The sequence below is a fragment of the Mus musculus genome, chromosome 6 (genome assembly GCF_000001635.26).
Source record: "Mus musculus strain C57BL/6J chromosome 6, GRCm38.p6 C57BL/6J".
NCBI classification, from domain to species: domain Eukaryota; kingdom Metazoa; phylum Chordata; class Mammalia; order Rodentia; family Muridae; genus Mus; species Mus musculus.
The window spans coordinates 130855459-130927547 of NC_000072.6; the positions used below are offsets into that span (position 1 = coordinate 130855459).

General features: G+C 37.7%; 1 pseudogene; it reads right to left on the minus strand.

The window, feature by feature from the left end:
* Positions 15068-33121, minus strand: Gm21940 (predicted gene, 21940; annotated as a pseudogene).

Sequence of the window (72089 nt, forward strand, 5' to 3'; positions counted from 1 at the left end):
TTGGACATGGAGGACATTATCCTGACTGAGGTAACCCAATCACAAAAGAACTCAAATGATATGTACTCACTGATAAGTGGATATTAGCCGAGAAACTTAGAATACTCAAGATATAAGTTACAATTTGCAAAACACATGAAACTGAAGAAGATCGAAGACCAAAGTGTCAACACTTTGCCCCTTCTTAGAATTGGGAACAAAACACCCATGGAAGGAGTTACAGAAACAAAGTTCTGTAACCCAGAGATCATTGACAAGAGAGTTGGTCAATTATCATCAGTGTGAAGGCTTTCTCCTGTTTCTGTTGTTGATGTTCAGCTTTAGTTCATGGTGGTCAGATGAGACACAAAGCACTATTTCAATTTTCTTGTATATGGTGAAGCTTGCTTTGTGACTGACTATATGGTCAGTTTTGGAGAAGGATCTATGAGGTGCTGAGAATGCAGCATTTTGTTTTGTATTTGGTTGCAATATTCTATAATTGTAGGTTGGGAACATTTCATTCATAATGCCTGTTAATTTCATTTATTTCTCTGTTCAGGTTTGTCTGGATGACCTATCTATTAGTCAGACTCCAGTTTTGAAGTCCCCTACTATTAATATTTGCAGTCTGATTTGTGATTTAAACTTTAGCAATGTTTGCTTTTCAAGTATGGGTGCCCTTCTTTTTGGGTATAGTTGTTCAGAATAGAGATATCATATTGTTATAATTTTCCTTTGAGTAGTATGACATGTTGATCCATGTCTCCTTTGAATAATCATGGATGAAAGTTTAATTTATCAGGTATTAGAATGGCTACTACACCCTTCTTCTTGGGTCCATTTTCTTAGAATACTTTTTCTAGCTCTTTACTCTGGGGTATTGTCTATCTTTATTTTGGAGGTGTGTTGTTTGTATGCATCACAATAACGGGTCATGTTTTTGTATCCTTTCTGTTAGGCTGTGTCTTTTTATTGTGGAAATGAGTCCATTGATAGTGAAAGATATTAATGACTAGTGATGATTGTTTATTTTGATGGTGGTGGTGGATGTGGTGGTGGTAGTGGTGGTTTGTGTGTGTGTGTGTGTGTGTGTGTGTGTGTGTGTGTGTGTGTGTGTGTGTTCCTTCACTTGCTTGTTCAGGTATAGAGTTATTTCCTTTCTTTTCTTGGATATATTTATCCATACTGGGTTGGAGTTTTCCTTCAAGTACATTCTGTAGGGCTGGATTTGTGGTTTGGGTTTGTCTTGAAATAAGTTGTTTTCTCGATCTGTAGTGACTGAGAGTTTTGATGAGTATTATTATTGGGCTCTGTGGATTTTTAGAGGTTACAAATGACCTATCCAGTTCCTTCTAACTTTGAGAGTCTTTGTTCACAAATAAGTTGTAATTCTGATAGGTCAACCTTTGTATGCTATCTGCCTTTTACCCCTTGCTTCTTTTAGTATCCTTTCTTTGCTCTGTATATTTTCTGTTTTGATGATTATACAGGAGGAGGAAGTTGAGCTCACTAAAATATCCTAGTGACAACAATAACAGTGAAAGATACAAAGAAATATGGAGCCAATTACGAATATGTGCACAGTATATGACATTCTCCACTGGGCTAATGTCATTTATAGTATAAGACAGCAGATATCTGCTTGTAGGGAGACTGGTACAAGGTTCAGAAGAGCACGTTGGAAGATAATTACGTTTTAGTGTGATGGTTTCTATTGCTGTGAAGATACAACATGGGCAAAGGAACTTGAAACCGGAAAGGATTTATTTGAAATAGATGGATTCATTCCTATATTTCTAATTAGCTAATAGTGCCAAGTGTGGTGCCTCAGTGCTGGGGGTGACTAGAGTGCAGCCAGCATTAAGCTCAGTGGAGGCAGAATGAAGTCTTTAATGGTGGTATACAGTCTGTTTACCTTTACCAAACCAGAAAGAGAAATGGACTGGTCTTTGGCAAATGTTATGGTTCTTGGTCATCACTTACATTTAGGTCATCCACATACCAGGAAGAAGGGAGAAGGCAGAGCCTGAGAGGAGCAGAAATGGACTGATTCTTTGTGAACACAAACACTAAGACGTGGGTGAATAAGTCCTTTTCTTCTGGAGATTTAGGATCTGCTCATTAAGATGAAGGCCTTCCTGGGGGTTTTCCTTTTTGAAGAGTTGAACCTTCTTTGTTCATACTGATTTATTTGGTGGTGAATGTGAATGCATATACTTTATTTGTGATGAACGAGGAATTATATAAATTTTGTGCAAAAGAATACCCAGGAAGGAAGTCAACTGACTGAATTTTAGGTTGTCTCCATATTGCATAACTATGAAGAACAAAAACCATCTGGCCCTGGAATTTATAGTTTTGGAGATCTTTAATGACTGTTTTTATTTCTTTTTTATTTTATTTTATTTCTAATTCATATTTTACAATCCATATTCCATTCCCCACACACCTATACAACCTCCATCTGCTTCACATCCCAATTTTTGGCCATAACCCACACGATCTCCACGAGGATGTCCCCACCCCAACTGACCTCTAAACTCCCTGGGGTCTCCAGTCTCTTGAAGGTTAGGTGCAATGTCCCTTAAAGAACACAGACCCAGAATTCCTCTACTGTATGTGTCTTGGGAGCCTCATATCAGGTGGTGTATGCTGTATCTTTGGTGGTTCAATGTTTGAGAGATCTCAGTGGTCTGGACTAATTGAGACTGCTGTTCCTCCTGCAGGATTGCGATTCTCCTAAGTTTCTTCCAGCCTAACCGTAATTCAAGAACAGCTGCATCTGACCATTGGTTGGGTGCAAATATCTATATCTGACTGTTTTTGCTGCTTTTGGGTCTTTCACAGGGCAGTCATGATAGATCAAGTTTTATGAGCTCTCCTTAGCCGCAGTAATAGTGTCTGGCATTGGGAATTACCCTTGAGCTGAATCCAACTTTGGGCCTGTTGCTGGAACTTCTTTTCCTCAGGTTCCTGTCCATTTTCTTCCATTTAATTCTTTTAGATAGGAACAATTATGTTTCAGAAATGTGACTGGTGGATGGCAACCCTATCCCTCATTTGAAGCTCTGTCTTCATGCTGGAGGTAGGCTCTATAAGTTCCGATTCCCTAGTGTATGTCATTTCCTCTATGGTCCCTTCCTTTTAATCCTGGGTATCTCTCAACTAATAAGTCTCTGGGGAACTCTGGGTGATTCCCCACATCCTGCTATTTCCTGAGTCTGCCTGGTTACATTCCTTTTTCTGGCTCTTAAGGATTCAGTCCTATTCCCTCACCCAATACCAGATTAGGTGCCCCACTCCCTCTCAACTCCACCCTATCCAATTTCCCTCCAGGGTCCCTCCCTCTCTCCCCACTTGTAATTTCTTTCTTCTCTGTCCCAAGTGGGACTGAGGCATCCTCATTTGGGCACTTCAGCTTGTTGAGCTTTTAGAATTCTGTGGACTGTATCTTCGGTATTCTGTACTTTTTTGGCTAATATACACTTATTAGTGAGTGCATAACATGTCTTTTAGGGTCTGAGTTACCTCAATCAGGAAGATATTTTCTAGTTCCATCCATTTCTGTGTAAACTCAAAATGTCTTCTATCTTTTCTTCTTCATCTTCATCTTCGTCTTCGTCTTCTTCCTCTTCTCCTTGGATATTTCTTAATTTGAATTTCAAATGTTTTCCCTTTTCCTGTTTTCCCTCCCTCCCAGAAACACCCTATTAAATCCTCCCTCCCTCTGACTCGATGGGGGTGGTCCTCCCTACTCCTGGCCCTCAATTCGAGAACACTGGGGCATCTATCGAGCCTTCATGGGACCAAGGACCTCTAATTTCTTTGATGCATCACAAGGCCATACTCTGTTATATATGCAGCTTGAGCTTTGTCTACGCTTCTGTTGATGGCTTAGTCCCTGGGAGTTCTGAGGGTCTGGTTGGCTGATATTTGTGTTCTTCCTATGGAGTTGCAAACCAATTCAATTCCTTCAATCCCTTAGCAAACTCCTCTATTAAGGACACTTCACTCAGTCCAATAGTTGAGTGCTAACATCTGCCTCTGTATGTATAAAGCTCAGGCAGTGCCTCTCTGGAGCCAGGCATATAAGGCTCCTTTCAGCATTTGCTTCTTGGTATCCACAATGGTGTCTTGGTCTGGTAACTCCATAAGGCATGAATTGTAAGGTGGGACAGTGTCTGAGTGGCCTATTGTTTAGGCTCAACTCTACACTATATCTCCATCTTTGCTCCTATAAGTATTTTGTTCTCATAATAAGAAGGACCAAAATATGTAACAATACTGCAACTGGGCATATGCAGTAAAGATGATCCACCATAACACTAGGATCTATGCTATGCTCATAGAAGCTTTATTCTTAATAACAAGACCGGAAGCAACCAGATGTCACTCATCCAAAGATTCAATACAGAAAATGTTGTCCATTTACAAAATGGAATGCTGTTCTGCTGTTAAAATCAAAGACATCTTGTAATTAGCAGGCAAATTGATGGAATTAAAATATATCATGGTGAATGATGTAACCCAGAACCCCATCAAAAACAAAACAAAACAAAAAATAATAAAACATGCATGGTATGTTCTCAGTGATAAGGCAGATAACAAATAAGAGGCAAACACCTCTAGAGAGGCAGGACTCCCAGTGGATGAATGAGAAAATGTAACAACAAAACTATTAGAGCCAGGCTTGCCCTAACTGTAAGAAATGCAGGGACAAAAACGTAATACAGACTGAAAGAATAGCCAATCAAAACTTGTCATCTTGAGAAGCATGCCCTGACCAAGCATCACTCCTTGACACTGTTAATGATTTGATCTTATTCTTGCAGACAGGAGCCTAGCATAACTATACTCTGAAGGGCTCCATCTAGCATCTGAATTAAACAGATGCAGACACCCATAGCTAATCCTTGGATAGAGGCCAGGGACTCTTATGGAAGGGTTGAGGAAAGGAAAAGGATAGGAACTCAAACAGTGTCAAATAACCTGGACTCTTGGCAGCTCTCAGAGGCTGATAACTTATGGAAAGATCATCCATGGACTGAGAAACACCCCAGGTAATTAGGGCTGCATTATTTGGCTACAGTGTGAGAGGATGCCCCTAATGAAGCAAATACTTGATGGGACAGGCTGTGGAGATACACAGGGATTCCACCCTCTCAGAGGCAAGTGAAGAGGAATGGGTAGAGGTATTCTCTTACAGTGGGACTGTGTTTCAGATGAAAATAAATAAATAATTACATTTGAAAATAAGATCTGTAGATATAAATTCTATATCCAATATCATCATAAATTAAGAAAACATGAAGCAATCACAAACGTTTTAGGAATGAATCAGTGATGCCTATTATTACCAATATCTATTTAATTTTATACTCCATATTCTAGCTGGAAAAACAAGAAATTTAAAGTTATAGAAAATGAAAAAAACCAATGAAGCTCTCCCTATTTGCAGATGACATTTCATTATCTAATATTTCTAAAACTCAATTACATACCTTCTAGAAATGACAGAAAAAATCATCACTGTGATTTTCACCTTTACCAAAACTATATGAAATGGAATTAATCACACAAACCTGAAACAAGAAACACTTGGAATAAATGATACACTATGCTCTATACCATATCTATAAATAAAATAATACAAATATCATTTATATTTACATCATTTATATGTTTGTCTACTTGAACATAACTACAGGTAAATGGTAGATATATATAAAAAGATAGCAAATTATATGTTATATGATGATATAGATAGGTATACATATATAAACATAGAGAGATAGAGAGGTAGATAGACTGTATATATGGTTATATACATGGTTAAATACACAGTTGTCAATTATTGATCATAGTTGTTGAGAATGGTATTCTTTCCAGTAAATATATTCATATATTATATATTTGTATATGTAAACACACACACACACACACACACATATATATATATATATATATATATATATATATATATATATATATATACAAATATGGAATTACATATTTAGATATTTTTATCTGTACAAATATATAGACACCTAAGAAACTCTTTATACAAATGTATATATTATATATTTATATATCATCAATAATTTTTCATCTATCTATTCTCTATCTCCTTAAATTACACTCTGAATAGCACTCCCTTTTTCACAATACTTAAGGTTAACAATTGACAAGTTGGAATTTATAATGCTAAATGACTTCAGCGTAGCTAAACAAAAACATAGTATAGAGGAAATTCTATAGAACAGGAAAGAATCTTTGTGGGTCACCTTAGGCGCGGTGACAACGGACACCCCCAAGGTCTCTAGGGACTCTCCACATGATCTAAGGGCCACCGGTGAGTGGAACACATCTTCTGTTCCATTCCAATCTCCCGGGACAAGTATTAGGGAAGCAGAAACCCGGCCTGACCAGGGTCACAAGCCCCTTCTGGTCAGCACCGATACTGGATAACCTTGGGCTAGGAGTAGGCAGATATCCCCCAGGTCCCGAGAGGATACCTTCTGAGGCAGACCCCGTTGCAGGATCCAGACATCTGGGCACATCCCCTGCCAGAGGACAAGTGTTCTCCCCGCCCAGGAGGGCTTTGCCAGAGCACCTGGGGAAGCCATCTTGGATCCTGGATCCCTCCAAGGCTAATCTGTACAAGTGAGAGTATAGACTATAGAAGCTAACTGCTTCTGGGACAGGCCCTGTTTCAGGCCTTCATCTTATGCCAGGAGGCAGGTCCAAATGCCAGATATCTGTGCACCTTCCCTGCAAGAGGAGAGCTTGCCTGCAGAGAGTGTTCAGACCACTGAAACTCAGGAGAGAGCTAGTCTCTCATGTCTACTGATAGAGGCTAACAGAATAACTGGAGGAACAAACTCTAACAAGAGACAACTATAACAACTAACTCCAGAGATTACCAGACGGTGAAAGGCAAAAGAAAGAATCTTACTAACAGAAACCAAGACCACTCACCTTCATCAAAACGCAGCACTCCCACCTCACCCAGTCCTGGACAGCCCAACACATCTGAAAAGCTAGACCCGGATTTAAAAGCATATCTCATGAGGATGGTAGAGGATATCAAGAAGGACTTTAATAACTCACTTAAAGAAATAGAGGAGAACACTGCTAGAGAGTTTCAAGTCCTTAAAGAAAAACAGGAAAACACAACCAAACATGTAGAAGTCCTTAAAGATAAACAGGAAAGCATATCCAAACAGGTGATGGAAATGAACAAAATCATACTAGACATAAAAAGGGAAGTAGACACAATAAAGAAAACCCAAAGTGAGGCAACACTGGAGATAGAAACCGTAGGAAAAAAATCTGGAACCATAAATGCCAGCATCAGCAACAGAATACAGAGTTGGAAGAGAGAATCTGAGGTGCAGAAGATTCCATAGAGAACATAGGCATAAAAATCAAAGAAAATGCAAAATGCAAAAAGAACCTAACTCAAAACATCCAGGATCCAAGACACAATGAAAAGAACAAACCTATGCATAATAGTAGTAGATGAGAATGAAGATTTTCAACTTAAAGGGACAACAAATATCTTCAACAAAATAATAGAAGAAAAATTCCCAAACCTAAAGAAAGAGATGCCCACAAACATACAAGAAGCATACATAAAGACAAATAGACTGGACCAGAAAAGAAATTCCTTCTGACACATAATAATGAGAACAACAAATACACTAAATAAAGATAGAATATTAAAAGCAGTAAGGGAAAACGGTCAAGTAACATATAAAGGCAGGCCTATCAGAATTACACCAGAATTTTCAACAGAGACTATGAAAGCCTGAAGAGCCTGGACAGATGTTTTATAGACACTAAGAGAAAAAAAAAAAAAGCCAGCCCAAACTACTATACCCAGCCAAACTTTAAATTACCATAGATGGAGAAACCAGAGTATTCCATGACAAAACCAAATTCTCACATTATCTTTCCACGAATCCAGCCCTTCAAAGGATAATAACAGAAAAAAAAAAACAACAACAACAAAAAAAACACACAAAAAAAAAACACAAAAAAACAGAACAAAACAAACAAAAAACAAAAACAACTCAATTCTTCAATGAATTAGAAAGGGCAATCAGAAAATTCATCTGGAATAACAAAAAACCTAGTATAGCAAAAACTCTTCTCAAGAATAAAAGAACCTCTGGTGGAATCACCATGTCTGACCTAAAGCTGTACTACAGAGGAATTGTGATAAAAACTGCATGGTGCTGGTATAGAGACAGACAAGTAGACCAATGGAATAGAATTGAAGACCCAGAAATGAACCCACAAACTTAATGTCACTTGATCTTTGATAAGAGTGAGAAAACCATTAAGTTGGGAAAAGACAGCATTTTCAACAAATGGTGTTGCCAGAACTCTCAGTTATCATGAAGAAGAATGCAAGTAGGTCCATACCTATCTCCTTGTACTATGGTCAAATCTATGTGCAGCAAGGAACTTCACATAAAACCAGAGACAGTGAAACTTGTAGAGGAGAAAGTGGGGAAAAGCATTGAAGATATGAGCACAGGGGAAAAATTCCTGAAGAGAACAGCGATAGCTTGTGCTTTATGATCAAGAATAGACAAATGGGACTTCTTAAAATTGCAAAGCTTCTGTAAGGGAAAAGAAACCATCAATAAGACAAATAGGCCACCAACAGATTGGGAACAGATCTTTACCTATCCTAAATCAGATAGGGGACTAATATACAATGTATAAAGAACTCAAGAAGGTAGACTCCAGAAATTCAAATAACCCCATTGAAAAATGGGGCTCAGAGCTAAACAAAGAATTCTCACCTGAGGAATAACAAATGCCTGAGAAGCACCTGAAAAAATGTTCAACATCCTTAATCATCATGGAAATGCTAATCAAAACAACCTTGAGATTCCACCTCACACCAGTAAGAATGGCTAACTTCAAAAATTTGGTTGACAGCAGATGCTGGCAAGGATGTGGAGAAAGAGGAACACTCCTCCATTGATGGTGGGATTGCAGGCTTGTATAACCACTCTGGAAATCAGTCTGGCAGTTCCTCAGATAAATGGACATAGAAATACAGGAGGATCCCGAATACCACTCTTGGGCATATATCCAGAAAATATCCCAACTAGTAAGAAAGACACATGCTCTACTATGTTCATAGCAGCTGTATTTATAATAGCCAGAAGCTGGAAAGAACACAGATGTCCTTCAAAAGAGGAATGGATACAGAAAATGTGGTACATTTACACAATAGAGTACTACTAAGCTATTAAAAGGAATGAATTCAAAAATTCCTAGGCAAATGGATGGACCTGGAGGGCATCATTCTGAGTGAGGTAACACAATCACAAAGGAACTCACACAATATGTATTCATTGAGAAGTGAATATTAGCCCTAAAACTTAGGATACCCAAGATATAAGATACAACTTGCTAAATGCATGAAACTCAAGAAGAACCAAGACCAAAGTGTGTACACTGTGCCCTTTCTTAGAATTGGGAACAAAACAATCTTGGAAAGAGTTACAGAGATAAAGTTTGGAGCTGTAACGAAAGGATGGACTATCTAAAGACTGCCATATCCAGGGATCCATCCCATAATCAGCTTCCAAATGCTGACACCATTGCATACACTAGAAAGATTTTATTGAAAGGACGCAGATATAGCTGTCTCTTGTGAGACAATGCCAGGGCCTAGGAAACACAGAAGTGGATGCTTACAGTCAGCTATTGGATGGATCACATTGCCCCCAACGGAGGAGCTAGAGAAAGTACCCAAGGAGCTAAAGGGATCTGCAACCATGTAGGTGGAACAACATTATGAACTAACCAATACCCCAGATCTCTTGACTATACCTGCATATGTATAAAAAGATGGCCTAGTTGGCCATCACTGGAAAGAGAGGCCCATTGGACTTGCAAACTTTATATGCCCCAGTAAAGGGGAACGCCAGGGCCAAAAAGTGGGTGAGTGTGGGTAGGGGAGTGGGGGGGAATGTATTGGGGACATTTTGGATAGCATTGGAAATGTAAATGAGGAAAATACCTAATAAAAAATTTTAATTCAAAAAAAGATTAAATTTATGAAGTTCCTAGGCAAATAGATCGACCTGGAGGACATCATACTGAGTGAGGTAACTGAATTATAAAAGAACTCACATGATATCTACTCACTGATAAGTGGATATTAGCCCAAAAACTTAGAATACCCAAGATATAAGATACAACTTGCAAAACACATGAAGCTCAAGAGGAACGAAGACCAAAGTGTGGACACTTAGCCCCTTCTTACAATTGGGAACCAAACACCCATGGAAGGAGTTACAGGGACAAAATTTGGAGCTGAGACAAAAGGATGGACCATCTAGAGACTGCAGTACCCGCAGATCCATCACATAATCAGCCTCCATACGCTGACACTATTGCATACATTAGCAAGATTTTGCTGAAAGAACCCTAATATAGCTGTCTCTTGTGAGACTATGCCGGGTTTAGCAAACACAGAAGTGAATGCTCACAGTCAGCCTTTGTACGGATCACAGGGCCCCCAATGGCAGAGCTAGAGAAAGTAACCAAGGAGCTAAAGGGATCTGCAACCCTATAGGTGGAACAACAAAATGAACTAACCAGTATCCCCTGGAGCTCGTGTCTCTAGCTGCATATATATCAGAAGATGGCCTAGTAAGCCCTCAGTGGAACGAAAGGACCATTGGTCCTGTAAACTTTATAGGCCTCAGTACAGGGGATCACAAGGGCCAAGAAGTGGGAGTTAGTGGATAGAGGAGTGGGGCGAGAGTGTATGGGGGAATTTTGGGACAGCCCTGGAAATATAAATGAAGAAAATAGCTAATAAAAATTTTAAAAAAAGAAATAAGGAACTTTGTCAGCTCTCTGACAGAAAAATATATGTCTGGAATATATAAAAAAATCAAAAATGAAATGGAAAAAAAAAATGACCCCTTCAAAAAAAGCCCTAGACTCTCCAATGACTTTAAGAAGTCATACTGTTTCAGTAATTAAACCAGATATAACCAAAGCAATTGATTGAAAATGCTGCACGTAAATGGGAAAATACATTCAATTTTGCAAGACTGAAAACTAGCAAATAAACAATGGAAATCTATGTGCAGAATTCTCAGAAAGTAACACATGACACAGATGTGTAGCACTCATTGGTATACATTCAATGTACAAAGGACTCACAATTTTACTCCATAGATACTTGCTCTACCCTGAAAATCACTGCTCTATTCACACACACACACACACACACACACACACACACACACACACACACATACACACACTCACACACTCACACAAAACGTAATGCAAATGCCCTAAATATCCTTGTACTCTTTGCTTGAAATCCAAAGTGACAAACAGTACTAAATATATTGTCATTTGCAATAAGTAAAAGAGGGCCTTTCCCTTTCCATCATATTTTGCAACCTCCTGTGATTTGAAAAAAAAAAATATAAAAGAGTGAGAATTCTATTGTGGACTATATCAAGAATGCACTATGAATATCAACATTTTCACCAGAGGAGGGTTTGTCATCTTAAAGACTCAACCGCTTCCCCAACCATTGGTTCCACTTAGATTTTTGGTCTGAAACAGGAGCTATGTTCCTTGTAATACAAGTTATTTTATGCATAAAACACACACACATATGTACTCAGGAAACCTAATGGTTTTCTCTGCTCAACACATACACTGTTCAAAACTGTTGTCTTAGAATTTGTCAAAAGCAATCCAATTTATTTTTGAAACATAATTCTGTTTGCATTAGCAATGAGACACTGGAAGGTATGAATGAAATCACCCATTATAAAATGAACCCTAAATACACCAAGGCAATAGTAATAGACAGTTCTAAAGTATTTATTGATAATTGAAACAAGGAGGGATTAGAGATTAAAATTTACTCTTTAAAAAGTTCAGATTAAGAACATAATAATCTTGAAAGAAAATATATATCATAAATACTAATAATCTCCCATATTAACTATAAACATATGCAGCTTGTTTGTATTTGCATAGTTACTACAATTATTCTTGTTAAAAACCTTATACTTTAGAACACTTTATCCAATGATTTAAAATATGAATTCTATACAATGAATAATCAATAATGTCAGATGTTTAAAGCTGAGTGAAAGAGTTTTTCATGTTTTGTTTTTCAAATAAGTACTTAATATAAGTTGAATTTGGGAGTAAAAAGTTTTTGAATACTATCAACATATGGTTTCTTTATGAGAATTCTCTGATAATAGGGTTTTAACATTATGTAAATTCTGACAATAACTTTCTCAATTAAAATAATGTTTCCTTATGAATGGTGAGACAATAATGTCCTATTAAGTTGGCATCATGCATGAATCTATATAATCCAAGCTTTGAGGTTGTGCTAAAATATTTGCCATGTCCTGTATATTTGTAATGTTTCTCTCCAGGATGCATGCTGGGTCGTCTTTGAAGGCATTATTTCCATGTCAAGAATATCCCACATTCCTTTCATTAGTAAGGTAGTTTCTAGTTTGTATTCTGAGGTGATATTGAAGATTTGAGGATAGGAAAAATATTTTCTACACTCACTACACTTACAAGGTTGTTTTCCAGTATATGAACTTTGATGAACTTTGGAAAGTGGAGGACCAGGTTAAAGATTGTCACAAGTCCACATTTGTAAGGTTTATCTCTTGTGTAGACTCTGTAGTGAAAATAAAGACTTGGAGATTTATTGAATGATATGCCACCTTCATTTCATTTGTAAAGATTCTCTCCAGTATGGATTCTGTGGTGAGCTTCATGATCTGAGTGTTGTGTAAAGGATTTGCCACTTTGATTATATTTATAAGTTTTTTCCCCTGTACAGATTCTTTGGTGAACTTTAAGCTCTGAGTTCTTTGTAAAAGATTTGCATCAACCAAAAAATAATTTAGGGTTTCACTCTTGTATGGATTCGGTAGTGAACTTTAAGGTCTGTGTTCCGTATAAAAGACTTGCCACATTCATTACATTTGTAAGGCTTCTGTCCTGTATGGATTCTGTAGTGAACTTGAAGTTTGTAGGACTGTGTAAAAGATTTCTCACACTCATTACATTTGTAAGGTTTCTCTCCTGTATGAATTCGTTGGTGAACTTTAAGGTCTGAGTTCTGGATAAAAGATTTGCCACACTCAGTACATTTGTAAGGTTTCTCTCCTGTATGGATTCTGTAGTGAACTTTAAGGTCTGTGTTCCGTATAAAAGACTTGCCACATTCATTACATTTGTAAGGCTTCTGTCCTGTATGGATTCTGTAGTGAACTTGAAGTTTGTAGGACTGTGTAAAAGATTTCTCACACGCATTACATTTGTAAGGTTTCTCTCCTGTATGAGTTATGTAGTGAACTTTAAGCACTTTCTTCCATGTAAAAGATTTGCCACATTTGTTACATTTGTAAGGCTTCTCTCCTGTATGGATTCTGTAGTGAACTTGAAGTTGTGAGTTCTGTGTAAATGATTTTCCACATTCATTACATTTGTAAGGTTTCTCACCTGTGTGGATTCTGTAGTGAACTTGAAGCTGTGAGTTTTGTGTAAACGATTTCCCACATTCAGAACATTTGTGAGGTTTCTCTCCTGTATGAATTCTGTAGTGAACTTGAAGCTGTGCGTTCTGTGTGAACGATTTCCCACATTCAGAACATTTGTGAGGTTTCTCTCCTGTATGAATTCTGTAGTGAACTTTAAGCACATTGTTCCGTGTAAAAGATTTGCCACATTCATTACATTTGTAAGGCTTCTCTCCTGTATGGATTCTGTAGTGAACTTTAAGCTCTGCGTTCTGTGTAAAAGATTTACCACATTTTTTACATTTGTAAGGTTTCTCTCCTGTGTGGATTCTGTAGTGAACTTGAAGTTTTGAGGACTGTGAAAATGATTTTCCAGAGTTACTATATTTATGAATTATTTCTCCTGTACAGTTTTCATGGTAAACTTTAAGACTTGAGGAACAGGTAAATAATTTTCCACATTCGTTACATTTGTAATGTGCCTCTTGGGTAGAAGCTCTATAATAAGCTTGACGATTTGAGGATTGGATAAATGATTTCTCATACTTATTACATTCATTTGCTTTATGTGTTATCTTTAAATTTAATGATTCATTTGAGGCATCCCTGTATGTATCATAGAGATATCTCTTGGACTCTCCATTTATCCATGGTCCAGTATACCAGCTATGAATTGAAGATTCACTTAAAATGGCATTCTTGTTTTCATTCATACACAGTTTCTCTGTGGTATGCAGTTGTGAAGAAGACTGGGAACACTGATTAGAAATAGCCATTTTTCTATGCTTGCTATAATGATATTCTGGAATAAAGCTGCTTATCTGATTTTCCCTTGGATGAGTTTTACAAATAGAATCTTCTAATAGGTCATTACCTTGATATAATATCTCTCTATATTGATTGCTTTGGAAATAGATTAGTAAAGGAATCTTAACAAAGCCTATATCAATATCAATTATTGTGTTAGAGCTTTTAAAATTACCTACCACATTATATCTTCCATGATTCATTGCATTCATAGATACTTTCTTATGTTGATTTACATCATATTCCTTAACACTGAGTAGGTTTTGTTGCGGGAAATGCCATACATTTTGAGAGAAGTATCCCTCACCTTGATTACATTCAGTACCTTTTTCATGGCTCCACAATCTCATTTGTTCATAGAGCACTGAAGCACTGTTTAATCTTATATTCTGTAATATATACATCAGGAAAAGCAATTTATTCTCCCAAATGTCACTTTGTAATGTCTGTGTATTTCCGTGTAAAATAGTGTTGTGTTTCAAATCTTGTGAATTTTTTCCTAGAAAATCCTCCAGTTGTGAAAATGAGAGTGACCCAGAATTACTTCTTTCAAGGGAAGTTAGGGCTTCTTGATAATTGTCAGGAATGAAACAGATGTGCTTTTCCAATTGATCATTTACATAATCATATAGTTCATACTCTGTACTATCACATCTATCTTCCCAGAACTTGTTTCGATATATATCTGAAAGGCTACTACATCCAAATCTTTGTGATATTTCATTTTGGAAGTAATCCTGTGTATGTCCTTTGGGGAGTAGCTTCTTGCTATAATCACAGGAAAAAGCTGAAAATATTAAAAACAAATCATTATATGATATTCTGTAATTAGGTAAAAACAATATACATGCATAATGCATGAAACAATACCAATGTGAGTAGTTCAAATACAGTACAGAAATGCAGCAATTTTCTTACAAATGAACAATTTCATAAACATAATGTTTATTAGACTATATATCATGAAACATGATAAGCAATTTACAATATTATGAATGTCATAATTAAGTATTCATTATAACATTATATCTTGAAACAAAAGTGTTGGAACCAATAAATAAATCATCTTTCCTGTGTGAAACTGAAACTTCAATATGGAAACAAATTTTCTATCCAATGACAAAACAACAAAAATTAGGAACTACAATACATCCTTTAGGACTTAATTATAATGGAACATTAAACAATGGATTTAAAATCAGAGAGAATATTTATGAGAAAACAAGCAGATATATGATAAAATGTTAAGTGGTCCAACATCCCATAAAGATATTTCCTCAGTGTCATTCATAATAATTTTACTTGTAAAAGCTACAACTGTAAACAACCTAGATGGAAAACTCATCTGAAGGATGGATGAAGAAAATATGGTAAATCTATACAATGGAATACTGTTCAGATAATAAAAAAAGACCTCATGAATTTTGCAGGCACAATAGATATAACTTGAGAAAATCATCATAATTGAGATAACACACCTTCCAAACAATATCTATGATATATATATATATATATACATATATATATATATATGTATATATATATGTATATATATATATATCTATATACATATATATATATATATGTATATATATATATATGTATATATATATATATCATAAGAATGTACCATATGACACTCCTAAGAGCAAAAGCTCCTTCAAATTAATAAATGCCCAACCGATGAAGCCTGAATTTCACTTATAAAGGGGAATTAAATAGCATAATATCCAGATGAGAAATGGTACTGGGAGAGTGTGGGTTAGGAAGGGGAATGTGGGATTCAGGATCAGGCCTAAAGAAGAACATGACAGAAGGTCTGATGCTTATGACAATAAATAGAAATCTGCAATTGATGGTGGTCAGTGGTGGGAGATATCTTCATGAAGAGATGGATACCAGAGATGAGGGAAGAATCAATGAATCAATTTGGGCGACCTTAGTTGTGGGTGGCTATATTAGAGATAAGGAACCCGAAGGGGCCTCTTCCTGTATTCAGGCATGAATGCAAATAGATTGTTAGACATAATAACCTACCAGAAATTTTTCAACTTTAAATTTCTCCTGTCTATAAGAAACACAAGTATTGGGAATGTAGCAGAAACTAAGGCAATATTCAACTAGGAACTGGATGAAATTGAGACCCTTCACATATGCAAGCACCAATCCATGACTTTATTAATGATACACTATTATGCTTACAAACAGGAGTTTGTTGTCCTCTGAGAGTCTTCACCCAGCAGTTGACTGAGATAGATACAGATTTCCACAGATAAACAGTGGATGCTCCTTAGGGACACTTATGTAAGAATAGGAAGCAGTATTGTGGGTTCCAAAAGGGATAACATCTCCACAGGAAGAGCAACAGAGTCAAATAACTAGGACCTATGGGTCTTTAAGAATTGGAACCACCAACCAAATATCATGCATGAACTGGACCAAGGCATATATGTATCAGGTGTGCATCTTGACCTTCATGTGCGTCCTGGAAACTGGAATGTGTGCTGTCTAAAAAGCTGTTATGTGTACATGGTATATGTTTGGCTATCTGGGCTACCTTGTCTGGACTCAGTTGGAGAGGAAGCACTTAGTCTGGTAGGGTATTGAAGTGTCATCTTGCAGTTGTACCAACAGGAACCCTAAGTCTTCAAATAGAATTGGATAGGGGATGGGGGAAGGATTGAGGAAGGAGTGAGCAGGAGTGAAGCAGTGATCCACATATAAAGTGAATTAGAAAAAAAAGTAAATTAAGAATAGGATATGATCTAAAATGTAAAAAAAAAATCAAGGAAAAATACATGTTAAAATTTTAAGTATACCATAAAAAGCATTTCAGGCACATAAGAATAGAGGATTTCAAAATTTTGTCATATGTTAAGGAATATTCACTCAGACATGTATTCTTAAAAAATCTGACAGTTGTTCAGCATGATAAAGGGCTGGATGTGCAAGAAATCAATTTTCTAAACATATTACTATGTAAAACTTTATTTTAAATTAATATAAAATTCTTGACCTGACATTTAATCAGTTACGCAATTTTTAAATTATAATTTCAGGATCCCAGATTTGCACTCCATTCCCTGGGTTAAATATCTCTCTACGTCCCTGCATGGTGTTTCCATACTGGTCAAACAAGTAAGATTACCAATCTTCTCCCTGTTGTATCCTCTGGAAAACACAGCTGACAAGAGGTCTGCCCTATCTCATCTGTGCTCCATCTCCCAATCAATATCACTTCCTGCAATCCCAGATATGTGTAGACATCAGGAAACACAAGCTCTGACTGCATTCCTAGAAGCCTGCCAACACCTTGGACAACAAGAAGGATGAACCTATCTGTGACTACAGTCTCTGTCTTAAACGCTGGAAGGTTGCTGCCACCCAGGGAAAACAGTGTCTACAAGAAAGCCCAGAGGCCTTAGATTACCAGGAACTACCAGCTCAACCTGCAAAGTCCAATAGCTAAAAGCGAGTACCAGTACTGGTACTATCAGGACCTCCAGATGGCCTAAGGACTAGGAAAAAATGTAATCACCAAAATTGAGGAAATATGGTACTACTATAACATAGCAATCCTACAAATATAAGCACTGTACATCCTCAAATTCCTAATATGTAAGAAAATAACCTTGAGTCTAACATTATGAAGATGATGGAAGATTTTAAAAAGAAATAAATATAATTTATTTACAGAGATTCACTTAAAGAAATAATAGAAAATATAAATAAACAAGTAGAAGCCCTTAAAAGGAAGAAAAATTAATACTAAGTACATTAGGCCAATACATTCCCATAGATAAATAAAATTAATAAAAATGTTAAGATACGAAAAGGAAAATAGGAACAATGAAGAATCTGAGACAATCTTAGAAAGAGAAAAATCTAGAAAAGTGTTCAGGAGTTTTAGATATAAGCATCATCAACACACACATGAGATGGAAGTGAACATGTCAGGCTTAGAAGCTAGTGTAGAAACTCAAGTACAAAGGTTCAATCTGTTATCATCAAAGGGGGAGTATGGGAGAATCCAGAAATGCATGGCTCTAGAAGAGATGAGAGATCTCTATCTTTTTCTGCAGACCAACAGGAGACAACTGGTTTCCAGGCAGCAAGGAATAGGTTATTAAAGCTGATGCTCATAGTGACATACCCACCCCAGACAGGCCAAAACTCCTCCTGATAGTGCTACTCCTTAGCCCAATCAAATACAATCCAACAGAGTGGGGAATAGATTTGAATGCGGTGGTACAGGAGACAACATATTGAGCAGACCAGTGATTGCTAAGGCTCTAAGATCAATAATATTTCAATGGGATCACCTAAAGCTAAAAAGTGATTGCAAGGCAAATAGTACAATCTATCGGATTAAATGGTAGACTATACACTGTGAAAAGAAACACATGACCCCAACATGTGTCAGGTGACTAATACCCAAATATATAAAGAACTCAAGAAATTAGATAACAAGACTCCTGGCAGCAGCAGCTCCAGGTCACCTTGGGTGGGCAAATTTGGCAAAAGGTCCCACAGTCCCCAGAAGACTGTCCTCCCGATTTTAGGATCACTAGTTTGTGGAACACATCATCTGTTCCAGACAAAATGTGATAGGCCTGTGACAGCAGGAGCAAAGACTGCTCTCTGTCCTGCCTACCCAGCTGATCAGGTTCCTTCTAATTGCTACTAGTACACCGTGGGTTTTGAACACACCAGACAGACCCACTGTCCTCAGAGGAGACACCAATTCCAGGCACTGTAACAAGCACAGTTTCTTTCTTTTTTCTTTTTTTTTCTGGTTTTTCAAGACAGGGTTTCTCTGTATAGCCCTGGCTGTCCTGGAACGAACTCTGTAGACCAGGCTGGCCACAAACTCAGAAATCTGCCTGGCTCAGCCTCCCGAGTGCTGGGATTAAAGGCACCATGACTGGCACAAGCACAGTTTCTTAGGATTCCAGGATCCCAGGACAACAGGAGCTTGGTTACACTAGGATCTCAGGGTTTCAGTGGAGGCTTTACTGCCAAAAACCCTGACACACACAGAATCTCACGTTCACAGGAGACCAGAATCACTGGATCACAGAGAAACCTGGACTCTGAGTAGTCCTGAATTAACCTGGAATATAGGAAAGACAGGATCCAATCAGATATATTTAGGGCAGCAAGCACTTGAGATAATAAAATGGAAGGAGGCAAGCATAAGAACAGAAGCAACAGAAACCAAGGTTATTTGGCATAATCAGAAACAAATTCTCTCACCATAGCCAGTCCTGGATACACCATCACACCATAAAAGCAAGAAATGGATCTAAAATCACTTCTCATGATGATGATGGAGGACTTTAAGAAGGAAATACAGGAAACACAGGTAAAGAGCTAGAAGCTGTTTAAGAGGAAAGAAATTAATTCCTTAAAGTGTTAGAGGAAAACACTACCAAACAGGTGAATGAATTGAACAGACCCATCCAGGATCTAAAAATGCAAATAGAAACAATAAAAAAATCACAAAGGGAGACAACTCTGGAGATAGAAATCCTAGGGAAGAAATCAGGAACCATAGATGCGAGTGTAAGCTACAGAACACAAGAGAGGGTAGAGAGACTCTCAGGTCCAGAAGATTCTAGAGAAAACATGCACATAACAATCAAGAAAATGCAAAATGCAAAAAGATCCTAACTCAAAACATCCAGGAAATCTAGGACACAATGAGAAGACCAAACCTATGGATAATAGGTAAAGATGAGAATGAAGATATTGAACTTAAAAGAGCCAGAAAAAATTTTCAACAAAATTATAGAAAAAAACTTCCCTAATCTAAAGAAAGAGGTGCCCATGAACATAAAAGCTGACTATGTAACTCCAAATACACTGGAACAGAAAAGAGTTTCCTCCTGACACATACTAATCAGAACAACAAATGCAGTAAATAAGGATAAAATATTAAAAGTAGTAAGGAGAAAAGGTCAAGTAACATATAAATGCAGACCTATCAGAATTACATAAGACTTCCCACAAGAGACTATGAAAGCTAAGAGAACCTGGACAGGTGTTATACAGACCCTAAGAGAACCCAAATGCCAGCCCAGGCCTCTCTACCTAGAAGAATTCTCAGTTACCATAGATGGAGAAACCAAAGTATTCCATGACAAAACCAAATTCATATAATATCTTTCCACAAATCCAGCCCTTCAAAGGATAGTAAAGGGAAAACTCCAACACAAGGATGGAAATGACCCCCTAGAAAAAGCAAGAAAGTAACCCTTTAACAAACCTAAAAGAAGATAGCCACAAGAACACTATCCCAACTCTAACAGCAAAAATTACAGGAAGTAACTTTTCCTTAATATCTCTTAACATAAATGGACTCAATTCCAAAATAAAAACAAATAGACTAAGAGACTGGCTGCATAAACAGGACACAAGGTTTTGCTGCATACAGAAAACCCACCTCAGGGAAAAAGACATACACGCTGCATCAGAGTAAAAGGCTGGAAAACAATTTTCTAAGCAAAAGGTCCAAAGAAAAAAGTTGTAGTAGCCATTCTTTTTTTTTTTTTTTTTTCAGATTTCCACAATAGATCTTTCTTTTTATTTTCCATTTTTTATTAGGTATTTAGCTCATTTACATTTCCAATGCTATACCAAAAGTCCCCCATACCCACCCCCCCCACTCCCCTACCCACCCACTCTCCCTTTTTGGCCCTGGCGTTACCCCGTACTGGGGCATATAAAGTTTGCAAGTCCAATGGGCCTCTCTTTCCAGTGATGGCCGACTAGGCCATCTTTTGAAACATATGCAGCTAGAGTCAAGAGCTCCGGGATACTGGTTAGTTCATAATGTTGTTCCACCTATAGGGTTGCAAATCCCTTTAGCTCCTTGGCTACTTTCTCTAGCTCCTCCATTGGGAGCCCTGTGATCCATCCATTAGCTGACTGTGAGCATCTACTTCTGTGTTTGCTAGGCCCTGGCATAGTCTCACAAGAGACAGCTACATCTGGGTCCTTTCAATAAAATCTTGCTATTGTATGCAATGGTGTCAGCGTTTGGAAGCTGATTATGGGGTGGATCCCTGGATATGGCAGTCTCTACATGGTCCATCCTTTCATCTCAGCTCCAAACTTTGTCTCTGTAACTCCTTCCATGGGTGTTTTGTTCCCAATTCTAAGTAGGGGCATAGTATCCACACTTCAGTCTTCATTCTTCTTGAGTATCATGTGTTTAGCAAATTGTATCTTATATCTTGTGTATCCTATGTTTGGGGCTAATATCCACTTATCAGTGAGTACATATTGTGTGAGTTCCTTTGTGAATGTGTTACCTCACTCAGGATGATGCCCTCCAGGTCCATCCATTTGGCTAGGAATTTCATAAATTCATTCTTTTTAATAGCTGAGTAGTACTCCATTGTGTAGATGTACCACATTTTCTGTATCCATTCCTCTGTTGAGGGGCATTTAGGTTCTTTACAGCTTCTGGCTATTATAAATAAGGCTGCTATGAACATAGTGGAGCATGTGTCCTTCTTACTAGTTAGGACATCTTCTGGATATATGCCCAGGAGAGGTATTGCTGGATCCTCCAGTAGTGCTATATCCAATTTTCTGAGGAACCGCCAGACTGATTTCCAGAGTGGTTGTACAAGCCTGCAATCCCACCAACAATGGAGGAGTGTTCCTCTTTCTCCACATCCACACCAGCATCTGCTGTCACCTGCATTTTTGATCTTAGCCATTCTGACTGGTGTGAGGTGGAATCTCAGGGTTGTTTTGATTTGCATTTCCCTGATGATTGAGGATGTTGAACATTTTTTCAGGTGCTTCTCTGCCATTCGGTATTCCTCAGGTGAGAATTCTTTGTTCAGTTCTGAGCCCCATTTTTTAATGGGGTTATTTGATTTTCTGAAGTCCACTTTCTTGAGTTCTTTATATATGTTGGATATTAGTCCCCTATCTGATTTAGGATAGGTAAAGTTCCTTTCCCATTCAGTTGGTGGTCTTTTTGTCTTATTGATGGTGTCCCTGTATAGTTTCTGTTTCCACAATCTGTCCATTGATGAAAGTGGTGTGTTGAAGTCTCCCACTATTATTGTGTGAGGTGCAATGTTTGCTTTGAGCTTTACTAAAGTGTCTTTAATGAATGTGGCTGCCCTTGCATTTAGAGCGTAGATATTCAGAATTGAGAGTTCCTCTTGGAGGATTTTACCTTTGATGAGTATGAAGTGTCCCTCCCTTGTCTTTTTTGATAACTTTGGGTTGGAAGTCGATTTTATCCGATATTAAAATGGCTACTCCATCTTGTTTCTTCAGACCATTTGCTTGGAAAATTGTTTTCCAGCCTTTCACTCTGAGGTAGTGTCTGTCTTTTTCCCTGAGATGGGTTTCCTGTAAGCAGCAGAATGTTGGGTCCTGTTTGTGTAGCCAGTCTGTTAGTCTATGTCTTTTTATTGGGGAGTTGAGACCATTGATATTAAGAGATATTAAGGAAAAGTAATTGTTGCTTCCTGTTATTTTTGTTGTTAGAGTTGGCATTCTGTTCTTGTGGCTGTCTTCTTTTAGTTTTGTTGAGGGATTATCTTCTTGTTTTTTCTAGGGCGTGGTTCCCGTCCTTGTATTGGTTTTTTTTCTGTTATTATACTTTGAAGGGCTGGATTCGTGGAGAGATAATGGGTGAATTTAGTTTTGTCGTGGAATACTTTGGTTTCTCCATCTATGGTAATTGAGAGTTTGGCTGGGTATAGCAGTCTGGGCTGGAATTTGTGTTCTCTTAGTGTCTGTATAACATCTGTCCAGGCTCTTCTGACTTTCATAGTCTCTGGTGAAAAATCTGTTGTAATTCTGATAGGCTTCCCTTTATATGTTACTTGACCTTTTTCCCTTACTGCTTTTAGTATTCTATCTTTATTTAGTGCATTTGATGTTCTGATTATTATGTGTCGGGAGGAATTTCTTTTCTGTTCCAGTCTATTTGGAGTTCTGTAGGCTTCTTGTATGTTCATGGGCATCTCTTTCTTTAGATTTGGGAAGTTTTCTTCAATAATTTTGTTGAAGATGTTTGCTGGTCCTTTGAGTTGAAAATCTTCATTCTCATCCACTCCTATTATGCGTAGGTTTGGTCTTCTCATTGTGTCCTGGATTTCCTGGATGCTTTGAGTTAGGATCTTTTTGCATTTTCCATTTTCTTTGATTGTTGTGCCGATGTTCTCTATGGAATCTTCCGCACCTCAGATTCTCTCTTCCATCTCTTGTATTTTGTTGCTGATGCTGGCATCTATGGTTCCAGATTTCTTTCCTAGGGTTTCTATCTCCAGGGTTGCCTCACTTTGGGTTTTCTTTATTGTGTCTACTTCCCTTTTTAGGTCTAGTATGGTTTTGTTCATTTCTATCACCTGTTTGGATGTGTTTTCCTGTTTTTCTATAAGGACTTCTACCTGTTTGGTTGTGTTTTCCTGTTTTTCTTTAAGGACTTGTAACTCTTTAGCAGTGTTCTCCTGTATTTCTTTAAGTGAGTTATTAAATTCCTTCTTTATGTCCTCTACCATCATCATGAGAAATGCTTTTAAATCCAGGTCTACCTTTTCAGGTGTGTTAGGATGCCCTGGACTGGGCGAAGTGGGAGTGCTGGGTTCTGATGATGGTGAGTGGTCTTGGTTCCTGTTAGTAAGATTCTTACGTTTACCTTTCGCCATCTGGCAATCTCTGGAGTTAGTTGTTATAGTTGTCTTTGTTTAGAGATTGTTCCTCTGTTGATTTTGTTACCCTCTACTAGCAGACGTGGGAGACTAGCTCTGAGTTTCAGTGGTCAGAGCAGTCTCTGCAGGCAAGCTCTCCTCTTTCAGGGAAGGTGCACAGTTATCTGGTGTTTGGACCTCCTCCTGGCTGAAGATGAAGGCCCAAAACAGGATCTTTCCCAGAAGCTGTGTTGCTTTGGCCAGGAAGGTGGCCGGTTATCTGGAGCCGAAGATGGTGCTGCCTCAGAAGCTCTCTGGCTCTTGAAACGGCTGGCCTCTGTATTCCACACCTTCACCCGTGCAGCCTGCCCTCCGCAGCCTGCCCTCAGCGGAGTCCTGGAGCCAAGGAGGGTCCCGCTGGGGCCTGATGCACAAACCTCTCGGGCTGGCTGATCCCTGTGCACTCACCAGGAAGGTGGCCGGTTGTCTGGAACCGAAGATGGCGCCACCTCAGAAGCTCTCTGGCTCTTGAAACGGCTGGCCTCTGTATTCCACCTGTAGTAGCCATTCTAATATTGAATAAAATTGACTTCCAACCCAAAGTTTTCAAAAAAGTTAAGAAGGGGCACTTCATACACATAAAAGGTAAAATCTTCCAAGATGAACTCTCAGTTCTTAATATATATGCTCCAAATGCAAGGACATCCACATTCATTAAAGAAACTTTAGTAAAGCTTAAAGTACACTTTGCAATGTACACAGTAATAGTGGGAGATGTGAACACCCAACTCTCAACAAGGGACAGATCATGGAAACAGAAACTAAACAGAGGCACAGTGAAACTAACAGAAGTTATGAAACAAATGGATTTAACAGATATCTACAGGACATTTTACCATAAAAGAAAAGGATATACCCTCTTTTTAGCTCCTCATCTTACCTTCTCCAAAATTGACCATATAATCTGTAACAAAACAGATTTCAACAGATACAAAAAATATAGAAATTATCCCATGCATTGTAACACATCACCATGGACTAAAGCTGATCTTTAATAAAACATAAATAACAGAAATCCAACATTGAACTAGAAGTTGAACATCACTCTACTCAATGGTATCTAGGTCAAGGAAGAAAGAAAGAAAGAAAATAAAGACTTTTTAGAGTTTAATGAAAAAGAAGCCACAGCATACCCAAACTTATGGGACACAATGAAAGCAGTTTTAAGAGGAAAATTCAGAGTTCTGAGTGCCTCCAAAAAGAAACTAGAAAGAGCACACACTAGCAGCTTGACAGCAAACCTAAAAGGTCTAGAGCAAAAGGAAGCAAATTCAAGCAGGAAGAGGTGACAGCAGGAAATAATCAAACTCAGGGCTGAAATCAACCAAGTGGAAACAAACAGTACTACACAAAGAATCAACCAAACCAGAAGCTATTTTTTTTGAGAAAGTTAACAAGATGAATAAACCCATAGCAAACCTCAGTAGAGGGCAAAAGGAAAGTGTACTAATTAACAAAATCAGAATTAAATAGGGGGACATAACAGCAGAACCTGAGGAAATAAGAAGCATCATCAAATCCTATTACAAATGGCTATACTAAAAAAAAAAAAAGAAAACCTGGATGAAAAGGATAAATTTCCAGACAAATAACAGGTACTAAAGTTAAAAAAAAAACACATCAGATTAATTATCTAAAGAGCCCCATATCCCCTATAAAATAATAGAAGTCATTAATAGTCTCTCAACCAAATAATAATAACAATAATAATAATATAGAAAAATAAAAAGCACAGGACCAGATGGGCTTAGTACAGCGTTCTCAGACCTTCAAAGAAGACATAATTCCAATTTTTTTCAAACTATCTCACAATATAGAGATAAAAGGTACTCTAATGAACTCATTCTATGAAGCAACAGCTAATCTTATACCTGAACCAAACAAAGACCCAAAAAGAAAGAGAACTTCAGACAAATTACTGTTATATTGATGCAAAAATACTCAATAAAATTCTACCAAACCAAATCCCAGAACCCATCAAAATGATTATCCATCATGTTCAAGTAGGCTTCATGCCAGGGATGCAGGGATAGTTTAATATAAGGAAATCCATCAAAGTAATCCATTATAAAAAAAAAAAAAAAAAAAAAAAAAAAAAAAAAAAAAAAACCTCAAAGACAAAAACATATGATCATCTCGTTAGATGATGAGAAACCATTTGACAAAATCCAACACGCACTCATGGCAAATGTCCTGGAAAGATCAGGAAATGAAGGCCCATACCTAAACATAATAAAAAAGACTTACAGCAAACCAGTAGCCAAAATCAAAGTAAATGGAGAGAAAGTTGAAGCAATCCCACTAAGATCAGGGACTAGACAAGTGTGCCCACTTTCTCCCTACCTATTCAATATAGTACATGAAGTCCTAGCCAGAGCAATTAGAAAACAAAAGAAGATCAATGGGATACAAATTGAAAAGGAAGAAGTCACCATATCACTATTTGCAGATGATATGATAGTATATATAAGTGACCCTAAAAATTCCACCAGAGAACTCCAAAACCTGATAAACAGCTTCAGTGCAGTAGCTGGACATAAAATTAACCCAAACAAATCAATGGCCTTTCTCTAAACAAAGGATAAACAGGCTGAGAAAGAAATTAGGAAAACAACAACCCTCACAATAGTCACAAATAATATAAAATAACTTGCTGTGATTCTAAGTAAGGAAGTGAAAGATCCATATTATAAGAACTTCAAGTCTCTGTCGAAAGTAATCAAAGATCTCTGTAGATGGAAAATTTCCCATGCTCATGAAATTGGCAGGATTAATAAAGTAAAAATGGCTATCATGCTGAAAGCATCTACAGATTCAATGCAATCTCCACCAAAATTCCAGCTCAAATCTTCAATGAATTTGAAAGGGCAATTTGCAAATTCATCTGGAATAACAAAAAACCTAGGATAGCAAAAACTCTTCTCAATGATAAAAGAAGCTCTAGTGGAATCACCATGCCTGAGCAAGGCCTGTACTACATAGCAATTGAGATCAAAACTGCATGGTACTTGTATAGCAACAGACAGGTAGACAAATGGTATAGAATTGAAAACCCAGAAATGAACCCACACACCTATGGTTCATGCCTACTAAATTACATTCATAGTATTTTCAGGTACTGCAACACTATAGGAAGACAAAACACATTATTACTCTCACCAAGCTAAAGAATTTTTGAGGTCCAATACAGATCTTACTGGAATATATGTCCATTCGTGGTTATAATGTTCCAAATTGTTTGGAGTTACCTACCAATTTTAAAGTGGCAGCATTATGACTCTGTAACTTAAAACCCATAGAGGATACTATTTATGAGGCCAAGAACATGAGATCAAAAGGGACCTGGGCCCTACAATAAAATCTACTATTCTTTTTTTATTAATCTTTTTATTTGTTTAAATTTCAAATGTTATCCTCCTTCCCAGTTACTCCTCCAAAAACACCCCATTCCATCTTCTATCTTCCCTCTATATTTTACCTCTATGAGGGTGCTACTCTACCCACTCACCCACTTAAAACACACCACTCTAGCATCCCCCTGTGTTCTAGTATCAAGCCTCCACATTAACAAGGGCCTCCGCTCCCATTGATGCCTGGTAAGATGATCCTCTTCTAATTATGTATCTGGAACCATGGCTCTCTATATTAATACACTTTGGTTGATGCTTTTTTTCCTAGGAGCTCTGGAAGATCCAGGTAGTTGATATAGCTCTTCATATATGGTTAATCCCTTTCAGCTCCTTTATTCCTTCCCCTAGCTCATCCATTGGGTTCCACAGGTCAGTGTGTATCTGTATCTGTGTTTGTCAAATGCTTGTAGAACCTCTCAGGGAACTGCCCCACCAGGCTTCAGTTACAGACTGGATGCATACATATGTAGGTTGGTCTCTGGATGGCCTTTCCTTCAGTCTTTGTACCAATTTTTATACCTGTCTTTCCTTTTGACAGAAAATTTCTGAGTTAAATTTTTTATATACTTAGGTAGCCTAATCCCTCAAATTGAGGCTGTGCCTATCTACTGGAGAGAGTCTCTGCTGGTTATATGTTCAATTTCTTAAATATTTTGGCTACACTTGTTTGTGTCCTGGGAACCTCTGCATTCCCTGGAATCTGGGACTTTGTAGTGGCTACCACTAGTTCCTTTTTATTTATTGCTACATGTTTCTATTCAATACGCTGAACCTCTGAATTATTCTCCTATTTCTTTCAGTACCATATCTTGCTACCCTCTTCCCCTCTCAAGTTCCTCTTTCCCTCTACCTCCTGTGATAATTTTTTCTCACATTCTTTGTAGGATTGAAGCATTTATATTTTGGTCTTACTTCTTCTAAATCTCCATTCAGTTTGTGGATCATATTGTGGGTGAGTTTTGGGGCTAATATCCAATTATCATTGAGCATATAAAATGAGTGTTCTTTTGTTTCTGAGTTATATTACTTAAGATGATACTTTCTCATTCCATCCATTTGATTGTGAATTTTACGAAGTCCTTTCATTTATTAGTGGACTAGTACATTGTTGTTAGAAGGTACCACTTTTTCTGTATTCAATATTATTTTGAAAGATATCTAGGTTGTTTCCATATTCTGATTATTACAAATTAGGCTGCAATAAATATATTTGCGAATGTTAGCACTTTATATGCTGTAGGAACTTTTGGGTATATACCTAGTAGGGGTACAGCTTGGTCTTCAAGTAGAACTATTTCTAGTTCTCTGAGGAACAGTCAATTTGATTTCCATAGTTGTGTTACAAGGTTTCAGTCCCACCAGTAATGGAGAAGTGTTGACTTTCTCCACATCCTTGACAGCATCTTCTACTTCTTGAGTTTTGGATCTTAGCCATTATGTTTGGTCTGAGGTGAAATCTAAGGTCGTTTAGATTTGTATATCCCTGATGATTAAGAATGTTGAACATTTCTTTAAGTGCTTCTCAACCATATTATTTCCCTCATTTGGTAATTCTTATTTAGCTCTGTTCCCCACTTTTAACAGTCTTATTTTGTTCTCTAAAGACTAACTTCCTGAGTTATCTTTAAATTTTGGATATTAGCCCTCTATCAGATATAGGGTTGGTATAGATCCTTTCTCAATAAGTGGGTTGCTGTTTTATCCCATTTATAATATCCTTTGCCTAAGTTTTTCAATATTATGAAGTCCTGTCAATTGTTGACTTTAGAGCATGAGCCAGTGTTGTTCTGTTCAGGAAATTTCCCCTTGTGCCAATATGTTCAAAGTTCATTCCCTGTTTCTCGTCTATTAGATTCATCCAATCTGATTCTATATGGAGGTCCTTGATTCACTAAAAATGGATCAATTTGTATTCTTCTACATGTCAACTACAAGTGGTATCAGCACCATTTCCTGAAAATGCTGTCTTTTTTTCCACTGAATGGGTTTGTCTTCTCTGTCAAATATCATGTACATTCTCTGTCCAAGTCAATTGAACATAGATGGGTGGTATCATTTATGTGTCTTCAATTTAGTTCCATTCATCTAACTGCCTGAAACAACTCCATGCAATTTTTAATCACTGGTATTCTGAACTACAGCTTGAGGTCAGGGAAAGTGATTCCCACAGAAGATATTTATAGATAGTAATGGATTTTTCAGGGGCCAGAGAGATGGGTCAATGCTTGAGAGCACTGACAGATATCCCAGAGGTCCTGTGTGCAATTCTTAGCAATCGCATGGTGGTGCACAGCCATCTGTAATTGGAACGGTTGCCCTCTTCTGGTGTGTATGAAGACAGCAACACAGTGCTCAAATACATTAAATAAATAAATAAATACTTAAACAAATGTTTTAAAAAACAATGGATTAAGCTATCCTGAGTTATTTGATAGTATATATAACTGACTCCCAACTTTTCACCAGAGTACTCCTACATCCGAGAAACAACTTCATCAAAGTGGCTGGATATAAAACTAACTTAAACTAACTAGTAGCCTTCTCCTGATTAAAGGATAAAGGGGCTGCAAAAGAAAGTAGGGACATGAAGCCTTTAAAAATTGCTAGAAATAATATAAAATATGTTGATGTGACCCAAACAAAGTAAGTGAATTGTCTGTATGATAAGTTTAAGTGTCTGAAGAAAGAAATCTAAGATGACCTCAGATGATGGAAAGATCTCTCGTGCACATTGGTAGAATTAACCTAGTAACAATAGCCATCTTATGAAAAGTAATCTACAGTTTCAATGCAATCTCCATGAAACTTCCAAGTCAATACTTCAGAGATAGAGGAAGTCTCAAATTCATCAAAAATCTACTTTTAGTACTACAAATATAATCAGCAATAAAATCCCTCTTAAAGTTATACATTTTTACACTAGATATGCACATCACTAAGAATTCAATGGAAAAACTTAATAAGTATATCAAAAGTATACAGAAAGAGAAAGACTTCAGAGCACGTAGTATTATATAATTTTTATGTTGTTTGTTTTATCAAACCCTCCTATCAAGTATCAGGAACCTAAGCAGAAGATGAAACAGAAGGATTTTAAAGGCCAGATTTAGTGAATGATGCTAAATAAAATGTAAGTTTTAGATTCAACCAGTACAATGTCCACATGAACTCAATGAGAATATGACAGCATTCACAAGACAAAAAAAAGGAAAACAATACCCTAGCTTTAAGAACTCTGAGTTAGAATGTGTCACCCAAAGGAAGAAACTATACAAAGTTCACAAATTCTTAGAGAGGGAAAATAAGTTTTATACTATGTAAGGACACATGCTTGATTCAGGAAAATTTGCCAGAACAAATCAGACACAATGATTTAATACATTTTTGGTCCCTAATTTTTTTTTCATCTGAGAGAAAGAGAAAGAGAGAGAGACAGAAAGTGAGAGAAAAAGATAGAGGCAGAAAAAGAGACAAAAAGACAGAAAATTCAGAGAAATCATGATATTGAGTTTGTTTAGAGAGTGGAGATGGTCTGCAAGAAGCTGAAGAAGAAAGATATGAGAAAAATATACTGTATAAAACAACTAAAACTGGAATAAATCAATACATTACTCAAATATAAATGATCATTACTGATCATTCACATAACAGAAAAATAACAGTAATTAGAATATAAAATAATCTGCTACTTTGTAAAACATTAAAACCTAGTATATTTCAAAAGATGAGTATTCAGGTAAAATGAGGCAGAGATCGTATAGTATCCATGGTTATAATGTTTCTTTTATTCATTATTCTGAAAGAAATTCTTAGGAACAATTTCTATTGCAGAACTTTTATAGCCATATGTCAGGTATAGGTTACTCCTGGTTTTACATTCATGACATGACATATAATTTCACTTCAAATTACCTGGTTTTATTTCTTCCATATCTTCTCTATCAGCAATCCATGTTTCTTTGTTTTGTTCAAGACAGAAGATTACCTCTGACTTTGAAACAGTAACACCTGTACATTCAAATGAGAAGAAATATATGCCATTAAATATACTCATGTACCAGCACAGAATTATGATATTTAAGTGACATGGAGATAATAAAAGAATAATGAATGACATTTTATATTCACTTCTTTACAAAGTGTTTTAGAGTCTACACACTGAAGCCTTTTTAAATTCTGAATTTCATTGTACATTTACAACATTCAATAAAGCCTACTTTGGGAGTCAAAGTACATTCATTTATAAAAGCAACACGCTGCCTTTTCAAAAAGGGTATATATATTTACTGATCAGCATGTTAAGAATAAAAGCAAAATAAAGGTAGATAACATATTAACTATAAATCAGAAAGTATTAAATACATATGAAGCAAAAGAGAAAGACTAATTAACAGATGTCAGACCCAAATAATAGTAGGAATTTTACATATCTCTAAATGAAGTAGAAATTATGCAGTAAAAATATTCTTACCCACAGAAACCAGGTTATTGTAATTCTCTAACATAACATCTCTGTACAAAGCTCTCTGAGCAGAATCCAGACATTCCCACTCTTCCTTAGAGAACTCTATAGCCACATCCATGAAAGTCAATAGGCCCTAAAATTAAAATTAACAGTATTCTCTTTTTTATCAATTGGTCAAGGGAATGATAGTTAAAAATAGAACTTTTTGTTACCAATAGCTAACATGCATATTTGAAAAATGATTTCTGAGAAAAGAAAGTTGTCACTTCTCTGAACAGTTCCAAAAGTCAAGAAAAATTCATGTTGATAGTTGTTACCTTTTTGAGGACACATTGTACAATCCCCTAAATGATCTAATGGTGATCACCAAAGCCAGCATGAAACAGAGATATTTACAACAAGCTTATAGTGATTAAATTTCTACTAACAGTATATTGGACAACATGAGGAGATAACTTGTACTGCTGCAAATCTCACCCATTTTATACAAGAATATTACCATGAACTCAAATTGTGCTTCGAGGTATTGTTGGAAAATTTCATTCATTTCTGTTTTTCAATATCTTTGGTTTACATGGTATGATTTTCCCACTTTATTGCTATATGACCTGGATGGCAGAAGTTTCAGAAATGCAAAGTGTAGGCTTAGTTGACAAAGAAATTTTTAACATTATACTTCTGAAGTATCAATAAAAATAATATCACAGATGGGTCAGCATGACATGAAGTAATCTATTAAATGGTTGCAGCAAAAGGAAGGCAGAGAGCTTTTGCAAAAGGCCAAGCATTGAAAGATTCAAGAAACATGCACCTATCTTCACAGAAAATGACTCAAGTGACACACAGTAGAAATCTAGTATATACATTCATCTTAGTCTCATGTAAACTCAGTTTTGTGATTATAAATGTTTACGTATTTTCACATTATGCTTTCATTTTTGCAAGTCATATTGAAAACATGAAGGAGAATGGTAAAAGGAAAAACCTATTTTTAGCTCACCAGTGACATAACATTTAAGGAAGTACTACTGAGTATCATATGTAAAAAAAATAGTTCTGTAAATTAGAGCTAGATTAGGGAAGATTTTAAAGTTCTGAAAATGAAGTATTTCTTTAAGAACAGTCAATTTTTCCAAAACCCATGCATACATTTACCTTAGAAGAAGACATCTTTCCTTTCTCATTCAGAAGTGAATGTCTCACAAAGGTTTACATTAAAATTTCACCTTCCAGAAACCATCTGTATGTAGAAGGAACGACTCTCCCTTTTTCTAGAAAAAAATAAGAGTAGGAAGCAGGAATCAATACTTGCCACACCCCATGCCTTGTGCCAGAGGAGATATGAAGGAAAGAGGAGCTTCTACCGGCAGAAGAAACAAGATTTTCGTAAGAATTTCCATATATTTGCCTGAGATGACCTATCAAAACAGGATTGACACAGATTTTTTTGATAATGGCCTGAAACTTAGAAGTATCACCAGCTGGAGTGATTTCTCATACTGGTAAGCAAGAGATTTTCCAGGAGTGAAGAAAATCAAGGCAATAAATGTCTGCTTCACTACGATCTCAACAGAGATATTTCTTCTGCCATCTTACTCACACAATGCCAAGGTTTTTAAGGAAGTCCCAGGATCATAATATCTAAACAGGACCTTTTAACAGTGACTTGCTTCTTTTGAATTCATGATCAAGAACACTATTTATACCTATATATGACACTCCTGCACCACTCTTAGTCCGTTCACCTATCACTGAAAGCAGCTGAAATTCATTTTCTTACAACTTCTTCCATCTTGGCACTTTTGACTGATAAGTGGCTGATAATACAGTTATATTAAAAGCATATTTACCCACCAATGTGATTAAATTTCTACAAAGAATATACTGGACAACATAAGAAGATAATTGTACTGCTGCAGAACTCACCCATTTTCTACAAGAATACTACCGTGAATTCAATCTGTGCTTCAAAGTTTTGTTGGAAATATTCATTCATTTCTTCTTTTCAATATTTTTGCTTTACATGGTATGATTTTCACACCGTATGGCTATATGACCTGGTTGGCAGAAGTTTCAGAAATGCAAGTTGTAGTCTTAGTCTACAAAGAAATTTTAAATTTTGTGACATACTTTTAATTAATAAAATCTATATTGCAATTAACTTTTTATAATAAAAATATATTGTACATACAATTATGAACTGTTGGCACATTAAGGGCAGATAGACATATTCTGTGCAATGGGCTTGCAACACAAGGGAGATACAACAGTACTATTTCTTGAATTGTATGGGTTTGTTGTAGAGACATTCTAAGGTAGATAGAAACACTTACACTCTTGTATGTAATGATGCAATTAAATAATCACCACAGGATGTGTGTGAGTTGAAACGTTCTGTGAACTTTGAATCTGGAGGCCGACACAAGCAGATATCTGTTATTTGACTAGACAAATCTCCCGGTTCTGAATAGATGTCCTCCTGAATATTCATATTACTCTAACTATAAAGGACCTTGAACCCTATTCATGCATTTTGAAGGTTTATGCCTACATCATTTTTTATTCTCAGCCTCCTTATGCTATTCATCTTTCTTCTTCATTAGGTAAAAAGTATTTTATATTTGATACAAAGTAATTTTTTCTGAGCATCTTCTGTCTCTGCTTTTGCTATTCTTTATGCTTCTAAACCACATTCATTTACAAGAACTTATAATGTCATTATTTTCACTTGGATGATGATGATTATTATTATTGTTATTATTATTATTATTATTATTATTGTTACCTTACTTGTAATGACCAGCTAGAAACTCATGCAATGGGAAAGCAAACAATCCATGTCATTACTAATGATAGTCTGTTAATCTTGCAGACAAGAGCCTAGTATAACTTTCCTCTGAGAGGCTCCAGCAAATACATGACTGAAACATATGCAAATATACACAGCTAAATTTTCAATTCTGTTTGGTGACTCTAAACTAGGAGTTAGGAAAAAGATTGAAGGCCATGAAGGGAATATGAGCATCACAGAATGACCAACTAAGAGAGTTAACCAACCTGAACTCCTGGGAGCTCTCAGAGACTAAGCCAGCAACCAAGAAACATACAAGGGCAGAAATGCGAGCCAGACTACTTATGTAGTAAACATGCAGCTCAGTCCCCATGTGGTTCCCTAAAATTTGGGAGGGAGGCTCTCTCTAAAGCTGTAGCCCTGACTGTGGTATTTGGGACCCTTATACTTTATAAAAATAAGTGCTAACAAAAACTTTTAAAAAAATGCCTCATTGAATTTGAAACATTGAAGTTAGAACTAGAGGTAGATGGAAGGTGGATGTTCTAGTATAAAGAAAAGTTGGTATAGGATTTATGGCATTTCTGGGAAACAGAAGGGTGAACCGGGTATGGTTTTAGCAGGATTAAATTATGAAAACTGATATTGAAGAGGTTCTCAATTTAAAAGGAATTCAAGAGGTTTTGCTCTACCTCGTATGGTTTTCCCCATTTTATTGTTATATGACCTGGGAGAGAGTTTCAGAAATGCAAGACGTTGGTTTAGTCTGCAAAGAAATTTTCAAATTTCTTTGTAGAAAAATGATGAATTAAATTTCCAAAAGGCTTGAACAGATGACTCACTATGTCAAGTGCTTTGAGCCCAGGTGAGCAGGCCTGAGTTCAGACTTTCAGCACCCCATAAAATGCAGGAATGGAAGGTTTATTTCTGTAATCACAGCACTGGGTATTGGAATTAGTAGACTGAGTGTTTCCTGAAACTCCATGACACCCTAGTCTCACCAAAATTATGAGATTGAGGTACTATGAGAAACACTGCCTCAGAAATATGAGGCAGTACACAGTGAGATGGCTGTGTACTCTAGCCTGCTTGAATAAGTTTATCCCTGGAATGTACAAGCCATAAGATGAAAGCCAACTTCCTTAATTTTTCTCTGTCTTTTACCAATAGTATGTCACATACATGTCCCCATAGATACACTAATATATAAATGAGGTTAAAAAAATAAAGAAAGAAGAAACTTGTTGAGAGACACATTCCAACATAGATTTAGGCCTTTTGAAATACTTTCATAAGCCAGGGTAACTTAACATAGACCAAGAACACACAAGAACACACACACACACACACACTCACACACACACACACACACACACACACACACACACACACACACACACAGGAATAGACGGAGCAGGGAGCAGGAAGATGACAATGAATTCTTCAAGTATAGAAAATAGAAGTTTGAATAGCAGGATGGTTAACTATTGTGGGCATAATCCTATTTCAGTCACAGCCCCTTACAAAACAAAAGAAAGTGTCATATGCCACTATGTCAAAACACAAGAGACTGGATACACATAGATAAGAGGGTTGATGACAATCATGACTGCCTTAGGTACATTCAAGGCCAGCTCATTCTGCATTAGACACAGTCTGAAAAGAAAATCACTTGCTGATTTAACAAGGTTATAATGTTTCTTAGAAAATATTATCTTTATTGGGATTAGTCTGAGACAGAAATGTGAAATTAGAAGAGAAATGGCATGTAACCTATAATATGGAATAAAATGAGGAAAGAAAGCAATAAAGCATGGTCAGAAGCTTGGGAATGGGAAACAGTGAGGTTGAACAGGAAAAGGGAAAATCAGAGAAACAAGGTTGACATGAAGGTGCACTAATTTGAAATGACTTCCCCCAGGGACACTCAGCCAATGAGGCAGGGAATACGTGTTGAATACAGACCATTAAAAGACAGTGGGCTCAGAACTTCGGTGGATGCAAGGATGAAAAATTGTTCTTTCTCCCTGAACGTGTATCGACCAATTTGGAATTAAGATAATCAATGAAGATTGATAAATGAAGACAAGCCCGAAGAAGACCATATAGGAATTAAAATGTCCATGTTTTAACAGCATGTACAGTAACATTGCATAATGTGAGCGTTGTAGTCTCATGTCCCTCAAATTCAGTGTGTTGCTTCTTAACATGGATCTACATTGTGACTCTCATTAGTTATTTTGTCTTGTGTGTATGAGTGAGTGTGTCTCTGTGTGAACACACAGTCATGTGTTCCATATGGCGACCCACTCATCAGTGTGGTGTGTCATGCCCAAGGCATGTATAGAGGTCAGAAGGCAACTTGGAAGAGTTGGTTTTATTATACTATGTAGGGCCTGTGTCTGCCATCAGATAGAGTGATGCTTTGCAAATCATGCTGACTTCATGGATTACATTTTAATGTTCACTTTGAGACTGTTAAGAGAGAAAGGATTGACAGTGTCTTTTTCCTTACAGATGCTTTGCATTTTCATGAGGTCCCATTGGTTGATTCTTGATCTTACAGCACAAGCCATTGCTATTCTATTCAGGAATTTTTCCCCTATGCCCATATCTTTGAAGTTTTTCCCCACTTTCTCCTCTATAAGTTTCACTGTCTCTGGTTTTATGTGGAGTTCCTTGATCCACTTAGATTTGACCTTGGCACAAGGAGATAGTAATTGATCAATTCACATTCTTCAACATGAAAACTGCCAGTTGTGCCAACACCATTTGTTGAAACTGCTGTCTTTTTTTTTCCCACTAGATGGTTTTTTCTCCCTTGTCAAAGATCAAGTGACCATAGGTGTGTGGGTTCATTTCGGGGTCTTCAATTCTATTCCATTGGTCTACTTGACTGTCACTACACCAGTACCATGCAGTTTTTTATCACAATTACTCTGTAGTACAGGTTTAGCTCAGGCATGGTGATTCCACTGGAGGTTTTTTTTTTTTTTTCCCTTGAGCAGAGTTTTTGCTATCCTAGGTTTTTTGCTATTCCAGCTGAATTTTCAGATTGCCCTATCTAATTCATTGAAAAATTGAGTTGGAATTTTGATGGGGATTGCATTGAATCTATAGAATGCTTTTCACAAGAGATCCATTTTTACTATATTAATTCTGCCAATCCATGAGCATGGGGGATCTTTCCATCTTTGGAGATCTTTAATTTCTTTCTTAAGAGACTTGAAGTTCTTCTCATACAGATCTTTCACTTTCTTAGTTAGAGTAATGCCAAGTTATTATATATTATTTGTGACTCTTGAGAAAGGGTGTCGTTTCCCTAATTTATTTCTCTGCCTGTTTATCCGTTGTGTAGAGAAAGGACATTGACTTGTTCGAATTAATTTTATATCCAGCTATGTCACTTAAGCTGGTTATCATGTTTAGGTGTTCTTTAATGTAATTGTTAGGGTCACTTATATATACTATCATATGCTCTGCAAAATGTGATATTTTGACTTCTTCCTTTCCAATTTGTATCCCTTTCATGTCCTTTTGTTGTCAAATTGGTATGGCTAGGACATCAAATACTATGTTGAATAGGTATGGAGAAAGTGGGCAACTTTGTCTAGTCCCTGATTTTAGTGGGATTGCTTCCAGCTTCTCACCATTTACTTTGACATTGGCTACTTGTTTGCTGTAGATTGCTTTTATCATGTTTAGGTATGGACCTTGAATTCCTAAGACAAAAAGTCCACCAACAAATTGAGAAAGGATCTTTACCTATGCTAAATCAGATAGGAGACTAATATCCAATATATAGAGAGAGAACGCAAGAAAGTGGAATCCAGAAAATCAAATAACCCAATTAAAAAATGGGGCTCAGATCTAAACAAAGAATTCTCACCTGAGGAATACTGAATGGCTGAGAAGCACCTGAAAAAAAAAATGTTCAGCATCCTTAATCATCAGGGAAATGAAAATCAAAGCAGACCTGAGATTCAACCTCACACCAGTCAGAATGGCTAAGATCAAAAATTCAAGTAACAGCAGATGATGGCTACCATGTGGAGAAAGAGGAACACTCCAGCATTGTTGATGGGATTGTAAGCTTGTACAACTACTCTGGAAATCAGTCTGGCAGTTTCTCAGAAAATTGGATGCAGTACTACCGGAGGATCCTGCAATACCTCTCCTGAGCATATATCCGGAAGATGTTCCAACCGGTAAGAAGGCCACATACTCGACTATGTTCATAGCAGCATTATTTATAATAGGCAGAATCTGGGAAAAACCCAGATGTCCCTCAACAAAGGGATGCATAAAGAAAATGTGGTACATTTACAGAATGGAGTACTACTCAGCTATTAAAAACAATGAATTTATGAAATACCTAGGCAAGTGGATGGACCTGGCGGGCTTCATCCTGCGTGAGGTAACCCAATCACTAAGGAACTCACACAATATGTACTTACTAATAAATCGATATTAGCCCAAAAACTTAGATTACCTAAGATATAAGATAAAATTTGCTAAACACATGAAACTCAAGAAGGACGAAGACCAAACTGTGGACACTTTTCCCCTTCTTAGAATTGTGAACAAAACACCCATGGAAGGAGTTACAGAGACAAAGTTTGGAGCTGAGAGGAAAGGATGGAACATCTAGAGACTGCCATACCCGGGGATCCATCACACAATCAGCCTCCAAATGCTGACACCATCGCATACACTAGCAAGATTCTTCCGAAAGGACCCAGATATAGCTATTTCTTGTGAGGCTATGCAGGGGCCTAGCAAACACAGAAGTGGATGCTCACAGTCAGCTATTGGATGGATCACAGAGCCCCCAATGGAGGAGATAGAGAAAGTACCCAAGGAGCTAAAGGGATCTGCAACCCTATAGGTGGAAGAACAATATGAACTAACCAGTACCCCCAGAGATCCTGTCGCTAGCTGCATATGTATCAGAAGATGCAGGCCCATTGTTTTTGCAAACTTAACATGCCTCAGTACAGGGGAACGCCAGGGAAAAGAAGTGAAGTGGGTGGGTAGGGGAGTGGGGGCAGAGGGTTTGCGGGACTTTTGGATAGCATTGGAAATGCAAATGAAGAAAATACCTAATTAAATAAAAGAGAGGAAGGATTACAGACACCAAACCCAGATGCTTTTGTGAAAGCCAAAAAGAATTTGCTGACAGGAGCCTTATATAGTTGTCTCCTGAGAGGCTCTTCCAGAGCCTGAGAAATACAGATGCTGATGCTTACAAGAAATATTGTACTGAGCTTGGGGACCACAATGGTGGAGTTAGAGAAAAGACTGAAGGAACTAAAGGGGTTTGCATTATAATAGAAAGAAAAACAGTATCAACCAACCATACCCCCTCCAAAACCCTTGTGGAATAAACCGTCAACCGATGTGTACACACGGAGGGCCCCATAGCTCCAGCCTACATATGTATCAGAGGATGGCCTTATTTGCCATCAATAGGATGAAAGGCCTTTGGTCTTGTGAAGGTTCTATTTCCTAATGTAGGGAAATTTGAGGGTGAGGAAGCATAAGTGGGTGGGTGAAGGAACACCCTCATGGAATCATGGGAAGGGGGATGAGATAGGGGAATTCTGGGGAGGGGACTTGGAGGGATAACATTTAAAATGTAAATTAAAAACCCAGTTAATAATTGTTTAACCTCTAAAACAGAGAAAGGAGTAAGTTACTATGGTGAAACTAACTTGAAAGGACCTAATTTCTTGTGTCTTTCTATTCTTTATAGCATGTGAGGGCCCAAAATCTATAGTGCTCATGCCACTGAGACCTAATTTTTACCAGACACCATATCAGACCATTTTTTATTCATGATCTTACTATCCTCTATTACTGAATTGTAGTTTGACAGTGAATCATCTCCTTCAAGCTCCTTCAAGACATATAGTGTCTTTAGTATTTTGTCCTCAGCTAGTGGAGTTATTTACCAGGATTGTAGATTATTAGGAAGAAAGCACCCAGAGCTTTTACATATAGATCTACTACCTGCTGATTTGGTTTCCTGACTGAAGAAGACTGAGAACATCTTGTTTCTCTATCCCATTTGCAGGTAATAGCACATCTTTTACTATGATGGATTAATGCCCTTAAACTGTGAGCCAAAACTAACTCTTCTTTTGCTCAAATTGCTTCTTACAATATTTTAAATTATTTTTGTAATTGTGGGTATATGGCCACTCACATAGAACACTGTATATGTGGAGAATTTAGAAAACATATTTAATTACTGTCCAAGTGTTATGATGTGAAGGTGATGTGTTCCATGTGGTTCATAAGTTGAAGATGTGGCCCACAGAATAGAAATATTAAAGTGGTAAAAGTTGGCTATATTAATAGAAGAAGTTTTACTGAAGAGATGGCTTTACACCAAAAGTGACAGTCACCAAGGTTTAAGACCTAAGTTCCTTCCTAAAGACCCACTATGTGAGAAAGGAAAAAAAAATATACTTCCTGAAGTGGTCACCTGGCTTCTGTTGCTTTACAAAGCTCTTTTACACAAAGATATACCAAAATTGAACAGAAAAGAAAAAAAGTAATAAAAAAGAAAGCAAAGAAATGGAGAGAAGAAAAATAAGGTAGAATGAAACTTCGATACAGAGAGAATGAGATAAAAATTGTGAGGCTCCATCACCATGAATAAATTTTCATCATATTAGAGTGCATCATGTTCTGAAGACCCTCTTCTTTCTCTTAAAGTAAATATTATTATGATGATGATCAATTTTTAATCATTTACACTACAGCCATTGCACCCTTCACCAGTCCCTACTCAAAGTGTTCCTCATCCCAATCTGCCACCTCATACCTCAGAGAGGACGCTTCCCTCTGACAGAACTCACAATTCCCTAGGGCTTCAGTTCCATGCATATTAGGCACCTCTTCTCCCACGGAGATTAGATGAGGTAGTCTTCTGCTACATATACACCAGAGGCCTCAGAATACCCAGGGAATGCTGCATCTCTGTTGGTTCAGTATTTGGGGGGTTATCGGGGTTCACAGGGAGATAATGTTGCTGGTCTTCCTATGGAGTCATATGCCGATCAGCTTCGTTAATTATTCCCCTCATTCATCCATAGGGGTTTCTGACTTCAGTCCAATGGATGGTTGCTAGTATGTGCTTCTGTCTCAGTCAGCTCCTGGTAGGGCCTCTCAAAAGACAGCCATAATAGGCTGCATTCTGAAAGCACAACATTGAATAAATAGCAGTGTCAAGCCTTGGTACCCTGCTACGAGATGAATCCCCTGGTAGGTCAGTCAATGGACTGAACAGTCAATGGACCAGCTTTCCTACAATCTCTTCACAAATTTTGACACTGTAGTGCTTTCACACAGGAACAAATTCAGAACAGAAATTTTCACAGTGGTTTGGTCATTTGGGTGCCTTTCTATTTAATGGAGGTGAATTCTTTGAGTTCCCTCTCCACGACATTGGGCATTATGTATTAGGTCACCCACATAGACTCCTGAGAGTGTCTTACCTCACAGGCCTCTAGTAATTTTCTAGATGGTCCCTTGAACCCCCAATCCACTGAGGCTGCACATTTTTATTTATTTTCTCACCCTCTTGGTTTCTCTTTTGTCTCCACCATTCCTGATCCTGTTTTCTTTTTCCCCTCCCTTTCCAACCCATGTCACTTCCTCCCGCTGAAACCCATGATTATCTTTTCCTCCTTCTCAGTGGGAATAACTTATGTCCACCTGGGTCTTTCAGATTTTTAAACTTCTTATGATCTGTGGCTTTTACACTAGATATTCTGTAGTTTTGGGCTACTTATACACTCATTAGTGAGTACATGACATCTCTTTGGGTCTGGATTACCTCACCCAACATATTTTCTAGTTCCATCTATTTGCTTGCAAAATTCTTGATGTCCTCTTTTTTAGTTGCTTGGTATTATTCAATTTGTAAATAACCTTATTTTCTGTATTCATTCTTCCGTTTACACACATCCAGTGTGTTTCAGCTTCTGGCTATTACAAATAAGGCTACTATGAACATAGCGAAACATGTGTCTATGTGGTATGTTGTGGCATCTTTTGTGTGTATGCCCAAGAGTGATATAGCTGTGTCTTCAATTAAGAACTGTTTTCAATTTTCTGAGGAACCACCAGATTGAATTCCTCTACTGTATGTTGGCTCAGAGCCTCTTATCAGGTGTTGGATGGTGTCTGTTTCGTTTTCCAGTGTTTGAGAGGTCTTGGGGATCCAGATTAATTGAGACTGTTGGTCCTCCTACAGGATCACCCTTCTCTTCAGTTTCTTTCAGCCTTCCCTAATTCAACAATAGAGGTCAGCTGCTTCTGTCCATAGGTTGGGTGCCAATATCTACACATGACTATTTCAGCTGCTTGTTGGGTCTTTTGGAAGGATCTCATGATATGTCAATCTTTGTGAGCTCCCTATAGCCTGAGTAATAGTGTCAGGCCTTGGGACCACCCCTTGAGCAGGACCCCACATTTGGCTTGTTGTTGGACCTTCTTTTCATCAGATTCCTCTACATTTTTATCCCTGTAATTTTTCAGACAGGAACAATTATGGGTTAGAGATGGGACTGTGGGATAGCAACCTCATCCCTCACTTGATGTTTTCCTGCTGGTGGTCGGCTCTATAATTACCCTCTCCCTACCATCTGGCATTTCATCTAAGGTCCCTCTCTTTGAGTCCTGGTAGTATCTTACCTCCCAGGTCTCTGGTACATTCTGGAGGGACACACCAACCTCCTATTTCCTAGGGTTCCTTGTTAAATTCTTTCTGCAGGTCTTCAGGTTTTCTGTCCTTTTCCCTCTTTCAATACGAGATAAGGTTCCCCTCTCCCCCAACGCCACTAACCCCCATCCTGTCCACTTTTCCTCCCAGGTACCTCCCTACCTGCCCACATGTGTTTTCTTTCTTTTGTCTCCCAAGTTGGACTGAGGAATCCTCACATGGGTGTTTCAGCTTCTTGAGCTTTTTGAGTTCTGTAGACAGGATCTTGAGTAATTTTTTTTTGGGGGGGAGGAGGGGAGGAGATGTAATATCTGCTTATTAGTGAGTAAATACCTTGCATGTCCATTTGAGTCTGAGTAACCTCACTCAGGATGATATTTTCTAGTTCTATACATTTCCCTGCTAAACTCAAGATGTCCTTTTTCTTGATAGCTGAGTAGTATAACACTTTGTAAATGAACCACATTTTCTGTATCCATTTTCCTGTCATGAGACATCTAGGTCGTTTCCAGCTTCCGAGTATCATAAATAAGGCTGCTATGGACATAGTGGAACATGTGTCCTTGTCACATGGTAGGACAACTTTTGGGTATATTCCCAAGAGTGGTATAGCTGAGTCTTCAGGTACATCTATTTCCAGTCTTCTGAGGAACCTCCAGACGGATCTTCAGAGTACCAGTTTGGAATCCCACCAGCAATGTAGGAGTGTTCCTATTTCTCCACATCCTCTCAAACATGTGTTGTTCTTGAGGTTGTGATCTTCGCCATTCTGATTGATGTAAAGTGGAATCTCAGAGTTGTTATGATTTGCATTTCTTTGATCACTAAGGACTTTGAATATTTATTTTGGTACATCTCAAATATTTGAGATTCCTACGTTGTAAAATCTCAGTTTAGTTCTATGCCCCATATTTTGATTGAGCTGTTTGTTTCTTTGGTTATTAACTTCTTGAGTACTTTATTTATTTTGGATTTTAGCCCTCTATCAGATGTGAGGTTAATGAAGATTTTTTCCCTAATATATAGGTTGTCTGTTTGTCTTCTTGACTATATCCTTTGCCTTATAGAAGCTTTCCTGTTTCATAAGGTCCCATTTATCAATGGTTGATCTTAAAATATAAGCCATTTGAGTTCTGTTTAGGAAATTTCCCCTTTCGCCTATGAGTTTAAGGATCTTTCCTAGATTCTCTTCTATTATATTCAGTGTCTGGTTTTATGCTGAGGTCCTTGATCCACTTGAACTTGAGCTTTGTACAAGGTGACAAATATGGGCTTATTTTCATTATTCTACATACATACATACAGTTAGACCAGCACCATATATTTAAGATCCTTTCTACTTTCCATTGTATATTTTGGATTCTTTTTCAAAGGTCAAATGACCATAAGTATCTGGTTTTATTTCTGGGTCTTCAATTCTATTCCATTGATGAACATGTCTGCTCTGTCCCAGTACCATACAGTTTTTATCACTATTGTCTTTATTAAAGCTTGAGATCAGGAATGGTGATTCCACCCAGCTGTTCCTTCATAGTTAAGGATTGTTTTTGCTATTCTGCTTTTCTAACATTTCCAGGTGAATTTGAGAATTGTTCTTTTCATGACTTTGAAGAATTTTGTTGGGGTTTTGATGGGGATTGCACTAAATCTATAGTTTTCCTTTGGTAGGACACCCATTATTACTATGTTAATTCTGCCAAAACAAGAGGATGGGAGATCTATACATTTTCTGAGATCTCCTTAAGTTTTATTCTTGAGAGATTTGAAACTATTGTCATACAGGTCTTTCACTTCTTTGGTTAGAGTTACCCCAACATATTTTATACTGTTTTTTGCTATTGTGAAGGGAATTGTTCCCTAATTTTTTTCTCAGCCTGTACAAAGGAAACTACTGATTTATGAGTTAATTTTATATTCCAGCATTTTGTTGGAGTTGTTTATCAGTTGGAGAAGATCTCTGCTAGAATTTTTAGGATCACTCATGAGCCCTATCATATCATCTGCAAATGGTGAAACCTTTCTTTCTTCTTTACCAATTTGTATGTGCTTGATATTTTTTGTTGTCTTATTGTTTGAGCTAAATTTCTAGTACAATATTAAATAGATATGTGGAGAGTGGGCATCCTTGTCTTGTCCCCATTTCAGTGGAAATGCTTCAAGTATGTCTCTATTTAATTGGATACTGATTGTTGGTTTGAAGTAAATTGCTTTTATTATGTTTAGGTATGGACCTTGAATACCTGATCTCTCCAATACTTTTAACATGAAGGGGTGTTGTATTTTGTCAAATGATTTTTCTTCATCTAAAGGGATGATCATGTTCTTTTTCTTCAAGTTTGTTTATATGGTGGATTACATTACTGGATTTTCATATATTAAACCAACCTTGCTTCCCTGGGATGAAGTCTATTTGATATTGGTGAATGATATTTTTGATTTGTTCTTGTATTTGATCTACTAGAATTTTAAAGTGATTTGGCATCAATCTTTAAAAGCAAGACTGGTCTAAAGTTCTCTTTTTTCATTGGGTCCATTTGTGATTTAGGTATCAGAGTAAATTATGGCTTTGTAAAGCAAATTAGATTCCTTCTGTTTCAATTTTATGGTATAATTTGAAGAAAATTGGTATCAGGTTTTCTTTGAAGGTCTTATAAATATTTTTACTAAATCCACCTTGCCATGGGCTCTTTTTGGTTGGGAAGTTTTTAATGACTACTATTTTCTTGTCTGATATGGGCCTGTTTAGATAGGTTCCTTGCTCTTGATTTAACTTTGGTATATGACATCTGTCTGGAAAATGATTCATTTCACCTATCTTTCCAGTTTGTTGAGTATAGTCTATTACAGAAAGATCTGATGATTTTTTTTTAATTTCCTCCATTTCTCTTGTTATGTCTCCCTTTTTATCAATGATTGCATTAATGTGGATACCATCTCTTAGTACTTTAGTTAATTTGGCTAGGGCTTTATCTATCTTTTTGATTTTTTCAAAGAACCAACTTTTAGTTTTTCTGATACTTTGTATTTTTTTTCTTTGTTTCTCTTTTTCTCTTTGGGGAGTCCTGCTTTGGACAGTCATAGGAGCAAACGTGGTGATCTTACATCTGAGCTTAGGAGTGAGAGCACTGCTGAGAGATCAGCTCTCTTCAGGCAGTATTTGTGTGTGGATGACCGTGGAACCTGTTCATTCTTCTTTAATAGAGTAAACATGACCACTATCCTAGAGGTGACACCTACAATCTGACTCACCCTCACTCATAAATCACTAGTTAAGAAAATGTCTACAGGCTTAAATAAAGCAAGATCTTATTAAAGCACTTTCAGAACTGGGTTCCCTCCTCTGATATGATTCTATCCTCTGTCAAATGGACATAAAACTACTGAGTACAATAGTGATTGAAGAGGTGTGCATATTTCATACAACTCTAATGTATTATGGCTTATTATTGCATAAATATTGTTATGAAAATACTACAACTTCAAGGCCAGATTTTTTTTTTTTTTTTTTTGGTCAGGATCAAAGCAACAAAGAAATCTCAAGTCAAGAAGCATTTCAAAACCAAAGTTTACAAGGACATTACAACTGACTACACAGCACAGCATTGACCCTGAGGACATAGTGTAAAGAAACTGAGATACATGAATGTGGATCATGAAAAAGAACATAGTAATAGATCAATCATAAATTTCTTGAATTTTATTATTGAAGTAGTATGTTGTGAAAATTGTTTATTTTTTTATTTTTCATTAGATTTTTTTAGTTATATTTCAAATGTTATCTCCTTTCCTAGTTGCCCCTCCAGAAATCTCCTATCCACTTTCCCTTCCCTCTTCTTCGCAACCCACCTACTTCTACATTCTAGGCCTGGCATTACCCTATACTGGGGCATAAAACATTCACAGGAAAAAGGGTGTCTTCTCCCATTGGTGACCAACTAGGTTATTCTCTACTACATATGTAGCTAGAACCATCCCACCATGTGTGCTCTTTGATTGGTGACTTAGTCCCAGATAGCTCTGGGGGGTACTTGCTTTTTCATTGTTATTCATTGTTGTTCCTCCTAAGGGGCTGCAAACCTCTTCAGCTCCTTGGGAACTTTCACTAGCTCCTTCATTGCAGACCCTGTGCTACATCCAAAGGATGACTGTGCACATCCACTTCTATATTTGCTGGATATATTTGATTCTATATTGGCTGGCAGAGCCTCTCAGGAGACAGCTAAATAAGTCTCCTGTCAGCAAAATCTTATTGGCATCTGCTACAGTTTCTGGGTTTGGTTGTGGAAGGACTGAAGGAGTGAGGGTGATTTTAACAACATACGAAAAACAGTATCAGTTAACCAGACCCCTCAGGGCTCCCAGATATGAAGACACCAACCAAAGATCATACATGATCTAGTCTATTGCCCCCCACTACATAAGTACCAGAGGACTCCCATGTCTGCCCTGAGTGAAAGGGGGTGTGCTTGATACAACAGGGAAGGGTATTGGGTGGCTGCTCATTTAAAGCAGAACAACATTTTAAATGAAAACAAATAAAATAATAATAATAATAATAATAATAAAAATGAAGAAAAAAGTCAACGTGTCTTTTTTACCTTTCCTTCTCAAGGCACACTGATATCTTTTTACACATACAGACATATTATTACCATAGTCATCAACATGGAGATTTGTCACACTGAAATATAGACAGTCTCCTATATTCTTCACTGATTTCATTGCCCGAAAATTAGTATAAAACAAAATATATAATAGTCAGTTATTAAAATTTAAGCTTATATTTTAGATGGCCATGATTTTTGAAGCAAAGTTTATTGACTAAAATGCATAGAATATGGAATTAAATAAATGTGTATCACTAAAATATGTTTTTCCCTAAACTGCTAAAGTATTGTCTTAGGCCAGTGGCTTAAATGGGTTGAGACTGTTGACACCAAACCTGACAAGCTCAGTTTAGTCCTCAGATGCCTCATAATTAAAGGAGAGATTTAATTCTTTTCAGATGTCCACTAATTGCTCTGTTGCTGTGGGACCTTTATATGTGCATGCAAATTAATCCACCCAAAAATACATTAACATAGTAACAAAAAATATTGTCTCTGATAACAGCTCAACACATTATGCTTTTCATACCAGTATCTTTATCTAGCAAGTAGAATTTTTTTCCATCATTGCTGAAATAATAAGCAATAGTTTTATACTGAAAATGCTCTCATATTATACTTTGAGCAATGACAATAGATTTAAAGGAAGAAATAAATGTATGTAAAATACAATACAAGGTCTCATATGCCTGCTTTTTATAGAGAAAAAGGTGTGTAATAAAGGTACAAATGATGGTTTATGAACACAGTTTGTTTGTTTGTTTGGTTGGTTTTTTGTCTTTTTCTTCTTAACGTCAAAGCTAAAAGTTATTCATTGAAACATGGTGATTGAAAGACTTCCCTGTAATCAACACACTGCAGTCTCTGCTGTATTGTTTATTAGGTGTCCCAAATCTACATTGCTGTGAAAATAATTTTAAAAGTTGAATAGAATATAAATCAAAGGAAAGGTGATATCTATAAACTCATCCTTTGAGAGGAAACATGGGTGATAAGATTTTGGGAGTCTGAATTAGCAGGATAAAAAACCAGTTCTGACTTGGCTTAGGAACAGGTATCTGATCAAATAATAACTAATAATTAAAAGTTTCTTCAATATATGTGGGAAAAGAAGACAATTCCTTTATAGACCAGGGTTCAATAGAGGTAAGACTCTGAAATAATTAGCAGAATGTGTCAGCCAGTCTTTTTCATAATAGGCAGGGAAAGATGAATAGTGAATCTATGAAAAATGATCAAATCTTAAATTATTAATGTGGATAAATACAAGTATGGACAAATGTAGCTTCAGAATTTGGGAGGAAGAGGCAAGAATTCAGGAATTCAAGGCTGACTTGGGCAAGTAAATTTGACTCAAAATAGCACGTTTATAAAGTGTGCCAAATAAAATAAAGCAGGAGTGTAATATACAGAAATCAGATGGCAAAGGGAGCATCTTCAACAGTCAACAACTTTATTGAGCCTTAGATTAGTTGGGAGAAACAGACTTTTCAAATTTACCAAAAGAAAAATTCAAAGGACAAATGGCCAAGCAGCCCATGAATCATAGACAAGACAGGTAAAATATAGTAGGAATAAGGATACACAATAGCCAGCCATGAGACATAGTGAGTGCTGTCAATGCAGGATTGTGATGAACATAGAAAAATAGGAAAGGGATCCTACAGTCACTAACTATTCACAGATACATAAGAAGCACATAGTCTGAATCATGACCTCTTGACTTTACCTCACTTAGTGATGCTCACATACATCTGTACCCAAGAAACACAAGGTAGGCTCCTGATTCTCATGTTTCCAAATCTGAAATGCTGACACAACAGGCATGTGTACCTATCCTGTTCTTTTGTTCTTGAACAATACCAAGCATAACTATTTTAAATGTGTCATTTTGTAATCCCAGTATCTGAGTCCTTATGGATTGAATGTACTGTTGCTGCAGGCTTTTGCTCATGGTGACATTTCTTTGTGTTATTCAATGTGTTTCTTTTCACTGGTACAGAAACTATCTGACTCAGAAACAAACCAGTTGCTCACTGGGTTGTTTAGCAGCTAATACTGTAACAAGTGTAGAGGTTATGGCACCTTCCCATTGGAGAAAATGCTTGCTAAAGCCACAGAAAACTTCAATCAATTGAGCTTCCTTACTAAAAACTTAAGTCTGGAAGTAGTTATATGAACAGTTGCAACAGTAATGGGGAAGAGTTCTGTAGCATAGCCAAGGTCTATGAAGATCTATTAATCAGGATGAACGTTTGCTCTCAGATTCTGGTATGTCATTCCAAATGTTATCTGTTGCCCATACTTGACTCTGTATGGTGATATCGACTATAAACAATTTAGTTAACTTTGTCCAGTCATTGTGGCAAACACTGGCAATTCTAGGCAGTGTAAGGTATAAGCAGGAGGAGAAGGAATAGCCTCTTTGAAATGATGCTTCACATAGAAACTTTGTATACTTTTCTTCTTATATATAGGAAAACCAGAGTTAATAACAATAATAATTGATATGAACATATTAATCTATTTGATTATGTATAATTTATTTCTTGATAAAACCTTTGACAGCCTTCTTGAGAGTATTGTTGGAGCAGAGAGAAAGTTATTTTTATTTTGATTTGGAACCTAGCTGTCCACTCTGCCAGGGCCACATTTAGACTAGAAGTGAGCCAGAGCTGTCGTATTCCATGGTACTTAATGGAAGAAAGACTTCTCAGAAAGTTACCACTATGTGTAGCATGACTCAGATAGTCTGTACTAGTGAAAAAAACACATTGAATGATACTACGAAATATCACCATGAGCAAAAGCCAGCTGCATCAGTACTTTGAACCCATAAGGACTCAGACACTGGGATTAAAAATGACACATTTAAAATAAGTATGCTTGGTATTGATCAAGAACAAAAGAACAGCACAGGTACACATTCATGCTGTGTCAGCAGTTTAGATTTGGAAACATGAGAGTCAGGAGTTCAAGGGTAGCCTGGCTGAGATGAATACCTATCTCAAAGGAAAAAAATAAGAGTTTGAAATATTTTTAAAGATATAAAGCGACCGATGCTGCTGAGGCTGAGGCCGCCTCCCAAGCCAGGCGGAACCCTGTCCTCTGGTCCGGACGGTGGCCGGCTGTCTGCGACCCGCTAAGGGTGCTGACTCAGCGGCTCTGTGCTTCCGCCTGTACCAGAAGCTGTCCGGTTCTCTGGCGCACCCTCTAACCTGTTCAGACTAATTTCCTAAGTTCTGCTGAGTCCCGGAACCAAGATGGCGACCTCCTTAGAAGTGGGAACAAAACACCCTTGGAAGGAGTTACAGAGACAAAGTTTGGAGCTGAGATGAAAGGATGGACCATGTAGAGACTGCCATATCCAGGGATCCACCCCATAATCAGCATCCAAACGCTGACACCATTGCATATACTAGCAAGATTTTATCGAAAGAACCCAGATGTAGCTGTCTCTTGTGAGACTATGCCGGGGCCTAGCAAACACAGAAGTGGATGCTCACAGTCAGCTAATGGATGGATCACAGGGCTCCCAATGGAAGAGCTAGAGAAAGTTCCCAAGAAGCTAAAGGGATCTGCAACCCTATAGGTGGATCAACATTATGAACTAACCAGTACCCCGGAGCTCTTGACTCTAGCTGCATATGTATCAAAAGATGGCCTAGTCGGCCATCACTGGAAAGAGAGGCCCATTGGACTTGCAAACTTTATATGCCCCAGTACAGGGGAACGCCAGGGCAAAAAAAGGGGAGTGGGCAGGTAGGGGAGTGGGGGTGGGTGGGTATGGGGGACTTTTGGTATAGCATTGGAAATGTAAATGAGCTAAATACCTAATAAAAAATGAAAAAAAAAAGATATAAAGCACAGATCATCACATAAATAACTATAAACACTATTTTCAGACAAACACAGAATTATTTTGGGGGAAATCAGTATTTAGTGTTTCTAAAATCACCAATATATTTATATATTTCAGAGGAATGATAAGTTTGTTATATGAAAGCTGAGGGGTTCATTCTGAAGATTGAAGATTCAATGGAGGTAGTAAATGAAAGATGAGACAGGAGAGAATGAAAGGCTGATTAAACCTGGGAGGATATGGGGTTAGAAAACCTGATCACAATATATTCTATGAAAAAAATGTAACTAGAAAATAAAAAGAGACCGGAGTGCGGGGTGGCACACAACTTTTATCCTAGCACTCAGGATTTGAGGCAGGCAAGGTTCTGAAATTTAGGACAAGTTGGTCTGTAGACTAATTTGCAGCACACTCAGGATGACACAGTTACTCCATACAGAAAAACCTAAATCATATATATATATAATTGAGCCACAGAAACATGAGTTATTAAATGAAAATCAAGTTCAAGGCAGGACCCACAGTGTTCTCCAACACAGGACATCTATTGCCTCTATCCTTGCTTACTCACCTTAACTATTGCTGAAGACACAACACAGTGTGACACCAGAATATAAAGATTTAATCTGAAATCAATCAGGAAATATTTGTACTTTGACTACTTATCCAAAGGTCAGAAAATATATTGCAATCTTCCAGGAGGATAAAATTTATCAAAGGCTTTACTACTATGATACCTGGCTACATACAAGCTAAGAAAGATATGGCAAGAAGTACCATTGTTAGGGGATAACGAATTGTTTTCTTACTGGATTTGAAGCATTTACCAATTGAGGGATGTAATCTTTTAAATTCTATTTAAGTCAAAATTCTATGACTGAGGAGACCATATACCCTAGGGAGGAATCTTCTAGACTCTTCTATTACATAGTCATGTGGGAAATTTGCATTATTAATCATTTATGTTTATTCCTGAGACCCAGTTAGGATTTCAGTGCTGTGAAGACATCTTGATCAAACATATATTATAAGGGGCGACCTATAATTGGTATTTGCTTACACATTCAGAGGTTCAGTCCCTTATCTTGGTGGGAGCATGGCAACATCCAGGCAGATGGGGACTAAAAGAGGAGCTAAAAGTTCTGTCTTGATTCTTAGGCAACCAGGAAAAGATTGGCTTCCATTTGGCTAGGATAAGGGTCTCAAAGTCCACCCCTACACAGACACACCTTTTTCCAATAAGGCCACACTTTCTAATAGTGGTACTCCATAGTCCAAGGATATTCAAACCACTCTACATCACTTCCTAGCCTCCATAGACTTGTTCAAACACATGAGTCTATGGGTGACACACATAAGCATGGCATAATGCAAAATGCATTTGTTCCAACTTCAAAAGACTCCATAGTATAGCATTGTCAACAATGTTAAAAGTCCAAAGTTCATTCTAAGATTCAATCACTTAAATGTAATGCCCTATAAAAAAAATTAAATAGCAGATCACATACCTCCAACGTTATAGGACATTTAAAAACATTCCTAAATTCCGTATTGAGGAAATACTAGAACTAATGAAGACTGGAATTCAGCTGGGCAACTCCAAACTCTGTATCTCTATGTCTCATATAAAAGCAGTGTTAAAATCTCTAATTCCCTTTTTGTATTTGTGGACTGCAACAACTTCTTTAACCTGGGCTGGTTCCACTCCCTGGGAGCAGCTTTCCACCATACACAGCTTCCAATATCTAGGACCAATATCTAGGATCCACTCATAAACTTCAGTGTTTCTACAAAGGACTTGCATAACTACACCAGCTCTGCTCTTTGTAGCATTCTAGATTGTGGTTGACTCCACTCTACCACTCCTGCTGTTCTTGGTGGCTATCACATGATACTGGACTGTCCAGAATGCTGGGGTCTTCTGCTGAAATTAGGCTTCAAAAATAGCCTCTTATAGGCTCTCTTTATGGAACGAAACCCCAATTTTTTTCTGTGACCCACCACAGTCATGGGCTATCAACTGCAGCTGAGACAGAACCATTAGCAATGGGTCTTCCCTGGACTCTCACAGTGTCAAGACTCAGCTGCCCTCCATGGCCCTTTCATACTGTCAAAACCAGTACCAGATTGGATGATTAATACACATTACCAAATCCAGCTACAGCAGGAAGTATAACATTGGCTCTCTCAAAGACAAATTCTAGGTCCTCACAAATAATAATAATAATAATAATAATAATAATAATAATAATAATAATTCACAGAAGAATTTACCTCAGACATGGTGGTGTCTTCTTTATCACTGCTAATTTTTTAGGTCCAGCTAACTTCCATCAATAGTCCCTGTAAATCCTTTAATTCTTTACTCTCAAGACAGGTCCCATAGCCAAAACTTCTACTTGCTGGAGATGCAACATGCCCTATTGACTTATTCTTTTATCAACTCTCTGTTTCCCAATTTCCTCACTGTCTAAATTTGGCTGTCCTGAAATTTGAATTGTACATTGACCTTGAACTCAGAGATCTGCATTGCTCTGCCCCCTGAATGTTGAGATTAAAGGAATGTGCCGCCGTGCCTTCTCTTCTCTTCTCTTCTCTTCTCTTCTCTTCTCTTCTCTTCTCTTCTCTTCTCTTCTCTTCTCTCCTCTCCTCTCCTCTCCTCTCCTCTCCTCTCCTCTCCTCTCCTCTCCTCTCCTCTCCCCTCCCCTCCCCTCCCCTCCCCTCCTCTCCTCCTCCTCTCCTCCTCCTCTCCTCTCCTCTCCTCTCCTCTCCTCTCCTCTCCCCTCCCCTCCCCTCCCCTCCTCTCCTCCTCCTCTCCTCCTCCTCTCCTCCTCCTCTCCTCCTCCTCTCCTCCTCCTCTCCTCCTCCTCTCCTCTCCTCTCCTCTCCTCTCCTCTCTTCTTTCCTTATTTTATTTTGCCTTTTTCAGAGAATTTTATACGTGAACTATTTACAAAGACTGTTGGCAATATGAAAGTCATTTGTTTGATAGAAATATCAAGCTGTTTTGTCAAAAACACTGAAGTAACCTAAAATATATATTTCAGATCTCACAGAGCTTAAAAGAGCAAAGATTATATGCAACCTGAAAAAAATGTATTTCTGTACTTCCTATCTCTTGCCCAAGACTGCTTTAGTCAACCTGTTACATCAACCACCTTGAGGAAATGCAGGGACCATTTTGTTTGGAATCTCAAGATACACTAAAACATAAGATTACTTACAAAGAAACCTTTACAGATATAATAATTGAAAATAATCACCAAAAGAAATATATTACTTTGAAATTCCTTTCTTGCCAAATGATCAGGGTCAAATGCTAAGTATTCATCTACCGCCTAGGCTTCTCACATGCTAAAAGTGTATTCCAGAAACCTTTGCCGAACCATGAGCCAAAAACATGAATATGAAATGTAACTGATGTGTAAAAAGTTAGGTTTCTGAAACATGAAAACATTACCTGCTTTCCTTTATACAGAAAGCACATTTGTTACTCTACAGCCAGTCTATAGATCATTAATGGACTTTTCTACATGGATATTTAAAACAGCCAAACAAGAGAAAATCTTTGCATAAAGAAGGATTTGCTAGTTAGAGAGAATGAGCACACTGCATTCCTGTTAACATTTTTATTTTTCAAGATAACAGGAGTTGTGTACAAATGACAGTAGACCCTTACCTCTTTATGTTCATGTAAATAAAAGATAACTCAAGATGAATTCTCAAGAGAGGAAAAAAGCTATTTAAGGGACTATATCTACCTTCATCATCTACTTGGAAGCAATAGTTGTGATGCGGTCATAAAATCAGGAAAGACGTTGTTGTAAGTTGGAAGAGGTATAAAGGCTGCTGTTATCACTTTACAAGCAAACCACCTACCACAAAATATACAGACTGTAGTAATAGCAGCAGCAATATATCATTACTTCACATATACATTGCCCTGAGCTGAATTTTTGTCAAAATAAATATGAATGGACCCTCCGTGTTAAGGGCAGCAGTACCTCCCCATCCATGCAGTAGTTTAGCTGTCTAGATATTGTGCAGTTGCACGTAGGTAAACACAGCTGCTATGAGTTCCTGAGTGGGATAGTTCTGTCATGTCCACATGTCAGAATTTCACAGAGCTTTTCTGTAGCAGCTGGCTCTTACATTCTTTTTGCTTCTTTATCTGTGCTATTCTCTGAATCTTCGTGTTTGTGTTTGGGGAAGAGTTTTATGAGCACATATTCTGTTTCCACTGGAACTATGGCCTGTCCTGCTGCTCAGTTCTGACTACTGCACACTGCAAAGACTGAGTGTATCCCAGTATGGTAGTTTGACTATGCTTGGCCTAGGGAGTGGATTATTGGAGGTGTAGTCTTTATGGAGAATATGTGCCCTGGTTGGAACAAGTGTGTCCCCATGGAAGTGAGCTTTTCATAAAATCCTTCTAGTAATGTGGACGGCAATCTTTTGTCTGTCTTTGGATCAACATGCAGAATTTTCGGCTCCTCCTCTAGCTCCACAGCTTTCTGGATACTGCCATGCTCCTGTGTTAGCAATAGATTGAATCTCTGAACCTATAAACCATTCCCCATTAAATGTCCTTTATAAGAATTGAATTGGTTCTGGTGTTTCTTTCCAGCAATAAAACGCTAAGACAGAAGTTGGTATCAGGAGTAGGGTATACTTGTGAAAGGCCTAACTATGCGTTTCTTTGGAACAATGAGAATTTGGGGGCTGTGAGTTTGGGAAGCAGTGGAAAGCTTGAAGTGAGACTATCCTAGTAGGAATGTAGAGGATTTTCATGCTGAGTATAATTTGAACTATGCAGACTTTGCCAAAGAGGTTTCAGTGGAGAAAAATTTTAGTATGTGGCCTAGAGACAGTTTTGTGACACAAATATTATCCACCTTCCTTCTTTCCCTCCCTTCCAGAAACACCCTATCACAACCTCACTCCCTGTGATTCTACAAGTTTTGTCCTCTACCCACCCACCCACTACCCACGTCCTGACCTCCAATCGCCTACACTAGGGCATCTATCCAGCCTTCTTAGGAACAAGGACCTCTCCTTTCATTGATGCTTGACAAGGCCATACTCTACTACATATGCACCTGGAGCTTTGTCTACTCCTTTGTTGATGGCTTAGTCCCTAGGAGTTCTGGGGGATCTGGTTAGTTTATATTGTTGATCTTCCTATGAGGTTGCAAACCCTTCCAACTCCTTCAGTCCCTTCTCTAACCCCTCTATTAAGGACCCTGCACTCAGTCCAATCGTTGTCTGCTAACATCTGCATCTGTATTCATAAGGCTCTATCAGGGCCTCTCTGGAAACTGTCATATAAGGTTTTTTTTTTTTGGTTTTTTTTTTTCAGCACATGTTTTTTGGTATCCACGATAGTGTCTTGGTCTGGTAATTCCATATAATATAAATCCCAAATTGGGACAGTCTCTGCGTGGCCTTACCTTTAGGCTCTGCTCTATACTTTATCTCCAATTTTGATTCTATGAGTATTGTGTTCTCCCTCTAAGAAGGAACAAAGTTTCCAACTATACTGCTACTGGGCATATGTATAAGAGATGCTCCACCATAACATTAGGATCTGTGCTATGTTCATAGAAGCTTTATTCTTAATAACAAGAAACTTGAAGCAACACAGATGGCCCTCATTAAAGAATCAATACTGAAAATGTTGTCTATTTACACAATGGAATGCTGTTTTGCTGATAAAAAAAAGCACATCTTGTATTTAGCAGTCAAATGAATGGAATTAAAATATTTCATGATGAATGTTGTAACCCAGACCTAAAAAAAAAAAAAAAATGAATGGTATCTTCTCAGTGATAAGGCAGATTTCACAAAAGAGGCAAATACCTCTAGAGAGGCAGGACTCCCAGTGGAGCCAATCCTTCTTTATGCAAAGCTGTTTGGCTGTTTTAAATGTCCATGTAGAAAAGTCCATTAAGGATCTATAGAATAGCTCTAGTGTAACAAATGGGCTTTCTCTGTAAAGGCAAGCAGGTAATGTTTTAATGTTTCAGAAACCTAACTTTTTGCAGAGCAGTTACATTTCATATTCATGTATTTGGCTCATGGTTTGGCAAAGGTTTCTGGAATATACTTTTAGCATCTGAGAAGTCTAGGCGGATAAACGACTGCTTAGCATTTGACCCTGATCATTTGGCAAGAAGGGAATTTCAAAATAATATATTTCTTGACAGTAATTTTTTTCAATTAATATATCTGTAAAAGTTTCTTTGTAAATATTTTGTTTTAGTGTGTCTTGAGATTCCATACAAAATGGTCCCTGCATTTCCTCAGGGTGGTTGATGTAACAGATTGAGTAAAGCAGTCTTGGGCAAGAGATAAGAAATGCAGAAATACATTTTATCTGGTTGCATATAATCTTTTCTCTTTTATGCTCTGTGAGATCTGAAATATATTTTTAGGTCAATTCAGAGTTTTTGACAACACAGTTTGATATTTCTATCAAACAAATGACTTTCATATTGCCAACAGTCTTTATAAAAACCACATACATAAAATTGTCTGACAAAGGAAAAAAAAAGAAAAGGAAAGGAAAGGAAAGGAAAGGAAAGGAAAGGAAAGGGGAAGGGGAAGGGGAAGGGGAAGGGGAAGGGGAAGGGGAAGGGGAAGGGGAAGGGAAAGGGAAAGGGAAAGGGAAAGGGAAAGGGAAAGGGAAAGGGAAAGGGAAAGGGAAAGGGAAAGGGAAAGGGAAAGGGAAAGGGAAAGGGAAAGGGAAATGGAAAGGGAAAGAGAAGAGAAGAGATGTCTCAGAGGTTAGTACGCATTCAGGGGAAGCTTGATGGGGCAAGGAGGTAATAGATATAATCATATTTCATTCTGTATTTATGAGATTTTCAACAAAGAGAAATACTATTAAAAAGAAAATCAATATTTTCGACCAAGTCAGAAATGAACACAAACCTGAGAGCATACACACTACAACACCTTGAAATGGAAAGTAGACATACATATGTACATTTTATGACCTTATGCTTAACTTTCTAAGGGGCAAACAGGTGTCCTACTGTGTTATGTCTTGCTGCTGGGGCTGCATGTAGTGCAGCCAGCACTAAGCTCAGGGGAAGCAGAACAAAGTATTTTTCCTGCTTTGATTGATAAAATTTATTATTATTATTATTATTATTATTATTATTAATTAAATCTTTCTTTAAAGTCCAGTCATTATCCCACTCCTTCTCTGCCCTCTATATGATCCTCATTCCATATATTCTCCCCTGTCTCCACAAGGATGTCCCTACTCTACCCCATTTTACTCCACTAGATCTCCCCACTCTCTGAGGACTTAAGGCTCTCAAGGGTTAGGTACATCTTTTCTCACTCAATCCTTACTCAGTCCTCTGCTGTATATTTTTCAGCAGCCTCATATTATCTGGTGTATGAAAACAAAATCTTTTATGGCAGAATATAGTCTGTGTTCTCCCTTGCAAAACCAGAAAGGGGGAAAAAATGGATCTGGGACAAATGTGGTTTCTGGTCCCAACATTCCTTCAGGGTGTCCACATGCCAGGTAAGAGAAGGCATTGTCTGGAATGGCAAAACTAGTCTGATTCTGAGTGAGCACCAAAATAGAGAGGGACTGGAGAAGATCCTCTTCTTCAGAGATTTAGGCTCTCTTCAGTAAGAGGAAGACCGTCCCCACGGATATCCTTAATGAAGAGATGATCCTTGCTTATTCATACTGATTTATTTAATGGTGTTTGTGAATACATATACTTTATTTGTGGTGAACCAGGAATTAAATAGCTTTTGTGGGAGGGATGCTCTGGAAGAACTGCTCACAGGCTAAAAAATAGGGGGTTATATCTATGACTAATTACCATGAAGAACTAAAACCATCTGGCCCTGGGCTTTATTAATTGGGAAATTTTAATGTCTGATTTTATTATTTTAGGGGTTATAGTGATGTTTAATAGTTAACCTGATCGTCTTTTAACTCTGAAAATGTTATCTGTCTGGAAAATTGTGCATTTTTTTAAGATATTTCAATTTTGCATATTACAAGTTTAAGTAAGACCTAAAGTTTCATTTAATTTCTTCAATATTTTATTATATCTCTCTTTTCAGATCTGATTTTCCTTATTTAGACTCTGTCTCTATGTCTTTTCGTTAAGTTGACTAAGGGTTTTTCTGTCTATTTGGTTGATTTTCTCAAAAAAACAACTTTGGTTTTTTTGTTTGTTTGTTTTTGTTTTTGTTTTTGACTATTTGTATTATTTTCTTTGAAACTGGTTGATTTGAGGTCTGATTTTTTTTTAATTTCGTGTCTTGTAGTCTTGTACTCACTCCTCTTTACTGTTCTTCCTTCTTTTAGAGCTTTCAGGTGTACTTTTATCTTACTAGTAAGAGAATTTTCTAATTTCTTTATGGAGGAACTTTTGCTATGAACTTTCCTCTAACATGGCTTCCATTGTGTCCTGTAAATTCAGGTGTTTTCATTGTGTCCTGTAAATTCAGGTGTGTTCACTTTCATTGAATTTTAGGAAGTCTGTAATGTCTTGCTTCTTTTCTTTTCCAACCCAGATATAATTGACAAGAGAATTGGTCAATCATCATCAGTGTGAAGGCTTTCTCCTGTTTCTGTTGTTGATGTTCAGCTTTAGTTCATGGTGGTCAGATGAGACACAAAGCACTATTTCAATTTTCTTGTATCTGGTGAAGCTTGATTTGTGACTGACTATATGGTCAGTTTTGGAGAAGGATCTATGAGGTGCTGAAAAGAAGGCATTTTGTTTTGTATTTGGGTGCAATATTCTATAGTTGTAGGTTGGGATCATTTCATTCATAATTCCTGTTAATTTCATTTATTTCTCTACTCAGCTTTTGTTCTCATAACCTTTCTATTAGTCAGACTCCAGTTTTGAAGTCCCCTACTATTAATATTTGCAGTTTGATGTGTGATTTAAACTTTAGCAATGTTTGCTTTTAAATGTGGGTGCCCTTCTTTTTGGTTATAGTTGTTCAGAATTGAGATATCATATTGTTAGAATTTTCCTTTGAGTAATATGACATATTGATCCATGTCTCCTTTGAATAATCATGGATGAAAGTTTACTTTATCAGGTATTAGAATGGCTACTACACCCTTCTTCTTGGGTCCATTTGCTTAGAATACTTTTTCCAGCTGTTTACTCTGGGTTAATATCTATCTTTATTTTGGAGGTGTGCTGTTTGTATGCATCACAATAATGGATCATGTTTTTTATCCTTTCTGTTAGGCTGTCTCTTTTTATTGTGGAATTAAGTCCATTGATAGTGAAAGATACTAATGACTAGTGATGATTTTTTCTTATATTGATGGTCGTGGAGGTGGTGGTGGTGGTGGTGGTGGTGTGTGTGTGTGTATGTGTGTGTCCTTCACTTGCTTGTTCAGGTATAGAGTTATTTCCTATCTTTACTTGGATGTATTTATCCATATTGGGTTGGAGTTTCCCTTCAAGTACATTCTGTAGGGCTGGATTTGTGGTTTGGATTTGTGGTTTGGATTTGTCTTGAAATATGTTGTTTTCTCCATCTATAGTGACTGAGAGTTCTAATGGATATTATTGGGCTCTGTTGATTTTTAGAGGGTGCATATGATCTGTCCAGTTCCTTCTAACTTTGAGAGTCTTTGTTCATAAATAAGTTGTAATTCTGATAAGTCCGCCTTTGTATCTTATCTGCCTTTTTCCCCTTGCTTCTTTTAATATATTTTCTTTGCTCTGTATATTTTCTGTTTTGATTATTATACAGAAGGAGGAATTTCTGCTAACTAAAATATCCTAGTGACTACAATAACAGTGAAAGATACAAAGAAATAAGGAGCCAATTACTAACTGGTTCATAGTATTTGTCACTCTCCACTGGGCTAATGTCATTTATAGTATAAGACAGCACATGTCTGCTTTTAGGGAGACTGGTACAAGATTCAGAAGAGCACGTTGGAAGGTAACTAAGTTGCTCTGTTTTAGTATGATGGTTTCTATTGCTGTGATGATACAACATGGGCAAAGGAACTTGAAGCAGGAAAGGATTTATTTGAAATGGAAGAATTCATTCCTATATTTCTAATTAGCAAATAGTGCCCAGTGTGGTGCCTCAGTGCTGGGGGTGACTGGAGTAGAGCCAGCATTAAGTTCAGTGGAGGTAGAATGAAGTCTGTAATGGTGGTGTACAGTCTGTTTTCCTTTACCAAACCAGAAAGAGAAATGGACTGGTATGTGGCAAATGTTATGGCTCTTGGTCATCACTTTCCTTTAGGTCATCTACATACCAGGAAGAGGGGGTGAAGGCAGAGCCTGAGAGGAGCAGAACTGGTCTGATTCTAAGTGAACACCAACACTAATAAGTGGATGAATAAGTCTTTTTCTTCTGGAGATTTAGGCTCTGCTCATTAAGATGAAGGCCTTCCTGAGGGTTTTCCTTTTTGAAGAGTTGAACCTTCTTTGTTCAAAGTGATTTATTTGATGGTGTATGTGAATGCATATACTTTATTTGTGATGAACCAGGAATTATATAACTTTTGTGCAAAAGAATATCCAGTAAGGAAGTCAATTGGCTGAATGATAGGTTGTCTCCTTACTGCATAAACATGAAGAACTAAAACCATCTGGCCCTGGAATTTATAGTTTTGGAGATCTTTAGTGACTGTTTTTATTTCTTTTTTATTTTATTTTTAATTTATATTTTACAATCCATATCCCATTCCCCACACCCCTATCCAACCTCCATCTGCTCCACATCCCTATTTTTGTCCATAACCCACACCATCTTCATGAAGATGTCCCCACCCCAACTGACCTCTAAACTCCCTGGGGTCTCCAGTCTCTTGAAGGTTAGGTGCAATGTCTCTTAAAGAACACAGACCCATAAGTCCTCTACTGTATGTGTGTTGGGAGCCTCATATCAGGTGGTGTATGCTGTATGTTTGGTGGTTCAATGTTTGAGAGATCTCAGTGGTCTGGATTAATTGAGACTGCTGTTCCTCTTGCAGGATTGTGCTGTCCTAAGTTTCTGAACAAAACACCCATGGAAGGAGTTACAGAGACAAAGTTTGGAGCTGAGATGAAAGGATGGACCATGTAGAGACTGCCATATCCAGGGATCCACCCCATAATCAGCATCCAAACGTTGACACCATTGCATACACTAGCAAGATTTTATTGAAAGGACCCAGATGTAGCTGTCTCTTGTGAGACTATGCCGGGGCCTAGCAAACACAGAAGTGGATGCTCACAGTCAGCTAATGGATGGATCACAGGGCTCCCAATGGAGGAGCTAGAGAAAGTACCCAAGGAGCTAAAGGGATCTGCAACCCTATATGTGGAACAACATTATGAACTAACCAGTACCCCGGAGCTCTTGACTCTAGCTGCATATATATCAAAAGATGGCCTAGTCGGCCATCACTGGAAAGAGAGGCCCATTGGACTTGCAAACTTTATATGCCCCAGTACAGGGGAACGCCAGGGCCAAAAAGGGGGCGTGGGTGGGCAGGGGAGTGGGGGTGGGTGGGTGGGTATGGGGGACTTTTGGTATAGCATTGGAAATGTAAATGAGCTAAATACCTAATTAAAAATGGAAAAAAAAACATGGAACTTTTGAGTGTTTCAGTGTGAGGCATGATTGTAAGCAATTGTAATTAAAGAGTTAACAGGAAGCTTGTTTCTAAATTGTATACCAACTATGCCTTTATTCATCTCAGAACCCAAACTTACTGCATTTAATATGCAAATTCATTTTCAAATGCTTGTCTATTAACATAATATATGCCATTTTGCAAGCCTGGTCAGAGAAATCTGTAACTAAATAATTTTCAAGTTTCCTTCATATCAGATGCATTAAATGCAGTGTGAAATTATTTTCCCACCCCATCTCTTGGCGGAACTGCAGAAAAGCAATATACAATATAGCGGACATTACTGAAAGTACAGTTCATTCCTTAGGAGCTTTTACATATATATACATATATATGTGTGTATATACATATATACACATATATATAATATATATATTTGTAAACTTTCTTTTAACTTGTGTAAAATTGTAAAGTTAGTATGAAGCTGCAGCACAGCATTATTTAAAGCTTAGAGATGAATGTATATGGCATAATTATATTTATGCAAATATAAATAACACATTTGTTTTCTGTTAAATGTGTGTTTTTAATAAAGCTATCATTAAATTGCTTTCTTCACATCAAACTAATTAAGTAATAAAAACATGAAACTAATTTAAATGTATTGTGTTAGAAAAGAACAAAATGGTCCATGCATATATAGACAATTCTGCTTAATTTTTAAAATAATGTTGAAGTCAATGATACAAGTTTACCATACCACGTATTTCCTAAACTTTTTATTAAACTTATTTACTTTTATTTTTGACATTTTAATGCATGTTTGCAATGAATTTTATCCCTTCCGACCCATATAACCATAATGTATTCCTGTTCTCCCAATAAAACCTCTCTCTGCTACATTCTAAATCTCCAGTCTTTAGATTTCCACTTATATTCTTGCCTGCCCTTTCAGGCTATAGTTCATTTCATTTAGTGATTTTTTTTTTAAATGTAAAGACTTTCCTTTTTTGAGAAAGAATAAAATATCTGAAAAATTGAAAAAAAAAAGAACAGCTGCATCTGTCCATTGGTTGGGTGCAAATATCTATATCTAACTGTTTCAGGTGCTTGTTGGGTCTTTCACAGGGCAGTCATGATAGGTCACTTTTTATGAGCTCTTCATAGCCTCAGTAATAATGTCTGGCATTGGGAATTACACTTGAGCTGAATCCAACTTTGGGCCTGTTGCTGGAACTTCTTTTCCTTAGGTTCCTCTCCATTTCTCTCCATGTAATTCTTTTAGAGAGGAACAATTATGTTTCAGAGATGTGACTGGGTGATGGCCACCCTATTCCTCATTTGAAGCTGTCTTCATACTGGCAGTAGGCTCTATAAGTTCCCATTCCCTAGTGTATGTCATTTCGTCTATGGTCTCTCCCATTTAGTCCTGGGAGCCTCTCACCTAACAGATCTCTGGGGAACTCTGGGTGAATCCTCAAAACCTGCTATTTTTCTGAGTCTGCCTGTTTACATTCCTTTTTTCTGGTCCTTAGGGCTTCAGTCCTTTTCCCTCACCCAATACCAGATAAGGTTTCCCCCTCCCTCTCAACTCCAACCTATCCAATTTCCCTCCAAGGTCCCTCCCTCCCTCCACACTTGTAATTCCTTTCTTCTCTGTCCCAAGTGGGACTGAGGCATCCTCATTTGGGCACTTCAGCTTGTTGAGCTTTTTGAGTTCTGTGGACTGTATCTTCGGTATTCTGTAATTTTTTGGCTAATATACACTCATTAGTGAGTGCATAATATACATGTCTTTTAGGGTCCATGTTACCTCAATCAGGAAGATATTTTCTAGTTCCATCCATTTGTCTGTGAAACTCAGAGTGTCTTCTATCTTTTCTTCTTCTTCTTCTTCTTCTTCTTCTTCTTCTTCTTCTTCTTCTTCTTCTTCTTCTTCTTGGATATTTCTTAATTTTTATTTCAAAGGTTTTCCCTTTTCCTGGTTTTCCTCTGTCCCAGAAACACCCTATCACATCCTCCCTCACTCTGATTCGATGGGGGTGGTCCTCTACCCACCAGCTACTCCCTACTCCTTGCCATCCATTCAAGTACACTGGGTCATCTATCACACCTTCATGGGACAAAGGACCTCCAATTTCTTTGATGCATCACAAGGCCATACTCTATTACATATGCAGCTTGAGCTTTGTCTACTCTTTTGTTGATGGCTTAGTCCCTGGGAGTTCTGGGGGTGGTCTGGTTGTTTAATATTGTTGTTCTTCCTATGGAGTTGCAAACCCATTCAATTTCTTCAGTCCTTTAGCTAACTACTCTATTAAGGACCCTGCACTCAGTCCATTGGTTGGCTGCTAACATCTGCATCTGTATTTATAAAGCTCTGGCAGTGCCTCTCTGGAGCCAGGCATATAAGGCTCCTTTCAGCGTTTGCTTTTTGGTATCCACAATAGGTCTTGGTCTGGTAACTCCATAAGGCAAGAATTGTAAGTTTGGACAGTGTCTGAGTGGCCTTTTGTTTAGGCTCTGCTCTACACTTTATCTCCATATTTGCTCCTATGAGTATTTTGTTCTCATACTAAGAAGGACCAAAGTATCTAACTATACTGCAACGGGGCATATGCAGTAAAGATGCTCCACCATAACACTAGGATCTATGCTATGCTCATAGAAGCTTTATTCTTAATAACAAGAAACTGGAAGCAACCCAGATGTCAATCATCCAAAGATTGAATACAGAAAATGTTGTCCATTTACAAAATGGAATGCTGTTCTGCTGTTAAAAACAAGGACATCTTGTAATTATCAGTCAAATGGATGGACTTAAAATATATCATTGTGAATGATGTAACCCAGACCCCCCTTAAAAAAAAAAAACACATGCATGGTATGCTCTCAGTGATAAGGCAGATAACACATAATAGGCAAACAGCTCTAGAGAGGCAGGACTCCCAGTGGATGAATGAGAAAAAGTATCAACAAAACTTTCAAAGCCAGGCTTGCCCTATCTATAAGAAATGCAGGGACAAAAAATGTATAGAGACTGAAAGAATGGCCAATCAATAACTTGCCAACTTGAGAAGCATGCATCAGTCCTTGACACTGTTAATGATTTGATCTTATTTTTGCAGACAGGAGCCTAAGCATAACTGTCCTCTGAAGGGCTCCATCCAGCAGCTGAATTAAACAGATGCAGAGGCCCATACCCAAACCTTGGATAGAGGCCAGGGACTCTTATGGAATGGTTGGGGAAATGAAAGTGATAGGAACTTTAACAGTGTCAAATAATCTGGACCCTTGGCAACTCTCAGAGGCTGATAAATTAAGGAAAGATCATCCATGGACTGAGAAACACCCCAGGCAATTATGGCTGCATTGTCTGGATACAATGTGAGAGGATGCCCCTAATGAAGCAAATTGATAGGACAGGCTGTGGAGATACTCAGGGATTTCACACTCTCAGATTAAATACTGTCTAAAAATGACAGAAAAAAAATCATCACTGTGATTTTCACCTGTACCAAAACTATATGAATTGGAATTAAACACACAAACCTGAAACCAGAAACACAGAAACAGTTGGAATAAATGATACACTATGCACTATATCATATCTATACATAAAGTAATACCTATATCATCTATATTTACATCATTTATATGTTTTTCTACTCGAACATAACTACAGGTAAATGGTAGATAGATATAAAAACATAGAAATTTATCTATATGTTATATGATGATATAGATAGGTATACATATATAAACATATATAGAGAGGTAGATAGACTGTAAATACAGTTATATACATGGTTAAATACACAGTTGTCAATTATTGATCATGGTTCTTTAGAACAGTATTCTTTCCAGTAAATATATTCATATTTTATATATTTGTATATGTATAAACATATATATACATTTATATGGAAGTATATATTTATATATTTATTATCTGTACAAACGTACCTAAGAAGTTCTTTTTACAAATGTATATATTATATATTTATATATCATCTATAATTTTGTCATCTATCTATTCTCTATCTCTTTAAATATCCTCTAAATAGAACTCCCTTTTTCACAACAATTAAGGCTAACAATTGACAAGTTGGAATGTATAATACTAAATGACTTCAACATAGCTAAACAAAAACAGAGTATAGAGGAAATTCCATAGAACAAGAAAGGATCTTTGCAGGACACCTTGGGCACTGTGACAGCAGACACAACCAAGGTCACTAGTGAATTCTTTATGTGATCTTAGGGCCACCTGTGAGTGGAAAACATCTTCTGTTCCAATCCAATCGCCCGGGACCAGCATTAGGGAAGCAGAAACCTGGCCTGACCAGGGTAACTAGTCCCTTCTGGTCAGCGCCAGCACCAGATAACCTCGGGCGAGGAGTAGGCAGACACCCCCAAGGTCCCGAGAGGACAGCTTCTGAGGTGGACCACATTGCAGGATCCAGACATCTGGGCACCTTCGCTGCCAGAGGACAAATGTCCTCCCCGCTCAGGAGGCCTTTGACAAAGCACTTGAGGAAGCTGTCTTGCTTCCTGGATCCCTCCAATATTAGTGTGCTTAGGTGAGAGTGTAGACTACAGAAGCTAACTGCTTCTGGGACAGGACCTGTTTCAGGCCTTCATCTTCTGCCAAGAGGCAGGTCCGAATGCCAGATATCTGTGCACCTTCCTTGCAAGAGGAGAGCTTGCCTGCAGAGAGTGTTCAGACCACTGGAACTCAGGAGAGAGCTAGTCTCTCATGTCTGCTGATAGAGGCTAACAGAAGCACTGGAGGAACTCTAACAAGAGACAACTATAACAGCTAACTCCAGAGATTACCAGATGGCAAAAGGCAAATGTAAGAATCTTACTAACAGAAACCAAGACCACATACCATCATCAGAATGCAGCACTCTCACCTCACCCAGGCCTGGGCACCCTAAGATGTCTGAAAAGCTAGACCCGGATTTAAAAGCATATCTCATGATGATGGTAGAGGACATCAAGAAGGACTTTAATAACTCATTTAAAGAAATAGAGGAGAACACTGCTAGAGAGTTACAAGTCCTTAAAGAAAAACAGGAAAACACAAACAAACATGTAGAAGTCCTTAAAGAAAAACAGGAAAGCATATCCAAACAGGTGATGGAAATGAACAAAATCACACTAGACATAAAAAGGGAAGTAGACACAATAAAGAAAACCCATAGTGAGGCAACGCTGGAGATAGAACCAGTAGGAAAGAAATCTGGAACCATAGATGCCAGCATCAGGAACAGAATAGAAGAGATGAAAGAGAGAATCTCAGATGCAGAAGATTCCGTAGAGAATATCGGCACAATAATCAAAGAAAATGCAAAATGCAAAAAGATCCTAACTCAAAACATTCAGGAAATCCAGGACACAATGAGAAGAACAAACCAATGAATAATAGGAGTAGATGAGAATGAAGATTTTCAACTTAAGGGGCCAGCAAATATCTTCAACAAAATAATAGAAGAAAACTTCCTGGACCTCAAGAAAGTGATGCCCACGAACATATAAGACGCCTACAGAACTCCAAAAACACTGGACCAGAAAAGAAATTCCTCCTGACACATAATAATGAGAACAACAAATACACCAAACAAAGATAGAATATTAAAAGCAGTAAGGGGAAAAGGTCAAGTAACATATAAAGACAGGCCTATCATAATTACACCAGACTTTTCACCAGAGACTATGAAAGCCAGAATATCCTGGAAAGATGTTATACATACACTAAGAGAACACAAATGCCAATCCAAGCTACTATACCCAGGCAAACTTTCAATTACCAAAGTTGATGGAGAAACCAAAGTATTTCATGACAAAACCGAATTCACACATTATCTTTCCAAGAATGCAGCCCTTCAAAGGATAATAACAGAAAACCACACCCTAGAAAAAGCAAGAAAGTAATCTCTCAACAAACCAAAAGAAAAAAGAAAAAAAAGACAGCCACAAGAACAGAAGGCCAACTCTAACAACAAAAATAATAGGAAGCAACAATTATTTTTCCTTAATATCTCTTAATATCAATGGATTCAATTCCATAATAAAAAGACATAGACTAACAGACTGGCTACACAAATAGGAACCAACATTCTACTGCTTACAAGAAACCCATCTCAGGGAAAAAATCAGACACTAACTCAGAGTGAAAGGCTGGAAAACAATTTTCCAAGCAAATGGTCTGAAGAAACAAGCTGAATTATTCATTCTAAAAATCAAATAAAATCGATTTCAACCTCAAAGTCATCAAAAAACATGAGAAGTGGCAGTTCATACTCATCAAGGTAAAAATCTTCCACGAGGAACTCTCATTTCTGAATATCTATGCTCCAAATGCAAGGGCAGTTACATTCATTAAAGAAACTTTAGTAAAGCTCAAAGCACACATTGTACCTCACACAATAATAGTGGAAGACTCTTGCGCACGCTCGACTGGCCAGGAAGAATGACGCTGCAACAGGATCCTTCTGCACACGTTTATTGGGAGAGCTTGATTGTAGAGGCGAAAAGACTTTGAGCCCAGAACTGGTGCTGCTTTTATAGGCCTAGGAGGGGCGTGTCTCACACCCGGATTGGTTATGCACTAAGCCTCATTTGCATGTTCCTCATCTGATTGGCTACTCTCTCTCAGTACCTTACAGAACCTCATTATCATACCTCATTTGCATGTCTCACATCTGATTGGTTATACTCTCAGAACCTTACAGAACCTCATTATCATGCCTGGGGCAGGCAGTGTCTTTGCAAAAACCTTTACTGCATATGTACACATTGGTTGTTTGTCCAATCTTATGCGTGGTGGCCAGCAGTAGTCAGTGCCACTCTGCAACGGCACATGTGGCTTCCCACATCTCCCCCTGTTTGTTTTAATAAAATGAGACTGGACTAGGCCTGTGCAATTATGCCCATCCGCCGTGGCTCCTGTTTAGGTCGTTCCTCTAATGTCACAGCCTTACCCGTCATAGGGTAACCCTATCGCCACCGGGCCCCATGTCTTAGGTTGGACTGTGCATGAGGAAAGTTGCCGTCTCTGGATACCGCAGTGCTGTGTGACAATAACTGCTAAATGACCTAGGGCGAACTCTGCAAAAGAGGCCAGCCAAAAAATGAATTAGTGGGGAAATCATGATCACCCTATTGATGAGCAAGGGCTGATCAATGATCGTTGAGTCTCTCTCATCCCATCTCATGCTGACTAATTCTTGAGCATAGATTACCAAATTTCAGGGGAGGAGCCGTTTTCAATAGCTAAAAGTGCCTGAGTTATAATCACCTTGTCACGTTTTTGTTGAGTTCTGAATTTGCATACCAATCAGAGCATGAACACCAGTCCACAGCATATGGCAGCACCAAACAAAATCACTCCCACCCATTCCTTAAAGTAAGAAAAAGCAGAGGTAAGCCAAGAGGTAAAGTCTCCGAGGGTCACTGGTTCCACTCTGGTCCCATTAAGGTTCAGGATCTGTATCTGCAGCCTCGTCTGCAACCTTTCCAGCTCCTGCGACCAGTTCCCCTTCAGGTAATTCGATAGGTCTGTACTTTTAATAAAAGAATTATTAATGTACCTATTGGGAGTAATGCACACATGCAAAGTGGATGCCACACAACTCATTTGTATGACATCCATCATCTGTTCCATGTCATGTTGTAAAATATCCACTCTCTGATTCACTAACATTAACCCTGAGGTGATATGAGAATCCACCCTTTGCAGGGTAAGCAATGCCTCAGACGTTTTTTCTGCTATCTGACTTATAGTGTCAGCAGTATTAATTTGATCTGCCCAATTAGAGATAATCTTTTTCTTAAAAAATATACAGGGTGTAAAAGGTTTATCCACATTATGCACAAAGCATAATGTATAATTTAAATGAATACTAGTACTCTTATACACCCGTGGCTCTTGAGGAGTTTGTCGTGCATAAGGCACATCCAAAAAACATTCCTTTGCAAAAAACAAAGGCTAGGTAGAAGAATTGGAATGTACCGGTAAAGGTACTGGCCATGATCTTACTATGGCCCATAAAGGTATACTTTATACATCAGGAGCAGGAGAATCACCTTGGGGTTCATCTTGCTCTTTCACGGTCCTTGTCAGTCGCGTCGGGACCCAAAGTGGATTTTCTTCACCTTGTGGAAAAACACAAATACCTCCCCGGGACCTGATTAAGATAGGATCCGGGCCATACCATTTATTATCAAGGACATTTTTCCATTTGACCATTTCATTGGGCGATTGAGGCCATTGTCCATGCCTTTCAGCTGGTGATCTTCCAGCATCATCTAATTTTAGAAAATTAAGAGTAAATATTGCAAGGGATAGAGCCATCTTTGGCGTCATAGCCTCTATTTCCCCTTTCTGTTTTTGCAAATATTGTTTCAGAGTGCGGTGGGCTCTCTCAATGATGCCTTGGCCCTGTGGATTATAGGGCAATCCAGTAATATGTTTTACTTGCATTTGTTTGCAAAATTGGCTAAATTTAGAAGAAGTATATGAAGGACCATTATCTGTCTTTAACACTAGG